The 72,089-nt window shown below is 41.8% G+C and overlaps 6 gene segments (V, D, J or C); all 6 read right to left on the bottom strand.

Annotated features, from left to right (window-relative positions):
* Positions 1-3,787: 3,787 nt before the first annotated feature.
* Positions 3,788-7,974, bottom strand: LOC310993925 (Ig kappa-b4 chain C region-like). The segment is given in 3 exons: positions 7,932-7,974; positions 5,466-5,486; positions 3,788-4,262 (listed from the first exon to the last, which is right to left on the bottom strand).
* A 21,706-nt stretch (positions 7,975-29,680) lies between these two features.
* Positions 29,681-32,404, bottom strand: LOC310993921 (Ig kappa-b4 chain C region-like). The segment is given in 3 exons: positions 32,400-32,404; positions 30,845-30,900; positions 29,681-30,154 (listed from the first exon to the last, which is right to left on the bottom strand).
* Positions 32,405-37,558: 5,154 nt separating this feature from the next.
* LOC310993920 (Ig kappa-b4 chain C region-like) lies at positions 37,559-46,761 on the bottom strand. The segment is given in 4 exons: positions 46,743-46,761; positions 43,846-43,975; positions 38,817-38,872; positions 37,559-37,975 (listed from the first exon to the last, which is right to left on the bottom strand).
* A 969-nt stretch (positions 46,762-47,730) lies between these two features.
* LOC310993460 (Ig kappa-b4 chain C region-like) lies at positions 47,731-50,307 on the bottom strand. The segment is given in 2 exons: positions 50,245-50,307; positions 47,731-48,202 (listed from the first exon to the last, which is right to left on the bottom strand).
* Positions 50,308-52,793: 2,486 nt separating this feature from the next.
* LOC310993919 (Ig kappa-b4 chain C region-like) lies at positions 52,794-53,642 on the bottom strand. The segment is given in 2 exons: positions 53,630-53,642; positions 52,794-53,125 (listed from the first exon to the last, which is right to left on the bottom strand).
* Positions 53,643-57,932: 4,290 nt separating this feature from the next.
* Positions 57,933-59,570, bottom strand: LOC310993917 (Ig kappa-b4 chain C region-like). The segment is given in 3 exons: positions 59,557-59,570; positions 59,177-59,283; positions 57,933-58,403 (listed from the first exon to the last, which is right to left on the bottom strand).
* Positions 59,571-72,089: the final 12,519 nt, after the last annotated feature.

The following is a 72,089-nucleotide window of genomic DNA, read 5'->3' as shown; positions in this document are numbered from 1 at the left end:
AGGCTACCACAGTTTTATTCAGCCTTCAAATGTTTTACTTATTTATTGTTGAAATTAATGCACTGATCTTGATCTTGAACGGTGGATGTGTGAAACATAATTTTGTTTTTATGAGACGCATAAGAATGACAAATAAAACCTATCTATCTATCTATCTATCTATCTATCTATCTATCTATCTATCTATCTATCTATCTATCTATCTATCTATCTATCTATCTTATTTCTTTGTGTCATATTGACTTCTGTCTCTATGATTTAAAACTGGTGAATGCAACAGGCCTACTTCATATCTTCCGACACTTTTTCTTAAAGACCCCCTAAACCAAAAAAGCCCTTTTTTAAATGGCATTAAATGGCATTCTGGACCAGAAGTCAAACATTGCTGTAGCTATCTCTTCTAATTACCAGTTCTGCTGAATCCCTTTTAAAAGAGAAAATAGTGAATTTTCTGACACAAAGTTTTAGGCTGTTTGAAGCAAAAGGATTTGAACTCCACCCTGCTGGCTGTAGCAGAGGAGGCTGCATGCTGCTCATCCTGGGTAGTCACAAGATTGGATGAAACTGGCCGTCAGCCTGTTTCACTTCCTTCTCTCAGTTCAGTAACGATGGAAACAGACAAGCATCACTGCTGAACCATGGCAAAAGACAGGTTTCAGTAGGCTACTAAAGATAAAGTGATGTTAAACATGGTGTCTTCCTTTGTGTCAAAAAATCAGTCCTTGGTATTTCAATTATATAATGTAAAGTTAATATTTGAAATAACCTGATGTGAAGACAATTTACACATGCTATCTTAAGATACAACACTGAGGACAGCTCCAGTTGAGTGACTCTGTGTGTTTGCATATGTGTCCTTCCTCTCTGCTCCCAGCCGTTAAGAGGCCAGTGTTGATCAGTGTGTGTCCAGGCCTTTCACAGCCATTGACACCACAGCAGCTCAATGATGATGTCTGTGACTCTACTGCTGGCCACCCTGGGGCTCCTTGTTCAGGGTGAGACTCTCTGCTGAAAACTTTGCTTCAGGATGGAACCAGGTTCACCACAATGATGTTCTGCTATGATGGAGAAACACTGAAACCAGCAGCATTGACCTTCTTCCATCTATTCTCCATGTTCAAGAAATGATCCCCTTCTGTTTGGATGTTGATCTTTCTCCAAGATGGATTTGTCTCAGTAACTCTTCTCCTCTTCTTCATGTTTTCCAGGTTCATTAGCAGACATCATCCTGACTCAGACTCCTGGATCTCAGTCTGTTGTTCTGGGACAGAGTGTCTCTATTAGATGTCAGACCAGTGAAAATGTTGAGCAGAATAGCTTTAAGTGGATCCACTGGTACTTTCTGAAACACGGAGAAGCTCCTAAACTCCTGATTTATAGAGCTAATGGTCGACAGTCTGGAGTTTCAGATCGCTTTACAGGACGGGCATCTAGTAGAACTGACTTCACTCTGATCATCAGTGGAGTTCAGGCTGAAGACTCAGGAGTTTATTACTGTGAGCAGAGTAGAAGCGCACCACGCACACAGTGAAAAGGTGTCGTACAAAAACCTCCCTCAGCTGCAGAGGAACTGATCTGACTCAACAGCTGCACTGAAACTAAAGCAACAGCAAATTTACAAACCCTTTTAATGTATAAATAGTGAGATCAACATATGATTATATATATTAGGCTGAATTATCAAATAATTAAATTAAATTTCTAAAATATTTTCTTGATCAACTGTTGGGGTAACCTTTATTTCTTAGCCTACTTACTGTGACATGAAATGTAAAGTGTTTTTTAAAAAAAGAAAAGAAATTGTAGAAGCAAAAAAAAAATTACAACTTTAACAATAACTTCAATCAGGTAAATAAAAATGTCGTCAGAGAACCTCCATAAAAAGAGAAAGGATAGCCAGTGATTCACATTCTATATGGTTTGGAAATATTCCCTTTCATTTCTTACTAAAAAAAAGAATCTAAGCAAATTAACACACCATATTAAATATGTACAATTTACTTGTAATGTATTTTTTTGTATATTATGAATTTGGAATTAACATAGATGAAGAGTCACAGGAGACCGGATATTATTTCCAGGACTTTTCAAGTTAAAAAAGTTGACCTCATGCTCATTGTAACAGTATAATACAATCACGTTGACGTGACGTGAGTAAATATCTGTCAGCTGATCAATATATAAAAATCAACTCATTGATGAATGATTATGAACTCTTTGCAACGTCCCTGTGACCTGATACAATGAGTCAGTTTGGACTTCAAGGACGAGCTTTTACTGTTGACCACAGCAGAGAGACAGCAGACATGTATCATTTCCATAGAGATAGAGCCGCTTTGCATCAGCAGCACCATGCTCCAGTGCTCTGGGAGAGTTTATAGTCCTGAGAGTTGAAGACTGGATGACTGACAGCTGTCCTTCATGACAACACAAGACACAGAAATCCTCCTCATCAAAAACATGACTTTGGTCTCCGTCCTCATCTGGACTCTCCTCTGCTGCTGCTTCACAGGTAAAGTCCAGAGAATCCAACTCCTCTATCAACATCTGTCCCTCTGAAATGAAGCCCACAAAACCATGACTCTGTTTTATCTTTCTGTCTCTGTGTCCTCAGAGTCCAGAGGTCAGGTCACAGTGACTCAGTCTGGAGCAGTGAGCTCTGCTGTAGGAGGATCAGTCACCATCAGATGTAGAGTCAGTCAAAATGTTCGCGTTTGGAGCAACTACCAACTTTTCTCCTGGTACCAACAGAGAGACGGAGAAAAACCTAAACTCCTTATTTACTCTGCTTCCTATCGAGCATCAGGGATTCCAGGTCGTTTTACAGGCAGTGGATCAAACTCTGACTTCACTCTGAGCATCAGTGGAGTCCAGGCTGAAGATGCAGCAGTTTACTACTGTCAGAGCCGCCACTATATCAACAGCAAGGACTTGTTCACACAGTGAAAAAGCGTCGTACAAAAACCTCCCTCAGTCAAAGAGAACAGGAACTGAACTGACTGCTGCAGCTGGAAGATACTGCAGAGACTGATACAGTTCACTGAGATCACACCATTTTCTTTTTAAATAAACTGTGAGCAAACATAAAATACAGCCACAACAGAAGAATAATCAAACTAAATGAAACTCAAACTCTGATGAACGAAGTTTTTCTTTAACAAGAAAATGTAATGATAAAAAAAAGATCTTCCCTTTGATAAACTGATTGAATTAGAAGAAGTTTGAAGCAGTCTTCTTGACATCAATACAAACTTCAGGTGAAGTCTGATGACATGAGGACTGAACGAAGACTATTGATTATGAACATTAACCCAGTTGTTGATTGAATCAATTCTGCAATTATATTGATATACAATTAAATATCATAGATTAACTAGGCTAATATATCCACGTATAAAATTATTTGTTATTTGACTGTTAGACATTTTAGTCATGCTATGTTTTGTATTTCAAGAACAAAGCAAATTATTGTAATTTCTTTACTTTTCTCAGTTTGTTAAAGTTTCTTCATGTTTCAGCTCATTAGCAGAATACATGTATAAATATCTGGTTGAGGAAAGCAACAATAGAGGAAACACATGAAGGCATTTTATTGATACTAATCAATAAATCAATAATGATGAGTTCTTACTTAATTTATAAACACTACAACATGAACTTACAATATGGTATGTATGGACAAATATTTTATGAAATCTTAGACTTTCTCTCTGAACAAATCACACAGCAATAATAAGTCGTCATGGACACGTTAAATGAAAACACATGAAAATAAATGATGTGATGATCAGATTTTTATTATGTGTAAAAACAGAAACAACATTGAAACACTGAGAGAAGCTGGTAAATATTGTTAGTCAAGCATGTGAAATCAAAGAGAGAGAGAGCAGGAGCAGAGTAAAACCAGTATCAGAGTCCCAGTGAGTCAGCTCAGGACTGGGGACACTGGTCTCTCCTCAGAGTCTCTGAGAGCGGAGACTGGGAGCCCTGGGTGGCCTCACAGGTCACAGAGCCCAGCTTCCTCCACTGGTCTGCAGGGAGCCTCAGGGTGCTGCTCCAGCTGTAGAGGCCGTCCTTCCCCAGCACCCCGGGGCTCCTGCTCTCCTCCCAGCTGCTGCTGCTGCTGCTGCCGTCCACCTTCCAGACCAGACTCCAGTCTGAGGGGAAGCCCTTGTTGGCCAGGCACATGAGCGTGGCCTTCCCCTGCTGCTGCAGCTCCTCACTGGAGGGGGGCAGCACCGTCAGGGTGGGGCGGGTATCACCTATAGGAGACACAGAGCACAACGTGTCAATCCAACAGCAGCCACTTGGACACCTTTACTGTGTGAGAGCTGCTTTTGTCCTTGAAGGAGTTTCTGTCAGATGTTTTTCTGCTCCACCAGTCACTCACTCACTCACACATTGTTTCACTTCCCTTTAAAAACCTCTCATGCACATCAGCACAGAAAGAGTCCTCATATGAGTGAAATATATCAACGTACACTGGAAACTGAAGAAGCTGATTTTACATTTCAACTGCTGCATTTCACTGCACTTTATATTACACAAATAAATACGGGTTTTAAAATAAAATAAATTTAAAATATAATTTTCTACAAAGTCATGGTCCATTCATAATCCAACACATTTACTATCAAGATCACCACAGTTAATCAGATCTAATGTTAAAGGACATTATGAGTCACAAATAAGTGACGACCACATTTAAACATCAGACATCTATGAATCCAAAAGGAACCAACAGCCTCAGAAAACTTCAGTCTCACTGTTCACAATCATTTCAACTCAACTTCCAAACTGTTTCAAATGTAAAGACTAAATGTAACAAAACATGTTTTTACAGCAGGATTGTTGTTCTTAAATGTTTCCTGCTCTTCACATTGTTCACATTTCACTAATGAAGTGGAACATGTGAAAAGAAAAGTCGAGTGAAGCTGCTCTGAGTTCAGCTTCATGTGTTAAACAGGAGAAATGAAGAATCAAACAGATTTTACAGTGATCTGGATCAGCCCAGTGGAAATTTATATCTGCTACAAATGTTCACTGAAATTAGAAGCTGAACTGATGAGACAATATTGAAGATTTGATGAGAAACTTACTTCCAACATCCAGTCTGGTTCCTCCACCAAAAGTCCACCACAGTGATACAAAGTGACTGAGTGGTCGTACAAAAACCTCTCAGTGTAGAGAGACACGGCTCTGACTCTGTCTGACTCAACTACAACTACAAGTCCTCAAGTTTCTGTCGTCCAAAACATCTGATGACATGATTTCTATTATGGACCAAAACACTGATAATGTGCTGATTTATAATTTACACTTTAAAGACAAAACTCTAGTTTTTGATGTCGACAGAAAATTTCAGGTAAAAAAAAGGTTTAAATGAAGACATAAAATAACATATTTAGATTCTAGATAAAAAATAAAAGTGTGATTGGATAAAATACATGAAAAATTGAACTTACTTCCAACATCCAGTCTGGTTCCTCCACCGAACGTGTACCACAGTGATACAAAGTGACTGAGTCGTCGTACAAAAACCTCTCACTGTACAGAGACACGGCTCTCTGACTCTGACAACAACAAACTCTAATAAATCACTTCCTGTTTTTCAAAATGTTGAAAACTAACAATTGATAATATTTCTCTGAATCATAATAAGTATTAAACATTTATATTTTTCAATACATTTCCAACTAAAGGTGGTCTTTCTGGCATCATACAAACAAAATTAGGTTTTACAATAAATGTATTTGTAGATATTAATGAAAATTCACAAAAACACATTCAGTGTCAGCTTTTCAATCAATACCCCAATCAATTAATTGATCTATTGATCATCAGCATGATTAGGTTGATCCCAGTCCCTGTTGGAGTCAGTCAGGGCATTTCCATAGCCACTTTGCATCAGCAGCACCATGCTCCAGAGTTTATAGTCCTGAGAGTTGAAGACTGGATGACTGACAGCTGTCCTTCATGACAACACAAGACATAGAAATTCTCCTCATCAAAAACACGACTTTGGTCTCCGTCCTCATCTGGACTCTCCTCTGCTGCTGCTTCACAGGTAAAGTCCAGAGAATCCAACTCCTCTATCAACATCTGTCCCTCTGAAATGAAGCCCACAAAACCATGACTCTGTTTTATCTTTCTGTCTCTGTGTCCTCAGAGTCCAGAGGTCAGGTCACAGTGACTCAGTCTGGAGCAGTGAGATCTGCTGTAGGAGGCTCAGTCACCATCAGATGTAGAACCAGTCCAAAGGTTTATGTAGGATCTTCTAGTGGCAAACACAATTTGCACTGGTACCAACAGAAAGATGGGGAAGCTCCAAAACTTCTTATTTCCAGAGCTGATGAACGGATATCTGGAATCCCAGATCATTTTACAGGCAGTGGATCAAACTCTGACTTCACTCTGAGCATCAGTGGAGTCCAGGCTGAAGATGCAGCAGTTTACTACTGTCAGAGTCTTCATGAAATCAACAGTCAGTGGGTGTTCACACAGTGGAAAAGCGTCATTCAAAACCCCCCCTCAGTCAAAGGGAACAGAAACTTAACTGACTGCTGCAGCTGGAAGATACTGCAGAGACTGATACAGTTCACTGAGGACATACACGCACACACGCACATTAATATTGTCTCCATCAGTTTTCCTCTATAACTTCAAACAGTCCATCTGCCACCTTAAAGGATAATTTCCGTTTTTTACAACCTGGACCTTATTTCTAGCATAAAATACGATCATTTTACTCACCCAGACAACTTTGGTGTCATTTGGAGTTGTTTTGACGAAATTAGCCCCAGTGGAGCGGCGCGTATATCCGTATAATGCGAGAGCACGGGGCACGCAATGCAGCCACTAAATAACACATTATCCGCCGCAAAACTCGTTCATTTCACCAATATTTTGTTATGATACACTAGTGCTATTCCCCTCCGAGCCCGTGGTGGCATGTTATCAACATCCGGGGTCTCTAGGTTGACCTACTAACCTCTGACCTGGATGATGTCATCTCCGACCGCTGCCCGGCTCATTCTGATAATAATCATTCCACTTTGGCATTCGGGTCCATTTTTATCTCAACTAGCCGGAGCTTTAGTGAGTCCAGGCTGAGGAGAGGAAGCCTGTGGAAGCTGAACTTCATCCAGCTGCTCATTTTGTTCTGACAAGTCAGAAACACGCAGAAACGAACCATAGCATTAGCGGTAGCAAGTTAGCCGCGCCGGGCAGCGGTCGGAGATGACATCATCCAGATAAGAGGTTAGTAGTCAACCTACAGGCACAGCATGTTGATAACATGCCACCACGGGCTCGGAGGGGAATAGCACTAGTGTATCATAACAAAATATTGGCAAAATGAACGAGTTTTGCAGCGGATAATGTGTTATTTAGAGGCTGCATTGCGTGCCCCGTGTTCTCGCATTATACGGATATACGCGCCGCTCCACTGGGGCTAATTTCGTCAAAGCAATTCCAAATGACACCAAAGTTGTCTGGGTGAGTAAAATGATCGTATTTTATGCTAGAAATAAGGTCCAGGTTGTAAAAAACGGAAATTATCCTTTAACGACCTGAAAGTTTCCTCACATGAAGAATGACAGCTGTGGAGTAATAAACATTGATGATATAAAGTCAAATACAATACAAATTATCCAATACTTCCACCAATAGCATTAAATGATTGTGTAAACATTGGATAGCAGTTTACGAGAAGCTCTGAGACACATTGTATGAATGTGGCGGCGCGAGGAGGTGATTTTTGGTTAATGTAATGTTTTAGAAAGGTATTACGCCAGTAGTGTGTGTAGTTGCTATGGTAACCGGGCGTCACCTCCGGTCTGTTTGTTATTATCCCTGCCCCGTTCTCAGTAAACGGCTGCTGCCGAACGTTACCTGCTGCGTTGTGTGATTCATGTGTCGTCCTCCTTTACTGGCGTGGTGGCAGCGCTTCCCGAACACACGACCCGAGGACATTATCAACTGCCGACGTCATAGCGGTAACTACCCCGTCGGGGAAATCACAGTGTAGTGTAGTCTACAATCAGACGCAGCGGAGCTAACGTGGCTAACTGGGCAGCATGGCCAATTCACACAGAGCCCCGAAGCAATGGTGCCTATCCAAGATTGAAACCGTAAACTCCTTTGAAAACTGGCGTCAGAACCTGCTGTACACACTGTCACTTGATGGTGAGTTTGCCCCGTTCCTACTCAATGGTGCAGAATGGGAAAAAAAATCCAAAACATCTCCATGCCGTGGGTTCACTGATGACGCCGACCCGGTTCCAGCTGTCCAGCGTCGCACTAAAGAACGTAAGGCGGCTATGCTAGAACTCATGCTGGGACAGATTGCTAATTACTGTCCTGTCATCTCTCGTCACAGCATAGTCAGAAACTCCACGTCCGTTGACAGCATTTGGCAAGCTATTCGCCTACATTATGGATTTCAGTGCACTGGAGCCCACTTCATTGACTTTGCTGCTATCAAACGGGAACCTGATGAGAGACCAGAGGATTTATATCAACGTCTGATGGCTTTTACTGAGGACAAGTTATTACGTAAGGATTCTGGCATCAGTCACATGGGAGACGCTGTGACTGAGGATGAGGAGTTAACGCCCTCACTTGAGAACTTTGTTGTCCTCACGTGGCTTCGCCTCATACACACCGATCTGCCAAGGCTCGTCAAACAGAGGTATGGCACTGAACTGCGGTCCCGCACATTGGCATCCATTAAACCAGAGATCTCGCAGGCCCTTGATTCACTACTGGATGAGTTACATGCCTCAGAGGATGCCCGTGCTATGCGTGCAGCCGTGTCTGAGCTCCCCAGGTCAAAGCAAACCCTGCCCGCCCGTCCGAGGAGGTCATGTCCCCTGTGCAAATGTGCTGGCAGACCTGATAATCATTTCCTTAGCAAATGCACGTTCCTGCCCCCCCAAGACAGGATGTTCATGGCCAAAACACGGCAAGTGATGGGTGAGCAGGCTGAAACTGATGATGAGGTGGGTGAGTGCATGAGTGAGGAGGCGACTCCACCTAGTGGCGTAAAACGTGTACTCATCAAACAGTCCCCCTACTTGGATGCGTTCCACAGTCACTGTCCTGTGCGTCTCACCATCGACAGCGGGGCTACAGGCAACATGATGAGAGCCTCATGTGCTACCAGGCTGGGCGTTACCGTCACAGGAAGTACGCAGTCTGCTTTCCAAGCTGATGGGTCATCCCTTTTGAAGGTTGTGGGAGAAACGCGGGCAAACTTCCACAGAGGCGGTCACAGTCTGTACTTCGAAGGTCTCGTTGTTGAAAACCTTGACTCTGACATTCTGGCTGGGATCCCCTTCATGGAGAAGAATGATGTCTCAATCAGGCCGGCCAAACACCAAATATGCTTGGGTGAGGATACTTACAGCTATGGCACCCTCAAGACACCAATGGACAGGCATGCGGTGCGGCGCGCGCATGTGCTCCGTGCTCCAGATAAATATGCTGTGTGGCCAGGGGAATACATTGAACTTGAACTGCCGCCTGAACTGTGTGATGTGGACTGTGAACTGGCTATTGAACCTCACGTTGACTCCTCATGTGACCTGCCACATACACACCAGTGGCCCACCCCCACCTTGCTGCGGGGCGTCTCAGGAAAGATCCGTGTCCCGAATCTCACTGGCGTGCCACAGTTGGTTCAGAAGAGCAGCCATCTTTGTCGTGTCCGCACGACATATGTCCCCCCACTCAGTGGCGCCGCCGCGCCAGCCGGCCCCCCTAAACTGGCTGTGAAAACTAAATCAGCCTTACACTCTGGCCCTGTCACTCTTGACCCTGATGACATCATACCACCTGACATCAGAGATAAGTTCCACGCACTACACAGAGAGTTTGACAGTGTGTTTGATCCCCACTTTAAAGGGTACAATGGCGCCGTGGGCCCTTTCCAGGCCAGAGTGAACATGGGACCCGTTCTACCACCGCAACGCAAAGGGAGGGTTCCACAGTACTCCAGGGGTCAGCTGCAAGAGCTCCAGGCTCAGTTTGACGTGCTGGAGGGCATGGGCGTCTTCAGGAAGCCTGAGGATGTCAACATCACGGTGGAATATGTCAACCCTTCATTCCTCATCAAGAAGCCTGGCGGTGGTTTTCGCCTTGTCACAGCTTTCGCAGATGTTGGTCGGTACAGTAAGCCCCAGCCCTCCCTTATGCCTGATGTTGACTCCACTTTGCGCCTCATTGCCCAGTGGAAATATATCATTGCCACAGACCTGACCAAAGCTTTTTACCAGATCCCTCTGTCCAGAGACTCATGGAAGTACTGTGGGGTTGTCACGCCCTTCAAAGGCGTCCGTGTGTACGTACGGAGTGCCATGGGCATGCCGGGGTCCGAGACGGCGCTGGAGGAGTTAACATGCAGAGTCTTTGGAGACCTCCTCGAACAGGGCCAAGTAGCCAAGGTGGCTGATGACCTGTATTGCGGCGCAGACACTCTCGAGGACTTGCTAACTGTCTGGAGGCGAGTTCTCTCTGCCCTGCAACACTGCAATCTGAACCTATCCGCAACCAAGACCACTGTTGCCCCTGTACAGACTTCCATCCTGGGCTGGGTCTGGCGTCTGGGTACAATCCGGGCCAGCCCTCACCGTGTCTCTGCTCTGGCTGCGTGCCCCCCACCTAAGACTGTGACGGGCTTGCGTTCATTCATTGGAGCATACAAGGTGTTGGCTCGCGTGTTAAAGGGCTGCGCCGCAGTACTGGCCCCGTTGGACGACGCAGTGGCCGGGCGTGAGTCGAAGGACGCGATCCTGTGGTCGGACGAGCTGCATAGCGCCTTCAAGTCTGCTCAGAAGGCGCTGTCCTCCGCGCGTGCTATCACACTTCCACGCCCTGCCGACCAGCTGTGGATTGTAACCGATGGTGCTGTCAGAGTACCGGGCCTTGGTGCTACGCTGTATGTCACCTGTAAGGACACTGTGAAGGTCGCAGGCTACTTCAGCGCAAAGTTGCGCCAGAACCAGAGTTCCTGGCTGCCTTGTGAGGTCGAGGCTCTGTCCATAGCTGCGGCGGTGAAACACTTTGCCCCTTACATAACCCAGTCATCCCAGAAGGCTTGTGTTTTGACAGACAGCAAGCCATGTGTACAGGCATTTGAGAAGATGTGCAGGGGGGAATTCTCTGCAAGCCCTCGCGTCACTTCCTTCCTATCCACCGCTAGTCGGTTCCAAGTGCTCGTACGGCATGTAGCAGGGGCGGCTATCTTACCGTCTGATTTTGCCAGCCGTAACGCACCTGAGTGTGACAGCCCCACCTGCCAAGTTTGTGCCTTTATCTGTTCGAGCTCCAACTCTGTCGTGCGCCAGGTCACGGCTGAAGATGTGGTGCGTGGGACTGCTAAGTTGCCATTCACGAGCAGGTCAGCGTGGTTGGGCCTACAGGCGGAGTGCTCCGACATCAGACGGACCCGTGCTCATCTCCGTCAGGGCACACGTCCTTCTAGGAAGCTGACGGACATTCGTGATGTGAAACGGTACTTGAATGTTGCCACGGTGGCCAAGGATGGCCTCCTGGTTGTCCGCCGGCACACCCCCCTTGCTGCCTCGACGGATTGTATCGTTGTACCGCGGTCCGTGCTTGATGGCCTGCTGACATCCCTCCATATCAAGCTCGACCACCCCACCGCTTCGCAGTTGAAGACTGTCGTGCAGCGCTACTTCTACGCATTGGATATGGACGCCGCTGTACAACGTGCTTCCCTTGGCTGCCACCAGTGCGCGGCCCTGCGAAAGACCCCTGTGTTTGTGGCTGACCAGTCTACCTGTGACCCGCCGGAGGTTGTCGGTTCCTCGTTTGCGGCTGATGTGTTCAAGCGGGACCGCCAGCTCATTATGGTTGTCCGGGAGTGTGTCACGTCATTCACACTGTCTTGCCTCATTGACGATGAACGTAAAGAGACTCTGAGGGACGCCCTGACCCGCTTGTGTGTGGGCCTGTGCCCTCTCGATGGCCCCTTTGCAGTGGTCAGGACTGACCCTGCTCCTGGTTTTGCTGCCCTGGCCGGGGACACGGGCCTCGCTGCTCACAGGTTGGTTATTGAAGTGGGGAATGCCAAGAATGTCAACAAAAACCCAGTGGCGGAGAAAGCCATCCAGGAGATCCAGGGGGAAATTCTGCGTCTCGAGCCTAACTGTAGGGCTGTTACTCCCCTGCTACTCTCTATCGCCACGGCCCGCCTGAACAGCCGTGTCAGATCACGTGGGTTGTCGTCACGGGAGATGTTGCTGCAGCGTGACCAGTTCTCCCATAGGCAGTTGCCTGTGGTGGACCAGGACCTCATCCTGGACCAACACTCGGAGCGTGTCACCAACCACCAGTACAGTATGAAGTCGAAAGTGCCCTCTGGTCGTGTGGCAATGCCCCTTGCTGTCCAGCCCGGTGATCTGGTGTACCTGTACGGCGATAGGAACAAGTCGAGGGCACGTGACAGGTACCTTGTCTCGAGCGTGGACGGGTCTTGGTGCAATATCCAGAAGTTCACGGGGACTCAACTTCGTCGTACCTCCTACAGGGTCAGGTTGAGTGACTGTTACAAGGTGGTGGGTCCTGAGTTGGCCTCTCAGGCTCCCCCGGTGGACCCCGCGCCTGATGAGGATGTGGACGGCTCTGCTCCGCACTGCCCTGACACCCCCCCAGTCATTGCTGAGCCCCCACCTGCTCTGTTCCCCTCTCATGGTGATGATGCTGCCGGGCCCCTGCCTGCTCCTTGCTCACGTCTGGACGATGACGGTGGGTCTGGGGACAACCCCTCAGGGGTGGACATGCCTGCTTGTGCCTCTGCTGATGCGCCCCGACGTTCTGGGCGTCAGCGGCGTGCGCCGCAGTATCTGGAGGACTTTGAGGTGTATCTGTGAACTGTTGTTTCCCGTGCCTTGTGGGTCTGTTAGGTGGCCCCAGTTCTTGTGATGCCTGCTGTTTTGTGCTACTGTTGGTATGCTGTGTGGCTTTGGGGGGGGGGGGGGGGTACTCTCTTTATTTTGTGGGAAGAAGGGGTGACGCCAGTAGTGTGTGTAGTTGCTATGGTAACCGGGCGTCACCTCCGGTCTGTTTGTTATTATCCCTGCCCCGTTCTCAGTAAACGGCTGCTGCCGAACGTTACCTGCTGCGTTGTGTGATTCATGTGTCGTCCTCCTTTACTGGCGTTAATTAAAAGTTGCCAGACAACGCCACCCTGGGAGTTTCACCCAGGGAAATTTAAGTAAACCAACTCGGAAGGAGAAGGCACTCAGGTTCGCCACAAAGTGAGGCAGAGACAGCAGTTCAAAGGTACAAAAATATTATTTTATTTTGACAATTGGTTCTTTAAAAATCTAAATTAAAAGAAATCATTCACTAGGGGAAATTAAAGGGGGACCAATCAGGGCTGAGGCCTAGTGGTGTGGATGGGTCAACAAAGGGGGATACCTGGGACACCACACGTGCAGCAAAAATAAGAATAATGTGCAAACTCAAACCAGTGTAGACACGACACAAAAAGGGAGGGCACCACCACCGGACCCCAATCCACCACCGTAGGCTCAGCACCTGAAAGGGGGGAGACCAGAGAACAAGTTAGGGAACAACAAAAAAAAGAAAAGAATAATAATAAACATACAACTAAAAAACTAACAAGATAACAAAGAAACACCAACAATAAAGCAAATTCCCACACTGTTCTCTCACACACACTTTTAAGACGTGGCTGAATAACAAAGCGACAGCGTTGCCGAGCTGCAGGTACGCCCAGGCAGCAGCGGGCAGCACCGGAGACACCCAGCCAGCCAAACAGTCAAAGCCAGGCAGGGCAAACACGAGCCGAGTCGGCCGTGGCGGCGATGGGAGCTCAAGCAAAGCAGTAGGAAGCAAGCAGTCAATCAGCAGCAAGCGGTGTCTGAACTCAAGGAGCCCCGGAGAGACACGGTAGCTCCAGCAAGGCAAAGCAGCAGTGGTTAGCCGGTGCTGAGCCGCTACATGGACATCTTTACCCTACAATAATAAACAAACACAAATGTAAGAAGCTACAAGTGGCTGGAGGAGGGAGCTACTGTCATTGTACAACATACCGGTCAGGTGGAGGGGAAGATCGGCGCTGTACACGAGCGACCTGTAAACAAACCACACAGGTCGCCACATGTGCAACGCCAAAGAGGAAGACACATGACAAGAAAGCTCACTTACCGGCAGCGAGCGGCGAGCGGTGCATGGAGCAGTAGAAGCAGTGAGCAGCATGAGCAGCGTGCAGCCAGCAGCAACACCCAAACAAGCCTCTATATACAAAATAACTCAAATTAGCACCGGATGGGACAACGTGGAGAGAAGTGCAGCCACCGCCGACAGCCTATCTGCTTCCAGAGGGGCGGAAGTGACGGACGTCAGGAAATGACATGGCCTGGCCTCCGGCAAGCAAGAGGAAGACAGGTACTCTACACCCCCCCTTTATGCGGCATTCACCCACCGCAATTGACTGGGGCCGCCTCCCGAGTGATGTCACGGGACCAAAGACTGCGTCCTGCTACATGAAGAACGTCTTACAGTGAATAAAAACTGTTGGACTCATGTGACATTGTTGATTCTTCAGAGAAAACACAAAGCAGGAGACAGTCTGTCCACAGGTTCAACAGAGTTCATATATGAAGCACATCATCGTCATGGAAACCTGTTAATCTTCTTCATATGACCATGTACATGTGCAGCTCCCTCCAGGGTTCAGGATGTGACTGCTTCACTGAGACACTGTCTGCTCGTACTGAGAGAGTCTCAATGAATCCTGAAGCAACAACAGTGCTTTAAGAAAACTGAACAACACAGGAGACATGTGTCCCTTTAATAGTAATAAACAATTATTTTCACCTGTGTGATCAAAGTAACTTTAAACACAATGTCAGTAGAAGCTCCCAGCATTATTGACATACAGTGTTGAAACTGTAAAGAAAGACGGAAGGCTGCTGAGTGTGTGCAGGCTTACTGGGTCTCTCTATATGCTGATGATACATGACTTTATATTTCTAAAAGCAGAATTAATTTGATGAGCATTTAATTATCTCCTGGATATGCTGAAGTTACAAACATGAAATGAAATGAACAAAGATGTCAGAAAGAAAGACAGAACATGAGAAACAGAAAGAGATACAAAGAACAGAGTAACAGCAGTTTAGTCAGAGCATTTCCATAGAGAGCCACTTTGCATCAGCAGCACCATGCTCCAGTGCTCTGGGAGAGTTTATAGTCCTGAGAGTTGAAGACTGGATGACTGACAGCTGTCCTTCATGACAACACAAGACACAGAAATCCTCCTCATCAAAAACATGACTTTGGTCTCCGTCCTCATCTGGACTCTCCTCTGCTGCTGCTTCACAGGTAAAGTCCAGAGAATCCAACTCCTCTATCAACATCTGTCCCTCTGAAATGAAGCCCACAAAACCATGACTCTGTTTTATCTTTCTGTCTCTGTGTCCTCAGAGTCCAGAGGTCAGGTCACAGTGACTCAGCCTGGAGCAGTGAGCTCTGCTGTAGGAGGCTCAGTCACCATCAGCTGTAGAACCAGTCAGGATGTTTATGTTTACAGCAGCTACTACCACTGTTTAACCTGGTACCAACAGAGAGATGGAGAAAAACCTAAACTCCTCATTTACTTTGCTTCCACTCGAGCATCAGGTATTCCAGGTCGTTTTACAGGCAGTGGATCAAACTCTGACTTCACTCTGAGCATCAGTGGAGTCCAGGCTGAAGATGCAGCAGTTTACTACTGTAAGAGTTATCACTCCATCAACAGTAAGGACGTGTTCACACAGTGAAAAAGCGTCGTACAAAAACCTCCCTCAGTCAAAGTGAACAGAAACTGAACTGACTGTTGCAGCTGGAAGATACTGCAGAGACTGATACAGTTCACTGAAGACACACACACACACACACACACACACACACACACACACACACACACACACACACACACACACACACACACACACACACACACACACACACACGCACACACACACGCACACACACACACACACACACACACACATACACACCAATAGGGGGAACAGGGGACCTGTCGGGCCAAGCTGCCAAGAGGGGTCTTATGTTTACACTTATTTTGAAAAAACAAACATGGAATATAAAATTGACTTTTAAGGTCTTTTACCATAATATTACTGAAAATGTGACTTTTAATTATTTTTAAAGAAATTGCCAAGAGGGGACTTGGATCTCTGAGCGACATTTACCTATCAAAGAGTGGACCTCCACATACTGCAGTGGAGCTGTCTGCACCCATTCATTCACCTAACGACCCATTCATTCACCTAATGAGTCCTTGTTCACAACAATGACTTTCTCAGTTTCTTTCAAAAATGGATAATATAACTTTAGAGTTATCATTACTTATTTTAAAGTCTCTGTAGTACAAATTGTATATAAATATATAATCATGGCCACATTTGAGAGTGAATATTTTTTATTGAATTGCATGCAGTTCAGAAGTAACATGACTGCATGCACTAATATCAATTCTGCAGTATAAGCAACAACATTTACTTTAAACCGGCTTTAATATAGATTAATTCTTTTTTCTTAACAAAGATAATTTGCTCGTCCGTCTTTACTCATCCATAAATGCGTTGCCTCTGTCATTCTTAGCAGTCCAAGAGGGGATCTACTATCATCTCAATTTTAAATAGTCAAAATGCTCTAGACATTTGGTTTCAACCAATTAATAGGAAATAGGAATGCATTTTATTTATTGTTTCGCATTGCAGAAAAAAGGTCCACACTTGGTTCATATGGAATGACAGGGGTCCACTGTTGGCTGGTACATAATGACACAGGTTCCCACTTAGTTAGCATGGAGTGACATACACACTCCATCATGTATGAATATGGAAGAAATAAGCAAAAGTGATCATTCTTAAGATATTTTTTTTTCATCAAAACTTAACACAAACATTTCTAATAAAGTAGCACCAATAATGTTTTCATTATTTTTAAATGTAGGGTGTACTACTGCAACACACATTTCTACAGTCTATTAATTTTTCCCCTACAAGAGTTTAATACTCCTACACTGCATTTTTGTTATAGGAAAAAATATTTGAATTAAAACTAAGGGTTTTAGGTCATTTTAATGTACTTGCATCATGAATCTGTATTTATGAGGATGTATTTTATTTACTGTTTTACATTACAGAAAAAGGTCCACACTTGGTTTATATGGAATGACAGAGGTCCACTGTTGGTTGGTACGGAGTGACACACACACTCCAGCATGGGTGGATAAGCAGAAATGAGATAAATTGCTAAGTTTTAAGATACATTTTTAATCTAAATTTAATACAAACATTTGTAACTATTAATACACACAACACACACACACAAGCACATGCAAACACACATATTTAAACTAAAGTAGCACTGGTGAAGTTGTCATTGTAGTTTTTTTAAAACATGGAATGCACTGTGAAAACTCAATGGCAACCTATCAAGATACTTAAGGGAATATTTCAGTTATTGACATTTATGGCTCAACAATAAAACATGTATGGGAAAATAAAGGAGGCGCTGGGGGGTCATCAGTTTGTCTGAGATACAAGGGATAATTCTTCTAGAGGATGGATTAACCTCACTAAGTAATATACCACTGCAACACACCTTTCTACAGTCTGTCAAGTTTTTGACTTAATGAAGTTTCATACTCCTTGACTGCATTGTTGTCATGGGAAAACTACTTTAAATACCTAAACTCAGGATTCAACATGGTCTGATGGCCCAGAGCCACAAAGTGTTATTCTGTAGTCACCTAATGTCCCATATAGATGAAGCTCTGTGGTGGCCACCTATTGTCACTCTTCTACTTTTTAACAGCACATGGTTCCAATCAATTTTAATGTACTTGCATTCTAAATCTATATTAATAGGGATGCATTTTACTTATTGTTTTACATTGCAGAAAAAAAAGGTCCACACTTGGTTTATATGGAATGACAGGGGTCCACTCTTGGTTGGTGCATAATGATACCCACTAAGTGCCCACTTAGTTAGCATGGAGTGACATACACACTCCATCATGTATGAATAAGAAAGAAATAAGCAAAAGTGATCATCCGTAAGAGAAATGTTTCATCACAGCTCCACGTTACACTTGTTCCAGGCTCTGCCCGTCGTTTTTCTCTAGAAATAGAAACTTTTTCCAACTTTTTTTTTTATCTCTGTGTAGCGATCGCACTCGTCTTCTCCTTCTATTTCACTTCTTGCTCTGATCTACAGTCTCATTCGTTCTACACATCCCAGAAACCCCAAAATTACTCACAGTGTGGGCGACAGCGTCCCCATTTACCAGCCGCAGAAAACTGCGTTTGACGTATACAGTATGTACGTCAATGGCACTCAATGAGTTAAGTGGGAGGTACACAATGAATCTAATTCTAATCAAATTTATTTTGAAAACAAATAGTAGAATGGCAATCTGATTCAGTGATTAATTTGTTACACATTTGGGTTGCTTCCTAATGATTTTTTGATGTTTTAGTACCCAGCTAAACACAACAACAAGTGTGTATATTCCTTACTATCTACATTATGTATGTGCCTTGTAGGCACTTTACTTGCAGTGTTTTATAAATCTGAATATTTTTTGTCACATCACATCTACCCTGACACTTTAGAGCGCTTCTGTCTCGACGTCGTGTTTGCCTTCGTTCTGACCTGAACACGGCATGTGTTGTTTGGGTTAGAAACATGCACATTTGCAAAGGAAAAAAAGCAAAATCGATAAGCGGAATCATTAAGCAGGCACGCACACAATCCCAAGGAAATGATCACGTGGGAACCAGTTCTGAAGAGGAACCGGTTCTCAATTCCCACCCATAGACTTCAGTCCATGATGTGGACACAAAAGCATTCCTCTACATTGAAGTAGTGAAGTCATCAACACTCATGTATTTCACAGATCCTAAATCCTGGTACACACATAAAGATTCTCTAAATTTCAACCAATTTTTTATCTGTGAAAGACCCCACACGTGAAGATAAAAAATCTGTGATTGAACAGTTTTGATCGTATTGTGTGTGGTGTGCTGTGATATTCCAAACACAACACACCACACACATTAAGATTTTTCAGAGTCGTGACCCTCCGGTCAGAAAACTCAGAAAGAGATCAGTATTGTTGTAGCTACTCTTTCGGGTCTATTTCCGGAATGGACAATGAGAGCGATGTAATTTTTTAAAATGAAAGCGGGACACTTCAGCCTTTACAACGATACCATCTGTGTGTGTCTGTGGCTTCGGAGGCCGAGCAGTAAAACGGCTGTGAGCGGCGGTCACATGATCATTTAAACATGGCTGCTCTATTGCTGGCTGTTGCTGGCTATGATCGCTACCGTCTTTGCTATCGGCTATCAGGAAATCTCCCGTGTATGCGTGAATGTCTGTGTGAACCTCATGTAATGCCAGGGCTGCACCGTGGCTCTCTGTGGGATTACCGGTGTTGTGTCGAGAAGTGGCTTGCTGCGAGCAGCATGCAGAGCTTGGCACTTCTCAGCACAACACCAGCTTTCCACATGCAAGATGACTTTTGATTTGTAAATATTGAACATGTTTAATATTTACGATTATCAATTCAGCGCCGAACGTTTTCTGAGGCGATTGTTGTGAGAATTTTGACTCTTAACACACCACACACTACAAGAGAGTCTCATAAAATAATCTTAAGACCTTAGGATAATCGGCCGATTTTTGTCTTTGGTCGGAAGGGGGAAGATCGGGGCAAAATCAGCCCGATTATCTTTATGTGTGTGGTAGGCTTAACTCTACCTCCACTCTCCACTCTAAATGTGGAACTGGCTGAGAAGTGAGTGAGGGCTTTAAATCTGTGCCAGACGACTTGTGTCAGTCCTTGACTGTCGGCAGTGTGGGGGATGGTTTCTTGTAGCTGACGATGGTCGTTAGCAACTCTGAAGGGCAACCTGGAAAAGACTAGCATCCCTCAGCCAAGATCTTATATCCAAATCAGACTAACAGACAGTGGAATTCCCCAGTCCTAGGTTGGCCATGTGCTACACACCTATGGACTTCTGTGGCAACTGTAAGAGTGGGTGTCCCAGCAATAATCCACCCTGTCAAGTCTTTGATGAGTTTTGTAAAGGTGTGTGATGCCTTGTGATCAGTATAATATTTTGTCAGCCTTTATATGGTCAACCATGGTGTGCCAGTAGAAATGTTTCTGAAATTAGGATTTATCAGATTTCCAGAGATACAGGGGATAAATCAGCTATAGTGGATGGAATAACTCCAAAATACCCACTGTTGAACTACTGCAACACACATTTTTACTTACCAAACTATTAGCTCTACTGGAGTTCATGTATACCTGTCTGCATATTTTTGGTCCACAACAAAAGTTAAAACTAAAACTAAATTTGTGTTCTTTTTCCTTCTGTATATTACACACTGTATCACATAGTCATACACATCTATAGATGAAATTGGTGTATGAATTGAAACCTAATTTAAAGTTGTCAAAAGGTACAGGATTGGCACAGGGTCAGAGAGTTTATATTAAGTGGGAAGTACACAATAAAAGCTGTATTCAGTTCACACTGGTGCTCAGCAGAAATGGGTCTGGTTGCTTTCAGGATGTGTGGATTGTACATTCAACAATCCCATATTACCTGATTCATAGCATCTGAAGTGGATTATAAACAAATTCAATTAATTGTGTTCAGAAGATGGTAAAACGTTATCTAATTTATTTATATTTTAAGTAATTCATTTGTTATCTATTTTGGTTGTTTCCTAATGATTTTCTTTTGTTTCAGTACCCAGCTAAACACAAGTGTGTATATTCCTTATTATCTAGGTATAACCTTGTAGTTTGTAAGGCCTGTTGTAGTAAGCAATGTGACTTCATTACATTTACACACAGTTTTCTAAGTAGAGTTGAACATTTTTAATGGGGTTTCAGTCTATGATGTGGGCACAAAACATTCCTCGACATTGAAGTAGTTAAGTCACCAGCACTCATGTATTTCACAGGTCCTAACTTTAAGGTAGAGTTGCTGAACTGGGATCTGAGAAGTGAGTGAATGGAGTGAACGGAGTGAGAGCGGAGTGAGTGCCAGATGACCTGTGTCAGTCCTTGAGTGTGGGCAGTGTGGGGGATGGGTTGTCGTAGCTGACGATGGTCGTTAGGTATTTTCAGGTTGGGCTTCAGAGTTTCTACCTTCTTTCAGCCAACATCTTATATCCAAATCAGACCGACTGAGACACAGGTATTCCCAGGTCTTAGGTTGGCCATGTGCTACCTACGCACCTATGGCCTTTGGTGATTCAACTTCTGTGGCAACTGTAAAGAGTGGGTGTACCAGCAATATTCCATTTTGTCTAAAGAATTGTCAGTTCTTTGATGAGTTTTGTGAAGGTGTGTAATTACCTGTTATAATATTCGGTGACAGGGCCTTTATATGACACCATTGTCTGCTAGTAGTAATGCTGTCTGAGAACAACAATTAACATGGAATAAGAAATTCGGATTCATCAGATTGTCATGGATACAGGGAATATGTCAGTGTGTGGACGGAATAACCCCCCAAAAAACCCTGTTAAACTACTCATTAAAAGGTATTTAGAAAATCAAGGGAAATAAAGGAACGCATAAATATAAAAACACATGCAAAGCCTTACAAAGCCTTGTAAAGGACAATAAGGACACAGCAAGAACTATATTCCTCAGACACGGTCCACACCACTGTCAACTTTTTTTATTTGTGTTGCAGCAGTTCAACATTGAGCTATTTGGGGTTATTCCATCCACACAATGCCTTATCCCTTGTATCTTTGGCAATCTGATGAATCCTAATTTCTTGTGCCATGTTAAGTAAGATGTTGTTCCCAGACAACATTTCTGGCAGAGAATGGTAGCTCATAAAATGCTCTGTGACTCTATATTGCATGTACCCATGTTTCAGTCAGTCTGTTTTGAATGTAAGTAAGTGGAGTGAAATGCACACTCCATCATGTATGAATAAGAAAGAAATAAGCAAAAGTGATCATCCTTAAGAGAAATTTTTCATCAAAACTTAACACAAACATTTCTAATAAAGTACCTCAGATAAATACAGTGGGGCCAGGCCGTTAAGTGCTTTAAAAACAAACATTAAAAGTTTAAAATCAATTCTGTAAGGGACAGGGAGCCAGTGAAGGGAGTTAAGAACAGGAGTAATGTGCTCACGTCTATTAGTGTTAGTTAAAAGACGGGCAGCAGCGTTTTGGACAAGTTGGGGGCGACTGAGCGAAGACTGGGAGACGCCAACATAAAGTGCATTGCAATAGTCCAATCTAGAACTGAAACATTTTGACTGTGTGAATGTGTGTGGCAATAGTTTAACATAGGGATCCTCTCAATGAATTATCCCTTGTATCTCTGACAAACTGATAATCCCCCATTCCCTCTGTATTTTCCCATATCAAATTGTTCAGTACCTCTTTGATGGTTTACTTGTACATAATATATCATCGTAGGTTGTCATTGAGTTTTCACAGTACACCCCACATAAAAAAACACGACATTACCGTTGCTACTTCATTATAAATGTTTGTATTAAGTTTTGATGAAAGTTTTGAGCTTTTGAGGTTAATCCATCCTCTAGAAGAATTATCCCTTGTATCTCAGACAAACTGATGACCCCCCAGCTCCTCTTTTATTTTCCCATACATGTTTTATTGTTGAGCCATAAATGTCAATAACTGAAATATTCCCTTAAGTATCATGGAAGGTTGCCATTGAGTTTTCACAGTAACTAACCCTAACCCCATGTTTAAAAACAAAACTACAATTACAACTTTACCAGTGCTACTTAAAGCAATACTTACCGATCTGGTATTTCACTCAGCACAGCACAAACATTTGAAAATCAACAGCTCCACCTCCCTCACAAGTCCCACCCACCTCTCCCTCCTCCTGCTCCTCAACGAGCCCCCTCCCTCCCTGCGGCATGCGTTGGCATGGCAACGGTAAACAGAACAGGAACGCGAGTGAAACGGAAACAACACAAACAAACACAACACCGGAGTTTTAAACCGTAAACGGACTCAGTGATGATGACTGATGAGTTTTATAATAAACTGTTGTTAGCCTACTGCTACTGGAGACGCAGGGGAAGTGATTGTTACAGATTACAGTTCTCAACGAGCCGGGCTGACGGCCGGACCAGCGACCTGATGCGCTGGTTCAGGCCGAAAATAAATCCAGACCGAGCCGAGTCGAGCCGCGCCGGTCCGGAGTTCAACCGGGTCCGGACCGCTGAGAACTCACAGAGCTAAGGGAGCTAACAGTAGCCTAGCCCCCTAGCCGTTAGCACTGGATGCTTTATAGAGTATCACTCGGGGCTGATCACTATCAACGTTACAATATCAGACATGAAACTCCACGACCAGCTGCGGCTGCAGTTATTGGTCTTTTAAAAAACTATTTATTTCCAAAAACCTTCTTTCCAGTGTGTTGTGACTCTAGTCTCCTCTGCTCTCTGTGTCCTGCTACTGCTCTGTCAATAAGCGTTCTTCCTGGTCGGGAGGGGTGCACAAAGTGATTACATATTAAGTAGGTTCGGTCGCTCTTCAAATCTTATTAATCGGACCGAATAATATTATTGATTGTCAGACTTTTCTCAGAATTATATGAGAATGAAAAAATGATGAGTTTTTAACCCTGTTGGGTTTCTCTTACATTTTAATGTATCATCAGATTATTAATAGCATTTTAACTTAGACAAAGAAATGTGCAAAAGTTCCAGAAAGGTAAGTATTGCTTTAAGTTGAAATATGTGTGTTTGCATGTGTTTGTGTGTGTTGTGTGTATTAATAGTTACAAATGTTTGTATTAAATTTAGATTTAAAATGTATCTTAAAACTCAGCAATTTCTCTCCTTTCTGCTTTGCTGGAGTGTGTATGTCACTCCGCACCAACCAACAGTGGACCCCTGTCATTCCATATAAACCAAGTGTGGACCTTTTTCTGTAATGTAAAACAGTAAATAAAATACATCCTCATAAATACAGATTCATGATGCAAGTACATTAAAATGACCTAAAACCCTGAGTTTTAATTCAAATATTTTTCCTATAACAAAAATGCAGTCAAGGAGTATAAAACTCTTGTAGGGGAAAAAATAATAGACTGTAGATATGTGTGTTGCAGTAGTACACCCTACATTTAAAAATAATTACAACATTATTGGTGCTACTTTATTAGAAATGTTTGTGTTAAGTTTTGATGAAAAATGTATCTTACGGATGATCACTTTTGCTTATTTCTTTCTTATTCATACATGATGGAGTGTGTATTTCACTCCATGCTAACTAAGTGGGCACTTGTATCATTATGCACCAACCAACAGTGGACCCCTGTCATTCTATATAAACCAAGTGTGGACCTTTTTTCTAAAACGTAAATCAACAAATAATTCCTATACAGATTTATGACGCAAATACATTAAAATTAATTGAAATCACATGCATTTAAAAAGTAAAAGTCTGACAATAGGTGGCCCCAACAGGGCTTTATCTATATGAGATGTACGTGGCCAAAAAATAACTTTTTGTGGCTCTGAGCCATCAGGCCATGTCAAACTGTGTTTTCCCATGACAATAATGCAGTTAAGTAGTATAAAACACCAGTACAGTGAAAAATTAATAGACTGTAGAAATGTGTCTGGCAATAGTTTAACATAGGGACTTTGTGAGATTAATCCTCTCAATGAATTATCCCTTGTATCTCTGACAAACTGATGATCTCCCAAACCCTCTGTATTTTCCCCAAAGATAACAAATTGCCGTGCCAATACTTTAATATCAGTTACTCTTTGATGGTTTACTTCTACATAATATATCATCATAGGTTGCCATTGAGTTTTCTGTAATATAAAACAGTCTGTAACAACATCTATTGCACGTCTGTCCGTCCTGGGTGAGGGATCCCTCCTCTGTTGCTCACCCTGAGGTTTCTCCTGTTTTTCCCTGTTAAAAGGGTTTCCATGGAGTTTTTCCTCAGTCGATGTGAGGGTCTAAGGACAGAGGATGTTGCTACGATGCCATGTAAAGCCCTTTGAGACAAACTGTTTGTAAAAACGGGCTATACAAATAAAATTGCCTTGCCTTGCCTTGCCTAAATAAAATACATCCTTATGAATACAGATTTATGATGCAAGTACATTAAGATTACCCTAAATCCTAAAACCCTCTCTTAAAAAATTAATAGACTGTAGAACTGTGTGTTGCAGTAGTACATCCTACATTTTAAAAATAATTACAACATTATTGATGCTACTCATTATACATTTTTGTGTTAAGTTTTGATGAAAGTTTTCTCTTAAAAACTATCACTTCACACTCACATGATGGAGTGTGTATGTCACTCCATGCTAACTAAGTGGGGTCGTGTGTCATTATGCACCAACCAACAGTGGACGCCTGTCATTCCATATAAACCAAGTGTGGACCTTTTTCTGCAATGTAAGTCAACTAATAATTCCTATACAGATTGAGAACACATGTATATTGTAAAATTGAAACCCTGTGCTTAAAAAAACTGGACAAGCAACAATAGCAAGGTCAATTATTTTTAATGTTTAATCAGAATTCAACAGAAATGATCTAAATTACCATTTTATTTAAAATTTTGTTATGGGTGATCAATTTTTTCAATATTTTAAAATGTCTATTATACCTAATACAGTGTTGAGTTTAAACTTAAGACATCCATGAAAACAGAACCTTTATATTTTGTTACAAAGAATAACAAATTGTGTTTCAAGGTACTGGTTTGTTCACTAAGGAGCCTGTTTGATAGCCTCTCTACAGTCTGAAAGGCTGCCGGGGCTGCAAGTCGTTCACACTATGGAGGAGTGTAAGAAACGACGTGTGTGAATGAGTCGTTAAAAACCCTGCTCCAGCCTGCCGGGGCACTGCTGAATATGGTATTTTACACACACACACACTCAGGTCCCCTCTTGGCTAAAGTTAAAAAAATTAACCAGAAGGTTTTTCACATGATCTTTAGTTGATTTAAAGCATGTCCAAGAGGGGACCTAAAAAAAGTCCCCTGTTGGCTGCTTGGTCCCCTGTTGGTGAATGTGTAACGACGCCGATGTCCCCTCTTAGATAGGTACAACAGTACACACACACACACACACACACACACACACGCACACACGCACACACACACTGACTTAAACATGGCTATTTTCTATCTTCACTACACTCTGTTATTTCATCTTCATCTTTAATAGTAATGAAGTTCTGTTTCATCAGTAGCTCTTCTTATATCAGGCCATTTGCTCTTTTATAATAAACTGTGATGAAACAATAACCAGAATAACCAAGCTAAATGAAACTGTCTTCAAACTCTGATGAACAGGTTTTTCTTTAACAATCACAGTCTGACGTCGTTCTGTTCTCACACCATCATCAAGTCAGAGATGTTGCTCAGTCTGCTCTTTTCCAGCTCAACACAATGTTTAGCTTTAGGAGGTTTTTACTTTGTTCACTATGTTTACTTCCACTTGAGTTCTAGTTTTATACATTAACAGTAGTTTTACCTGAGAACTGTTGGTGATGACTGTTTCCACCTCTGTTGGTCAGATTCTGATCAGATGATTGAAATTCTGATGTTTCTACTGATTTCAGCAGCGAAGAGACTGATGGACACGACAGAATAAGACGTTTATTTTGTCACAGCCCGGCTCTTATAGCCATGACAAAGGAAGGAGATGCACCGCGGTCACAATTAAAGGAGTATTTATTTAACAAGAAATCATAAAGTAACGCAGCAGATCAAAAATCATGGAGTGTGGATGTCAGTAGATAGGCATGTGGAGCATGTTGTGTGTGTGGAGAGAAGCGTGGGGGTGATGTAGGGTGCGTAAAGTAAAATGTACAACAGAAGAGACTACGGCCACTGCATCGCCATCAGGGTGCCTGCAGGAGAGGGGGAGAAGATAGACAGAGCAATTACCAGCCTGGCCTTTATAACCTTTATAACCCCCCCCCCCCCAACTGACACAACTGGATCACCGGGAATACACACATTACCAACTGAAGACCCCACACTTTGTCACACTGCCAACCTCTGCAACCAGGTACCTGCAAATTGAAGTATTTTGAGAGGGAAGACGGCAGAAAAGATGGAGCAACAGATGGCATGAGAACACACATACATATACACTACCAAACCCAATACCCCCCCTAGCCCACTGGGGCAGGAGAAAGGGCGTCGGCTAAAACATTGTGTTTGCTTTTAACATGCAGCCTGGGGACGCTACAATATTTCATCAGAAATAAACTTTGAGTGAATTTGGAATTAGAAATGTCTCCATGAAATGATACTAGCATGGATACAGATTTAGGTGTTTTTTTGTGTGTGTGTCCTCAGTGAACTGTATCAGTCTCTGCAGTATCTTCCAGCTGCAGCAGTCAGTTCACTTTTTCTCTTTCTGTTCACTTTGACTGAGGGAGGTTTTTGTACGACGCTTTTTCACTGTGTGAACAGCTGCCAACGATTGCTATCAAATGCTCCCTGACAGTAGTAAACTGCTGCATCTTCAGCCTGGACTCCACTGATGCTCAGAGTGAAGTCAGAGTTTGATCCACTGCCTGTAAAACGACCTGGAATCCCTGATGCTCGAGAGGAAGCGTAGTAAATGAGGAGTTTAGGTTTTTCTCCATCTCTCTGTTGGTACCAGTATAAATTGTTGTTGTTGTAAACATTCTGTCCAGTTCTACAGTTGATGGTGACTGAGCCTCCTAAAGCAGAGCTCACTGCTCCAGGCTGAGTCACTGAGACCATTTCTTTAGACTCTGAGGACAGAAAGATAAAACAGAGTCATGGTTTTGTGGGCTTCATTTCAGAGGGACAGATGTTGATAGAGGAGTTGGATTCTCTGGACTTTACCTGTGAAGCAGCAGCAGAGGAGAGTCCAGATGAGGACGGAGACCAAAGTCATGTTTTTGATGAGGAGGATTTCTGTGTCTTGTGTTGTCATGAAGGACAGCTGTCAGTCATCCAGTCTTCAACTCTCAGGACTATAAACTCTCCCAGAGCACTGGAGCATGGTGCTGCTGATGCAAAGTGGCTCTCTATGGAAATGCTCTGACTGACTCCAACAGGGACTTGGTTTAGTCTGATGAAGCTGATTATCAATAGATCAATTAAATTGATGTAAAAAATAAAGTAATGAAAAACCCAGGTTATGGGACTGCAGGGATGTCATAAGTTGTACTAATTTACATATGATATTTTAAGATACAACATGATGATGTGTTGAGGACAGCTCCAGTTGAGTGACTCTGTGTGTTTGCATATGTGTCCTTCCTCTCTGCTCCCAGCCGTTAAGAGGCCAGTGTTGATCAGTGTGTGTCCAGGCCTTTCACAGCCACTGACACCACAGCAGCTCAATGATGATGTCTGTGACTCTACTGCTGGCCACCCTGGGGCTCCTTGTTCAGGGTGAGACTCTCTGCTGAAAACTTTGCTTCAGGATGGAACCAGGTTCACCACAATGATGTTCTGCTATGATGGAGAAACACTGAAACCAGCAGCATTGACCTTCTTCCATCTATTCTCCATGTTCAAGAAATGATCCTCTTCTGTTTGGATGTTGATCTTTCTCCAAGATGGATTTGTCTCAATAACTCTTCTCCTCTTGTTCTTGTTTTCCAGGTTCATCAGGAGACATCATCCTGACTCAGACTCCTGGATCTCAGTCTGTTGTTCTGGGACAGAGTGTCTCTATCAGATGTCAAACCAGTTCAACTGTTGGTGGCTGGCTCCACTGGTACCTTCAGAAAACTGGAGAGGCTCCTAAACTCCTGATTTATACTTCAACAACCCGTCAGTCTGGAGTTTCAGATCGTTTTAGTGGACGTGGATCTGGGACTGACTACACTCTGACCATCAGCAGAGTTCAGGCTGAAGACTCAGGAGTTTACTACTGTCAGCACAGTAACGGCTTCCCATTCACACAGTGAAAAAGCGTCGTACAAAAACCTCCCTCAGCTGCAGAGGAACTCAGCTGACTCAACAGCTGCACTAAAACTAATACAACAAAAATCTAGTTAATAATGATCCACTTTGAACATTTTTACACTAAATACTCCACATAAAAAGTAATCACTGTTCATACAATGATTAAAATAAAGTTTTAACCAATCCGCTTGAGTTAGTTTAATAACATTTGGAATAATTTGTTGATTAAATTAATTGTAAAATGTTATTGATATACATTCACATATAAGATTACTTCTTGTTTGACTGTCAGATATTTTATTCATGTTGTGTTTTGTATTTCAGAAACAAAGAAAATAATTTCAGTTTCATATCTTTACTTTTCTCTGCATCTTCGTGTTTCAGTTCGTCAGTTGAACACGTGTAAATATCTAAGATTGAGAGAAGCAACAATAGAGGAAACACTTGAAGGCATTATATTGTTACTGATCAATTAATCAATAATGATACGTTCTTACTGAGTTTATACACACTACAGGATGAACTTACAATTTGTATGGAAAACATGTTTCATCATCTTAGACTTTCTCCCTGAACTCATCACACAGAAACAATAAGTCGTCATGGACACGTCAAATGAAAACACATGAAAACAAATGTGATGATCAGATTTTTATTATGTGTAAAAACAGAAACAACATTGAAACACTGACAGAAGCTGGTAAATATTGTTAATGAAACATGTGAAATCAAAGAGAGAGAGAGCAGGAGCAGAGTAAAACCAGTATCAGAGTCCCAGTGAGTCAGCTCAGGACTGGGGACACTGGTCTCTCCTCAGAGTCTCTGAGAGCGGAGACTGGGAGCCCTGGGTGGCCTCACAGGTCACAGAGCAAAGCTTCCTCCACTGGTCTGCAGGGAGCCTCAGGGTGCTGCTCCAGCTGTAGAGGCCGTCCTTCCCCAGCACCCCGGGGCTCCTGCTCTCCTCCCAGCTGCTGCTGCTGCTGCCGTCCACCTTCCAGACCAGACTCCAGTCTGAGGGGAAGCCCTTGTTGGCCAGGCACATGAGCGTGGCCTTCCCCTGCTGCTGCAGCTCCTCACTGGAGGGGGGCAGCACCGTCAGGGTGGGGCGGGTATCACCTATAGGAGACACAGAGCACAACGTGTCAATCCAACAGCAGCCACTTGGACACCTTTACTGTGTGAGAGCTGCTTTTGTCCTTGAAGGAGTTTCTGTCAGATGTTTTTCTGCTCCACCAGTCACTCACTCACTCACACATTGTTTCACTTCCCTTTAAAAACCTCTCATGCACATCAGCACAGAAAGAGTCCTCATATGAGTGAAATGTATCAAAGTACACTGGAAACTGAAGAAGCTGATTTTACATTTCAACTGCTGCATTTACTGCACTTTATATTACAAAAATTTAAACATCAGACATCTATGAATCCAGAAGAAACCAACAGCCTCAGAAAACTTCAGTCTCACTGTTCACAATCATTTCAACTCAACTTCCAAACTGTTTCAAATGTAAAGACTAAATCAATGTAACCAAACACATTTTTACAGCAGGATTGTTGTTCTTAAATGTTTCCTGCTCTTCAAATTGTTCACATTTCACTAATGAAGTGGAACATGTGAAAATAAAAGCCGAGTGAAGCTGCTCTGAGTTCAGCTTCATGTGTTAAACAGGAGAAATGAAGAATCAAACAGATTTTACAGTGATCTGGATCAGCTCAGTGGAAATTTATATCTGCTCCAAATGTTCACTGACAGAAATTAGAAGCTGAACTGATGAGACAATATTGAAGATTTGATGAGAAACTTACTTCCAACATCCAGTCTGGTTCCTCCACCAAAAGTCCACCACAGTGATACAAAGTGACTGAGTGGTCGTACAAAAACCTCTCAGTGTAGAGAGACACGGCTCTGACTCTGTCTGACTCAACTACAACTACAAGTCCTCAAGTTTCTGTCGTCCAAACATCTGATGACATGATTTCTATTATGGACCAAAACACTGATAATGTGCTGATTTATAATTTATGTTTTAAAGACAAAACTCTAGTTTCTGATGTCGACAGAAAATTTCAGTAAAAAAAAAAGTTTAAATGAAGACATGAAATAACATATTTAGATTCTAGATGAAAAAACAAAGAGTGATTGGATAAAATACATGAAAAATTGAACTTACTTCCAACATCCAGTCTGGTTCCTCCACCGAACGTGTACCACAGTGATACAAAGTGACTGAGCCGTCGTACAAAAACCTCTCACTGTACAGAGACACGGCTCTCTGACTCTGACAACAACAAACTCTAATAAATCACTTCCTGTTTTTCAAAATGTTGAAACCTAACAATTTATAATATTTCTATGAATTATAATTATTATTAAATATTTTTATATTTCAATATATTTCCGAGGAAAGGTGGTCTTTCTATCATTAGATACAAACAGACAAAATGAGGTTTTACAACAAATTTATTTGTAGATATAAATGAAAATTCACAAAAACACATTCAGTGTCAGCTTTTCAATCAATACCCTAATCAATTAATTGATCTATTGATCATCAGCATGATGAGATTGATCCCAGTCCCTGTTGGAGTCAGTCAGAGCATTTCCATAGAGAGCCACTTTGCATCAGCAGCACCATGCTCCAGTGCTCTGGGAGAGTTTATAGTCCTGAGAGTTGAAGACTGGATGACTGACAGCTGTCCTTCATGATAACACAAGACACAGAAATGAAGCCCACAAAACCATGACTCTGTTTTATCTTTCTGTCTCTGTGTCCTCAGAGACCAGAGGTCAGGTCACAGTGACTCAGTCTGGAGCAGTGAGATCTGCTGTAGGAGACTCAGTCACCATCAACTGTAGAACCAGTCAGGATGTTGATACTGGTGTGGATCTCAATACTTGGAGCACCTACCACCGTTTAGCCTGGTACCAACAGAGAGATGGAGAAAAACCTAAACTCCTCATTTACTCTGCTTCCAGTCGAGCATCAGGAATTCCAGGTCGTTTTACAGGCAGTGGATCAAACTCTGACTTCACTCTGAGCATCAGTGGAGTCCAGGCTGAAGATGCAGCAGTTTACTACTGTCAGAGTGCTCACTATATCAACAGCAAGTGGGTGTTCACACAGTGAAAAAGCATCGTACAAAAACCTCCCTCAGTCAAAGTGAACAGAAACTGAACTGACTGCTGCAGCTGGAAGATACTGATACAGTTCACTGAGATCACACCATTTTCTTTTTTAATAAACTGTGAGCAAACATAAAATACAGCCACAACAGAAGAATAATCAAACTAAATGAAACTCAATCTCTGATGAACAGGTTTTTCTTAAACAATCACAGTCTGACGTTGTTCTGTTCTCACCCCATCATCAAGTCAGAGATGTTGCTCAGTCTGCTCTTTTCCAGCTCAACACAATGTTTAGCTCCAGGAAGTTTTTACTTTGTTGACCATGTTTACTTCCACTTCATTAGCTGAGTTTTACCTGAGAACTGTTGGTGACGACTGTTTCCACCTCTGTTGGTGAGACTCTGATCAGATGATTGAAATGTTGGTGTTTCTACTGATTTCAGCAGTGAAGAGACTGATGGACACGACAGAATAAGACGTTTATATTTCATCAGTAATAAACATTTAGTGTTAGATAATTGGACCAAGAAATGTCTCCATGATATGATACGTGTGAACTGTTTATAGACATGGTGGATGAGGTTTAGGTTTTAATGTGTGTGCGTCCTCAGTGAGTGTGTGTGTGTGTGTGTTTGTGTGTGTGGCCTCAGTGAACTGTATCAGTCTCTGCAGTTTCTGTCTCTCTCTATGCTGATGATACACAACTTTATGTTTCTAAAAGCAGAATTAATTTGATGAGCATTTAATTATTTCCTGGATATGCTAAAGTTACAAAAATGAAAGAAAATGAACAAAGATGTCAGAAAGAAAGACAGAACATGAGAAACAGAAAGAGATGCAGAGAGCAGAGTAACAGCAGTTACAGGATTGAACCCACACCTCCCAGGTAAGAGTCATGCGCGCTTGCCAGTCACCCAAAGGGAAATCCCTTTGGCCAAGTAGCCAGGGCGCATGATCAATTGGAGGCATAGTGACAGGAACCTCAACTGTCACATCTCTCCCCCTCTTTTCACAAGCACGTCCTCGTGCTTCCGCGCAGGCTGCCACACATTAGGAATTCATGGACCCACCCCTAGTGCTACATGGATCCTGCCAACAACGCCAGAATGTGGCAAGGTGAAGACAGCCTCTTAAACCAGCCGCTCCCGGAAATGCAATTCAATTCATTTCTGAGGGAGAGTCTGGCCTCATCCCCGCTGTAAGCGTTTGGGGTGGGCGGGAGTAGTAGCAAAGATGGTTTATAAACGTTTTGGCAGTTTTGGCCAAGTGGCAAGGGCGCATGATCAATTGGAGGCATAGTGACAGGAACCTCAACTGTCACATAAACATCCTTGTTCTCTTTACATAGCCTGCCATTCAGGAGGTGGGGCTAAGCGCCAGGCCGGCTTGTCTCATAACAAAAGGGCATTCTACATTTGCTCCACAGGCACGACACCGTTGGCTATATTTTGTGTACAGATAGTTGTATTGTATTGTATTGTATTTTTATTAGCACATGAAAGACATATAAAACAGCATAAGTGGAACAACAACAACAACAACAACAACAACAACAACAACAACAAAAAACATACAAAGTATACAGTAGATAAAGCAAATGTGCAGGAGAAACAAAAAAGAACCCTAACTGTGCGTTCACACCAAAAGCTTCCAAAGCGTCAAAAACGCTCGAGGGTGGGTGTCAGACAAGACAGCTCCCAAAACGGCAAATATTTTCAGCCGCTTTGGCCGCTCGTCACGTGACTGACGTCAAAGTTCGATCGCGCTGGTCATTGGGGAGCCGAAATACAAAAAAAAAAAAAAAAAAGGCAGAGACAGGTTGCCACCGAACCGCGTCATAGCTCATTACCCTAAAGTTAACCAGGGCTCAACTTCTCGTCTGGTGATGCTTTGGACGCTTTGGAAGCTTTGGACGCTTTGGAAGCTTTGGACACTTTGGAAGCGCGGCAACGCCTGTTGACACTTTGGACGCTCAGTGTCGCCGGACTCTCATTGAAAATGAATTGACTTCCGGCGTTTTGACGCTTTGGAAGCTTTTGGTGTGAACGCACAGTAAGGGCTTGTCAAGTGGTCCTCCTAAAGATAAACATTCAACATAAATTTAATTTACAGTAATGTGAAGAACAACATAAAACAATTAGAAAAGAGAGAGAGAGAGAGAGAAAATCAACATTGTGTGGTGATGTAAAGAAAATATGTGGATTATGCATTGCTCAACTGGGCCAATAGAAAGTGAATTATTTGTTTCTTAAATGAGTTTATGCTTGTGCAGGTTCTAAGGTGGATTGGTAATGAATTCCAAAAGTGCGGACCTCTAAATCTAATTGAGAACTGAGAGAAAGTAGACTTGAAAAAAGTGGGATGAAGATTATTTGCTGACCTAGTGTTGAAATTATGAATCTGGGAATTGAACTGAAATACAGTTTGGAAACAGATTGGAAGTAACTTGTGAATAGATTGATAAACAAAAATACATATTTGAAAAGTATTTACAGCAAAAATAGGAAGAATACTCAGGGATTGAAACAGGGGTGTGGATCTAGTGAGTCTGTTAGAAAATGTTATCATTTTGATGAATCGTTTTGGAAAGTGAGAATACAGTTGAGGGACCTCTTGAAAGTACTTGCCCAAATAATATTACAATATAAAATGACAGGATAAATCAGAGTATAATATAAATTAATCAAAATTTTACCAGGCAGTAGATGACATATTCTTCTGATAACTCCAATATTCTTTGCAATCTTGTTTGAAATAGACAGAATATGACTTTTCCAAGTGAGATTTTCATCAATTAAAATACCTAAGAATTTTGTTACTGTGACCCTTTCCAAGATGTTGTTGTCAATATAAACATTAGGAAGAGAGTTTGTTGATTGTTGACTTCTCAGCGTACATAACATACAGTATACAAGCTTTTCTTTATATTAAAGCAGAAGTGAGTGATCCGGTCGTTTTCGCTAATGCTGCGTTCCAGGCAGGCTTTTGAAATCGTAAATTACAGCTTCAAGTCACAACTTACGACTTTGTAGCGTTCCAGGCAACCCACTCGTGTTTTTCCGACCTGTTTTACCGGTGAAAGTCACTATAACGGCCACTCGTAACTTCCGACCGGTGAACTCGTACCAGATCGAACTGGTACCACTTCACGGTCGGAAAAATACGAGTTTCCTTGAACGCACCATAACAGTCCTCGTCGCTACGTCACCACATTCACGGCGTTCCTTGGCTGCACACACAGCCCTGCATGCCGTTCTCTCTCCTCATTGGATAAAAACTGTAGGATACCATAAATGTTTTCTCTTCGGCTCAGAGCAGAGCAGAGGGACTGAGAGACCCGTGTTTCAGTCCAAACACTCTATGTAAGTGATTGCTGTCGGAAGATAAAACTATTTAAGACTTATATTAACACAAATATATCACTCACTTCTGCTTTAAGTGACAATTTGTTTGCCTTAAACCATAAGTCAACTTTACACAATTATGTGTTCATTTATGATATTAATTTGGGTCCATTCTTACCAGATAAAAAATATCGGAATCATCTGCAAACAGAATGAAATATGCTTTAGTTGATGACATGTGTAGGTCATTTACATAAATAAGAAACAGTAAAGGGCCCAAAATTGATCCTTGGGGCAAACCACATGAAATCAACTTTAAAGTCCCACTCCCGCGACCCTTTTTGGCCATTTTAAAACCAGCTCATTAGCCATGCACATTAGCAATTCACCTCTGGGGGATGGGCGGAGACTGCGCTGTTTTGCACCCGCCCAGCCACCTCCTCGCAACCCAAAATGCCACAGGAACACGTGAAAAGCTCAAAAAACACAATTTTAACGGGAGTGGGTCTTTAAGTCAGATGAAGTATTGTTCCAAGAAACAAATTGCCTTCTATCAGACTACTATTAATAGCTTTTGAACCATGACAGATTTGAGCTGCATAACATAAAGAGAAAGTTTCTGTAATATAATGTCATGATTGACCGTATCGAAGGCTTTCGATAAATCGAGAATACTCCAAGTGTTATTTCTTTATTATCGGTAGCCTTGGAAATGTTATCTACAAGACGGGTGAGGGCCATAGAGGTGGAATGATTCTCTCTGAACCCGTACTGATGGTCGTATAAAATGTTATTGTCGTTCAGGTATTTAGACAAACGATAATAAACTAGTTTTTCTAATACTTTGGGAAAACATGGTAGGATGGATATCAGTCTATAATTAGAGAATAATGAGAGATCGTCAGTTTAGAAGAGAGGAATGACTGTAGAACTTTCCAGCAGCCGTTGCTGTTAATTCATTGTCACGCGTGATAGTGTTAAGTGCACTCCCAGACCGCGTGCGTAGGAGCATGCGCAGTGTGCCACAAGGCATAGACCTTTTTTTTCTACCTCATTTGTGAGTTATTGTCAGGACCGGTACGCCTCGTCGGTGAGTAATGTTCAATGCAACTGTGAACAAGAAATCATTTAATATGAATATCTGTATAATGTTTACAGTAGGCTACATTTTGTGTTTGTGTTTACCTTTTAGGTTTACAACCTAGTCGAACCTATTTTCTAGTCGGGCTGCTAGTCAAACCTAGTCAAGAGCTAAGAAAGCTAGTCAAGCTAAACCCACGGTGAAAAGTTAGCTGTAGCAGGCAGGCTAACCATCGGATACTGTGTGTGAAATAAATAAAAGAAGAAAGAAAAGAGACTCGAGTTGTTTCCGCCGTACTGTCCTGGCTATACCCTTCCAGAGGGGAGTTTACTAGAGAAGAGATAGCTCGGTAAAAATCTGGACAATGACTTTAGCCCATTTAAACTGAGCAGGAAATATACCGGTTTCAAGGGAGAGATTAAAAACATGAAGGAGAGGTTTGATGATATATGGAAGACTTGTTTTGAGTATTAAGGATTTCAATTTCAATAGTTATGGCTCCTCTGGACCCATTTATCGCAAATTTCATTTTTTTTTATTGCTATTACTGTTGCTAGTAGTTACATGGCATAGTTACATCATCTGCATACAGATGAACCCAAACCTGCTGTACCACTGACCTACACAGTACAAACTATCAACAGCTGTGTTGATCCACAGACTGTCCCACTAACAGCTTCTGATGCTCTCATAACCAGGTTCACTGGCTGCTGTGGCCTCCAATAGGCTGAGTATAGAAGGTGATGTTCAAGACTGAACGTTCAACTGCACAAATGTTGTTGGTTTCAGCTGCAAAGATCCAACATACACTTTATGACAGTTGTGTTTTAAATGGATCAGCTCTATGTTCAGACCGTGTGTCATCATAGACATGTTAAATGAAAACAGATTAAATCAAGTGATGTGATGATCAGATTTTTATTATGTTTAAACACAGACACAACATTGAAATACGGGGAAAAGCTGGTAAATATTGTTAGTGAAGCATGTGAAATCAAAGAGAGAGAGAGCAGGAGCAGAGTAAAACCAGTATCAGAGTCCCAGTGAGTCAGCTCAGGACTGGGGACACTGGTCTCTCCTCAGAGTCTCTGAGAGCGGAGACTGGGAGCCCTGGGTGGCCTCACAGGTCACAGAGCCCAGCTTCCTCCACTGGTCTGCAGGGAGCCTCAGGGTGCTGCTCCAGCTGTAGAGGCCGTCCTTCCCCAGCACCCCGGGGCTCCTGCTCTCCTCCCAGCTGCTGCTGCTGCTGCTGCCGTCCACCTTCCAGACCAGACTCCAGTCTGAGGGGAAGCCCTTGTTGGCCAGGCACATGAGCGTGGCCTTCCCCTGCTGCTGCAGCTCCTCACTGGAGGGGGGCAGCACCGTCAGGGTGGGGCGGGTATCACCTATAGGAGACACAGAGCACAACGTGTCAATCCAACAGCAGCCACTTGGACACCTTTACTGTGTGAGAGCTGCTTTTGTCCTTGAAGGAGTTTCTGTCAGATGTTTTTCTGCTCCACCAGTCACTCACTCACTCACACATTGTTTCACTTCCCTTTAAAAACCTCTCATGCACATCAGCACAGAAAGAGTCCTCATATGAGTGAAATATATCAACGTACACTGGAAACTGAAGAAGCTGATTTTACATTTCAACTGCTGCATTTTACCGCACTTTATATTACAAAAATAAATACGGTTTTAAAAATATAATACATTTAAAATATAATTTTCTACAAAGTCATGGTCCATTCATGATCCAACACATTTACTATCAAGATCACCACAGTTAATCAGATCTACTGTTAAAGGACATTATGAGCCACAAATAAGTGACGACCACATTTAAACATCAGACATCTATGAATCCAAAAGAAACCAACAGCCTCAGAAAACTTCAGTCTCACTGTTCACAATCATTTCAACTCACATTCTAAACTGTTTCAAATGTTAAGACTAAATGTAACAAAACATGTTTTTACAGCAGGATTGTTGTTCTTGAATGTTCCCTGCTCTTCAGATTGTTCACATTTCATTAATGAAGTGGAACATGTGAAAAGAAAAGTCGAGTGAAGCTGCTCTGAGTTCAGCTTCATGTGTTAAACAGGAGAAATGAAGAATCAAACAGATTTTACAGTGATCTGGATCAGCCCAGTGGAAATTTATATCTGCTACAAATGTTCACTGACAGAAATTAGAAGCTGAACTGATGAGACAATATTGAAGATTTGATGAGAAACTTACTTCCAACATCCAGTCTGGTTCCTCCACCAAAAGTCCACCACAGTGATACAAAGTGACTGAGTGGTCGTACAAAAACCTCTCAGTGTAGAGAGACACGGCTCTGACTCTGTCTGACTCAACTACAACTACAAGTCCTCAAGTTTCTGTCGTCCAAACATCTGATGACATGATTTCTATTATGGACCAAAACACTGATAATGTGCTGATTTATAATTTACACTTTAAAGACAAAACTCTAGTTTCTGATGTCGGCAGAATATTTCAGGAAAAAAAAGTGTAAATAAAGACGTAAAATAACATATTTAGATTATAGATTTAAAAAATGAAAGCATGATTGAAAAAAATACATGAAAAATTGAACTTACTTCCAACATCCAGTCTGGTTCCTCCACCGAACGTGTACCACAGTGATGCAAAGTGACTGAGCCGTCGTACAAAAACCTCTCACTGTACAGAGACACGGCTCTCTGACTCTGACAACAACAAACTCTAATAAATCACTTCCTGTTTTTCAAAATGTTGAAACCTAACAATTGATAATATTTCTCTGAATTATAATAATTATTAAATATTTTTATTTTTCAATATATTTCAAAAGGAAAGGTGGTCTTTCTAGCATGAGATACAAACAGACAAAATTAGGTTTTACAATAAATGTATTGGTAGTTCTGAATGAAAATTCACAAAAACACATTCAGTGTCAGCTTTTCAATCAATACCCTAATCAATTCATTGATCTATTGATCATCAGCATGATGAGATTGATCCCAGTCCCTGTTGGAGTCAGTCAGTCATTTCCATAGAGAGCCACTTTGCATCAGCAGCACCATGCTCCAGTGCTCTGGGAGAGTTTATAGTCCTGAGAGTTGAAGACTGGATGACTGACAGCTGTCCTTCATGACAACACAAGACACAGAAATCCTCCTCATCAAAAACATGACTTTGGTCTCCGTCCTCATCTGGACTCTCCTCTGCTGCTGCTTCACAGGTAAAGTCCAGAGAATCCAACTCCTCTATCAACATCTGTCCCTCTGAAATGAAGCCCACAAAACCATGACTCTGTTTTATCTTTCTGTCTCTGTGTCCTCAGAGTCCAGAGGTCAGGTCACAGTGACTCAGTCTGGAGCAGTGAGATCTGCTGTAGGAGGCTCAGTCACCATCAGATGTAGAACCAGTCAGAATGTTTATGTTTACGACAGCAGCTACCACCGTTTAGCCTGGTACCAACAGAGAGATGGAGAAAAACCTAAACTCCTCATTTCCTCTGCTTCCTATCGGAAATCAGGGATTCCAGATCGTTTTACAGGCAGTGGATCAAACTCTGACTTCACTCTGAGCATCAGTGGAGTCCAGGCTGAAGATGCAGCAGTTTACTACTGTCAGAGTTATCACTATATCAACAGCAAGAACGTGTTCACACAGTGAAAAAGCGTCGTACAAAAACCTCCCTCAGTCAAAGAGAACAGAAACTGAACTGACTGCTGCAGCTGGAAGAGACTGATACAGTTCACTGAGGACACACAACACACACACACACACACACACACACACACACACACACACACACACACACACACACACACACTAATATTGTCTCTGTGGTATATTGATGTGTTGATGAAAAGAAGGGATCCCCGCCGACACGTCTTCACTTGTGTTCAAAAATGAGTTTATTAACAAGAAGAAGAACAGTGTACAAAAAATGCCGAATCCTGGAGCATCTCTGTTGCCAATGTGAGATCTCTCTCCCTATAGCTCAAAACCATAGCTTTATATGCTTTCTAACTCCAAAACTCCACCTTCTCCCAACATAAAGACATGGCTTTCCATATTAGGCAATAATTGTTTGTCATTAACATGAGCATTCCATGTTTCCTGTAAATCTAATCAATTCTATTTCTGTTGAACATACACAGTTCTTGTTCCACATTCATGAACATGAGGCACGATCTAACCTATGTAATTTTACGACTTTGCATCATCTTCCAGATGAGGCTAATCAACTTCGTTAAGACTCTCTCAGGAAACAGAACACACATTTTCCCAGGATACATTTCACAAGGGTCACTCTTCTCTGTCTCATCTATCACTGTTACTAAACACCTTATGGAACATCTTTATATATCTGTAAATGTATGTGCGTCTGTCTCTCTTATAACATCTGCCTTCGATTTGTTTACTTCTAAGCAAAACATGACCATGAAGTAAAGCACCAACTCACACTTTCCTTCAGTTCCAAAACAGGGCACACATACAAGAAGAACATAATACGTGGTGATTATATAAGATATTAGAGCTAAAAGTTCAGGTGGATAATACACTACATCTCCATCGGTTTTCCTCTATAACTTCAAACAGTCCATCTGCCGCCTTAACAACCTGAAAGTTTCCTCACATGAAGAATGACAGCTGTGGAGTAATAAACATTGAGGAAATAAAGTCAAAGACACCCAGATTATCTAATACTACCACCAACAGCATTAAATGATTGTGTAAACATTAGATAGCAGTTTACAAGAAGCTCTGAGACACATTGTATGAAGAACGTCTGACAGTGAATTAAAACTGTTGGACTCATGTGACATTGTTGATTCTTCAGAGAAAACACAAAGCAGGAGACAGTCTGTCCACAGGTTCAACAGAGTTCATATATGAAGGACATCATGCTCATGGAAACCTGTTAATCTTCTATGACCATGTACATGTGCAGCTCCCTCCAGGGTTCAGGATGTGACTGCTTCACTGAGACACTGTCTGCTCGTCCTGAGAGAGTCTCAATGACTCCTGAAGCAACAACAGTGCTTCAAGAAAACTGAACAACACAGGAGACATGTGTCGCTTTAATAGTAATAAACAATTATTTTCACCTGTGTGATCAAAGTGACTTCATTATCATTAAACATTAAACACAATGTCAATAGAAGCTCCCAGCATTATTGACATATACAGTATAATGTTGAAACTGTAAAGAAAGACGGAAGGCTGCTGAGTGTGTGCAGGCTTACTGGGTCTCTCTCTATGCTGATGATACATGCCTTTATATTTCTAAAAGCAGAATTAATTTGATGAGCATTTAATTATTTCCTGGATATGATAAACTTACAAACATGAAAGGAAATGAACAAAAATGTCAGAAAGAAAGACAGAACATGAGAAACAGAAAGAGATGCAAAGAGCAGAGTAACAGCAGTTTAGTCAGAGCATTTCCATAGAGAGCCACTTTGCATCAGCAGCACCATGCTCCAGTGCTCTGGGAGAGTTTATAGTCCTGAGAGTTGAAGACTGGATGACTGACAGCTGTCCTTCATGACAACACAAGACACAGAAATCCTCCTCATCAAAAACATGACTTTGGTCTCCGTCCTCATCTGGACTCTCCTCTGCTTCACTCAGGGTGAGGAAAATCATTTTTCTGTCATGTGAAAATCATTTTGAGTGAAGTTGAGTTTCACCTTAACATCGTTGACCAGAGTTTCTTCTCTCTCCTCAGGGTCTGTTGGACAAAATGTTGTCCTGACTCAGCCCGCAGCCAAATCAGTGCAAAATGGACAGACCGTCTCCATTGACTGTAAAGCCAGTTCAAGAGTTACTCACAACTCTGGTTCAGAATACTTCCTAGCCTGGTACCATCAGAAAACTGGAGAAGCCCCCAAGGCTCTGATCTACTTAACATCAAGAAAGTTTTCTGGAATCTCCTCCAGATTCAGTGGAGGTGGAGCGGGAAATGGAGTTGACTTCACTCTGAGCATCAGTGGAGTCCAGACGGAAGATTCAGGAGTTTACTACTGTCAGAGTCATCACCGTATCAACAGTCAGCATGTGTTCACACAGTGAAAAAGCGTCGTACAAAAACCTCCCTCAGTGAAACTGAACAGAAACTGAACTGACTGCTGCAGCTGGAAGATACTGCAGAGACTGATACAGTTCACTGAGAACACACACACACTAACTCGTAACTTTATACATTTTGTGTGATAGACTTCAACACTGGCCTCCAACGTTCAGCATGAAGATTGAGTACATATCGTATTCCATCATATTTCTATGATACAGTATTGTTTCTATTCACATTATACTATTCACCACAATGACATCATCTGCCCTGCACACACATATTTATTTGACTGATATTTGGATTGAATGTTTATTTTATTTTATTTTTTTTGAAAGGGGCAATACACATTAGTACAAGTAAACAAATGTAAATGTGTCAGAGTTAGCAGCCTGCTAATTTTCATCCGCAGTCCCTTGGCAGGTCATAAACAAAAAGACAGAGGAATAAAGAGGTAGAGTTAAGTAAGGGATAATGTATAGTTCGGAGGTTGTTATGGAGAAATAAACCCCGACAGGAATTATGGAACATACTTGTTCACCATGTTTACTTCCACTTCATACAGTAACAGTAGTTTTACCTGGGAACTGTTGGTGATCACTGTTTCCACCTCTGTTGGTGAGACTCTGATCACATGATGAAATGTTGGTGTTTCTACTGATTTCAGCAGTGAAGGAACTGATGGACACGACAGAATAAGATGTTTATATTTCAACAGTAATAAACATTTAGTGTGAGATAATTGGACTTGGAAATGTCTGCATGAAAGTAAACAGTATATAGACATGGTGGATGAGGTTTAGGTTTTTATATGTGTGTGTGTGTCCTCAGTTTGTGTGTGTGTGTGTGTGTGTGTGTCTGTGTGTGTGTGTGTGTGTGTGTGTGTGTGTGTCCTCAGTGAACTGTATCAGTCTCTGCAGTATCTTCCAGCTGCAGCAGTCAGTTCAGTTTCTGTTCACTTTGACTGAGGGAGGTTTTTGTACGGCGCTTTTTCACTGTGTGAACACATGCTGACTGTTGATATAGTGAAAACTCTGACAGTAGTAAACTGCTGCATCTTCAGCCTGGACTCCACTGATGCTCAGAGTGAAGTCAGAGTTTGATCCACTGCCTGTAAAACGACCTGGAATCCCTGATGCTCGATTGGAAGCAGAGTAAATGAGGAGTTTAGGTTTTTCTCCATCTCTCTGTTGGTACCAGGCTAAACAGTGGTAGCTGCTGCCGTAAACATAAACATTCTGACTGGTCCTACAGTTGATGGTGACTGATCCTCCTACAGCAGATCTCACTGCTCCAGGCTGAGTCACTGTGACCTGACCTCTGGACTCTGAGGACACAGAGACAGAAAGATAAAGCAGAGTCATGGTTTTGTGGGCTTCATTTCAGAGGGACAGATGTTGATAGAGGAGTTGGATTCTCTGGACTTTACCTGTGAAGCAGCAGCAGAGGAGAGTCCAGATGAGGACGGAGACCAAAGTCATGTTTTTGATGAGGAGGATTTCTGTGTCTTGTGTTGTCATGAAGGACAGCTGTCAGTCATCCAGTCTTCAACTCTCAGGACTATAAACTCTCCCAGAGCACTGGAGCATGGTGCTGCTGATGCAAAGTGGCTCTCTATGGAAATGCTCTGACTGACTCCAACAGGGACTTGGTTTAGTCTGATGAAGCTGATCATCAATGGATCAATTAAATTGATAGAAACAATTGAATCCATCAAAAACCCTGGTTATGGGCCTTTAGGTATATCCTAAGTTGTACTAATTTACACATGATATAATAAGATACAACATGATGATGTGTTGAGGACAGCTCCAGTTGAGTGACTCTGTGTGTTTGCATATGTGTCCTTCCTCTCTGCTCCCAGCCGAACCCTCTATTGCATAGTGTTGCCATATGGCAACAATTACTTTATCTTCATTTTTCTAAAAAGCTATGATATATTTTTTTGTTTTTACATTTAGGTGTGAAAAGGGGGCTTTTACTTTGAAGGACATACAATTTATGAGGTCAAATGACCAAGATATCCTGTTTGCCAGTCCCTTTTGCTCATGGACATGTGCCATGTAAACATCACTGTGCGGGGCTCCCGAAGACTGTCTTTTATTCAGAATTTTGGAAAATTTTCATCAAATAAAAAATTGAAATCACTATCTGGGGAAAGTAAACTTTATTTTTTTTTAAATTCAATTCAGTTTTGATGTAATAGTATTTTTGTAATATACCAAAATACAATTGTTGCCATATGGCAACAGTATGCAAATATGGAAAATTCCTGGTGCATTCAACGCAGTGGAGTCCCATTGACTTACATAGCATGAACCTATGTTTACAACCTTTTCTTATATTTTAAAAGGTAAAAACATTATATTTTTTCATATTTTGTGATTAAAGGTATTTTGTAACATATTATCTAAATGGACTTGCACTTATATCTTCTAGATAACTGAATAAAATGACATAAAATTAGTGATTCAATGTACTTCATTGAGACGGGTTCCAGGTTCCAGGTTCTCAGACATTTTAGATAACTGTTGAAATTATACAATGTTTTTATTGTATAAATGTTTGTTTGTTGGTTTTGGTTGAGTATGAGATGGATTTGTTGAGTGTTGCTTTAAATAAAATTAGTTTTTGGTCAAAAATGTAGATTTTATGGGACTTTCCACGATTGCATATTGTTGCCACATGGCAACAATTTACCAACGACCCCCCCCTTTACAAAAAATTTAAGATTCTTTTAAATATTTCTGTTATTTAGACAATTTTAAGTAATAAAAACATGCAAAACATTTTTTACCATGCCTTAGTAATATTTCATGCAATAGAGGGTTAAGAGGCCAGAGACACACACACACACACACACACACACACACACACACACACACACACACACACACACACACACACACACACACACACACACACACACACACACAGTTTACATCTTCATCTGTTGTAGCAGAACTTTTTTTCTTTCCTTTCTTTCTCACATTTTTCTACATTGTCACTTTCCACGAAACACATTCCATTCTGTCTCTGCTCTCTGAAGCAGCTGTCCACAACAATGAACACATTACATTCATTACACTCTCACTGAATAGAGTCAACAAGGCAATATGCACTTCACTCACAATTGTCATTAAAAATTTACACATTTTCTTTGAAAATAACACAATAATGAAAAATCTGAATCTTGCAGGTTAAACTTTGAATCTACCAACACCACAGTGACACAAATGTATTACTAACACAACAGTGAACCATGACTATATCACACTGGAATCATTCAGCACCATTAACATATATAGTTACATCATCTGCATACAGATGAACCCTAACCTTCTGTACCATTGACCTACACAGTCCAAACTATCAACACCTCTGTTGATCAACTGACTGTCTCACTATCAGCTTCTGATGCTCTCATAACCAGGTTCACTGGCTGCTGTGGTCTCCAATAGGCTGAGTATAGAAGGTGTGGGATGTCCAAGACATGTTCAACAAAACAAATGTTGTTGGTTTTTAATCAGTGTCAAAAATCCAGCATACACGTGTGACAGTTGTGTTTATGTTCAGACCATGTGTTGTGAGGAGGACACAGCATGATGTGTCGAGGACAGCTCCAGTTGAGTGACTCTGTGTGTTTGCATATGTGTCCTTCCTCTCTGCTCCCAGCCGTTAAGAGGCCAGTGTTGATCAGTGTGTGTCCAGGCCTTTCACAGCCACTGACACCACAGCAGCTCAATGATGATGTCTGTGACTCTACTGCTGGCCACCCTGGGGCTCCTTGTTCAGGGTGAGACTCTCTGCTGAAAACTTTGCTTCAGGATGGAACCAGGTTCACCACAATGATGTTCTGCTATGATGGAGAAACACTGAAACCAGCAGCATTGACCTTCTTCCATCTATTCTCCATGTTAAAGAAATGATCCTCTTCTGTTTAGATGTTGATCTTTCTCCAAGATGGATTTGTCTCAACAACTCTTCTCCTATTATTCATGTTTTCCAGGTTCATTAGCAGACATCATCCTGACTCAGACTCCTGGATCTCAGTCTGTTGTTCCTGGTCAGACTGTTTCTATCAGATGTCAAACCAGTGAAAGTGTTGATCATAGTGGTAATAAGTGGCTGAACTGGTACTTTCAGAAACCTGGAGAAGCTCCTAAACTCCTGATTTCTTTAGCTAACGGTCGTCAGTCTGGAGTTTCAGATCGTTTTACTGGACAGGCATCTAGTGTTACTGACTTCACTTTGACCATCAGCAGAGTTCAGGCTGAAGACTCAGGAGTTTACTACTGTGGGCAGAGTTATTACATACCGTTCACACAGTGAAAAAGCGTCGTACAAAAACCTCCCTCAGCTGCAGAGGAACTGATCTGACTCAACAGCTGCACTGAAACTAAAGGAACACAAATAAAACATAGTTAATGATGATGCATGAATATTTTAACAAGAAAATGTAATGATAAAAAGATCGTCCCTTTGATACACTGATTGAATTAGAAGAAGTTTGAAGTAGTCTTCTTGACATCAATATTAACTTCAGGTGAAGTCGCATGAGGACTGAAAGAAGACTATTGATCAATGGTATTTTATGAACATTAACCCAATTGTTGATTAAATTAATTCTGAAATTGTATTGATATACAATTAAATATCATAGATTAACTAATATATTCATATATAAAATTACTTATTTGACTGTTAGACATTTTAGTCATGCTATGTTTTGTATTTCAAGAACAAAGCAAATAATTTTGTTTTTTAAACTTCTTTACTTGTCTCAGTTTGTTAAAGTTTCTTCGTGTTTCATCTCATTCAGCGCAGAATGTATAAATATCTGGTTGAGGAAAGCAACAACAGAGGAAACACATGAAGGCATTTTATTTATAGCCTACTAATCAATTAATCAATAATGATAAGTTCTTAGTTAGTTTATACACACTACAACATGAACTTACAATGCATGGACAAGTATTTGACGTAATCTTAGACTTTCTCTCTGAACTCATCACACAGGAATAATAAGTCATCATGGAAACGTTAAATGAAAACACATGAAAACAAATTATGTGATGATCAGATTTTTATTATGTGTAAAAACAGAAACAACATTGAAACACTGAGAGAAGCTGGTAAATATTGTTAGTGAAGCATGTGAAATCAAAGAGACAGAGAGCAGGAGCAGAGTAAAACCAGTATCAGAGTCCCAGTGAGTCAGCTCAGGACTGGGGACACTGGTCTCTCCTCAGAGTCTCTGAGAGCGGAGACTGGGAGCCCTGGGTGGCCTCACAGGTCACAGAGCCCAGCTTCCTCCACTGGTCTGCAGGGAGCCTCAGGGTGCTGCTCCAGCTGTAGAGGCCGTCCTTCCCCAGCACCCCGGGGCTCCTGCTCTCCTCCCAGCTGCTGCTGCTGCTGCTGCCGTCCACCTTCCAGACCAGACTCCAGTCTGAGGGGAAGCCCTTGTTGGCCAGGCACATGAGCGTGGCCTTCCCCTGCTGCTGCAGCTCCTCACTGGAGGGGGGCAGCACCGTCAGGGTGGGGCGGGTATCACCTATAGGAGACACAGAGCACAACGTGTCAATCCAACAGCAGCCACTTGGACACCTTTACTGTGTGAGAGCTGCTTTTGTCCTTGAAGGAGTTTCTGTCAGATGTTTTTCTGCTCCACCAGTCACTCACTCACTCACACATTGTTTCACTTCCCTTTAAAAACCTCTCATGCACATCAGCACAGAAAGAGTCCTCATATGAGTCAAATATATCAAAGTACACTGGAAACTGAAGAAGCTGATTTTACATTTCAACTCAATTTTACTGCACTTTATATTACACAAATAAATATGTTTTTTTTTTTAATTTAATAAATTTAAAATCTAATTTTCTACAAAGTCATGGTCCATTCATAATCCAACACATTTACTATCAAGATCACCACAGTTAATCAGATCTACTGTTAAAGGACATTATGAGCCACAAATAAGTGACGACCACATTTAAACATCAGACATCTATGAATCCAAAAGAAACCAACAGCCTCAGAAAACTTCAGTCTCACTGTTCACAATCATTTCAACTCAACTTCCAAACTGTTTCAAATGTAAAGACTAAATGTAACAAAACATGTTTTTACAGCAGGATTGTTGTTCTTGAATGTTTCCTGCTCTTCACATTGTTCACATTTCACTAATGAAGTGGAACATGTGAAAAGAAAAGTCGAGTTCAGCGTCGAGTTCAGCTTCATGTGTTAAACAGGAGAAATGAAGAATCAAACATAAATTTCCACTGGGCTGATCCAGATTACTGTAAAATCTATCTGCTCCAAATGTTCACTGACAGAAATTAGAAGCTGAACTGATGAGACAATATTGAAGATTTGATGAGAAACTTACTTCCAACATCCAGTCTGGTTCCTCCACCAAAAGTCCACCACAGTGATACAAAGTGACTGAGTGGTCGTACAAAAACCTCTCAGTGTAGAGAGACACGGCTCTGACTCTGTCTGACTCAACTACAACTACAAGTCCTCAAGTTTCTGTCGTCCAAACATCTGATGAAATGATTTCTATTATGGACCAAAACACTGATAATGTGCTTATAATTTACACTTTAAAGACAAAACTCTAGTTTCTGATGTCGACAGAAAATTTCAGAGAAAGAAAAAGTGTAAATAAAGACATAAAATAACATATTTAGATTCTAGATAAAAAATTAAAGTGTGACATACAAAACATTTTTAGTGGCATAATAAAAGACATTACAAATTGAACTTACTTCCAACATCCAGTCTGGTTCCTCCACCGAACGTGTACCACAGTGATACAAAGTGACTGAGCCGTCGTACAAAAACCTCTCACTGTACAGAGACACGGCTCTCTGACTCTGACAACAACAAACTCTAATAAATCACTTCCTGTTTTTCAAAATGTTGAAACCTAAGAATTGATAATATTTCTCTAAATTATAATTATTATTAGATATTTATATTTTTCAATATATTTCCAACAAACGGTGGTCTTTCTAGCATTAGATACAAACAGACAAAATTTGGTTTTACAATAATGAAAAATCACAAAAATATATTCATTGTCAGCTTTTCAATTAATATCCTAATCAATTAATTGATTTATTGATAATCAGGATAATCAGATTGATCCCAGTCCCTGTTGGAGTCAGTCAGAGCATTTCCATAGAGAGCCACTTTGCATCAGCAGCACCATGCTCCAGTGCTCTGGGAGAGTTTATAGTCCTGAGAGTTGAAGACTGGATGACTGACAGCTGTCCTTCATGACAACACAAGACACAGAAATCCTCCTCATCAAAAACATGACTTTGGTCTCCGTCCTCATCTGGACTCTCCTCTGCTGCTGCTTCACAGGTAAAGTCCAGAGAATCCAACTCCTCTATCAACATCTGTCCCTCTGAAATGAAGCCCACAAAACCATGACTCTGTTTTATCTTTCTGTCTCTGTGTCCTCAGAGTCCAGAGGTCAGGTCACAGTGACTCAGTCTGGAGCAGTGAGATCTGCTGTAGGAGGCTCAGTCACCATCAACTGTAGAACCAGTCAGGATGTTGATGTTTACAGCAGCAACCACCTTTTAGCCTGGTACCAACAGAGAGATGGAGAAAAACCTAAACTCCTCATTTACTTTGCTTCCACTCGAGAATCGGGGATTCCAGGTCGTTTTACAGGCAGTGGATCAAACTCTGACTTCACTCTGAGCATCAGTGGAGTCCAGGCTGAAGATGCAGCAGTTTACTACTGTCAGAGTTATCACAGTGGTTATGTGTTCACACAGTGAAAAAGCGTCGTACAAAAACCTCCCTCAGTCAAAGTGAACAGAAACTGAACTGACTGCTGCAGCTGGAAGATACTGCAGAGACTGATACAGTTCGCTGAGGACACACACACACACACACACACACACACACACACACACACACACACACACACACACACACACACACACAGTTTACGTCTTCATCTGTTGTAGCAGAACTTTTTTTCTTTCCTTTCTTTCTCACATTTTTCTACATTGACACTTTCCACGAAACACATTCCATTCTGTCTCTGCTCTCTGAAGCAGCTGTCCACAACAATGAACACATTACATTCATTACACTCTCACTGAATAGAGTCAACAAGGCAATATGCACTTCACTCACAATTGTCATTACAAATTTACACATTTTCTTTGAAAATAACACAATAATGAAAAATCTGAATCTTGTAGGTTAAACTTTGAATCTACCAACTCCACAGTGACGCAAATGTATTACTAACACAACAGGGAACCATGACTATACCACACTGGAATCATTCAGCACTATTAACCTAAATAGTTGCATCATCTGCATACAGATGAACCCTAACCTGCTGTACCATTGACCTACACAGTCCAAACTATCAACACCTCTGTTGATCCACTGACTGTCTCACTAACAGCTTCTGATGCTCTCATAACCAGGTTCAGTGGCTGCTGTGGCCTCCAATAGGCTGAGTATAGAAGGTGTGGGATGTTCAAGACTGAACGTTCAACTGCACAAATGTTTTTAATCAGCTGCAAAGATCCATCATACACTTTGTGACAGATTAGTTTTAAATGGAGCAGCTCTATGTTCAGACCATGTGTTGTGAGGAGGACACAGCATGATGTGTTGAGGACAGCTCCAGTTGAGTGACTCTGTGTGTTTGCATATGTGTCCTTCCTCTCTGCTCCCAGCCGTTAAGAGGCCAGTGTTGATCAGTGTGTGTCCAGGCCTTTCACAGCCACTGACACCACAGCAGCTCAATGATGATGTCTGTGACTCTACTGCTGGCCACCCTGGGGCTCCTTGTTCAGGGTGAGACTCTCTGCTGAAAACTTTGCTTCAGGATGGAACCAGGTTCACCACAATGATGTTCTGCTATGATGGAGAAACACTGAAACCAGCAGCATTGACCTTCTTCCATCTATTCTCCATGTTCAAGAAATGATCCTCTTCTGTTTAGATGTTAATCTTCCTATAACATGAATTTGTCTCAACAACTCTTCTCCTCTTGTTCATGTTTTCCAGGTTCATCAGGAGAAAAAATCCTGACTCAGACTCCTGGATCTCAGTCTGTTGTTCCTGGTCAGACTGTTTCTATCAGATGTCAAACCAGTGCAGATGTTTATACCTGGCTCCACTGGTACCTTCAGAAACAAGGAGAATCTCCCAAATTATTGATTTATGAAGCTACAACACGTCAGTCTGGAGTTTCAGATCGTTTTAGTGGACGTGGATCTGGGACTGACTTCACTCTGACCATCAGTGGAGTTCAGGCTGAAGACTTGGGAGTTTATTACTGTCAACACAGAAATGGCTACCCACTCACACAGTGAAAAGGCGTCGTACAAAAACCTCCATCAGCTGCAGAGGAACTGATCTGACTCAACAGCTGCACTAAAACTAAAACATAGTTAATAAAGATCCCCTTTGAACATTTTAAGACTAAATATTTAACAAAAAAATATTTACTGTAGGTGAAGTTTGATGAAAGAAACACAAAAAAAACGAATATTGTTTTTCTCAAATCTATATTTTATGAACATGAACTCTTGTTGATGAAATAAATTGTGATTTTTTAAAATTGATATACAACTACGTATAACATATTAATTAATATATTCACATATACCATGCCTTTATTTGACTGTTATTGTGCTTTGTTTTGCAAAGAACCAGGAGAATTTAATACAATATTCATGTTTACTTTTTTTCATTTCTTTGTGTCTTTGTGTTTCAGTTCATCATCAGATGACAAGTGTAAAGATTTAAAAGCAAAAAGTGAGGGGACACATGGAAACATTGATTCTGCTCGATCAGTCAATCAATGACACACACATACATGTTCAATTTACAGTATATATGCATATACATTTTCATAATCTTTGACTTTCTCTGTGAACTCATCACAGAGAAACAATAAGTTGTCATGGACACGTTCAATGAAAACACATGAAAACAAATGATGTGATGATCAGATTTTTATTATGTGTAAAAACAGAAACAACATTGAAACACTGAGAGAAGCTGGTAAATATTGTTAATGAAACACGTGAAATCAAAGAGAGAGAGCAGGAGCAGAGTAAAACCAGTATCAGAGTCCCAGTGAGTCAGCTCAGGACTGGGGACACTGGTCTCTCCTCAGAGTCTCTGAGAGCGGAGACTGGGAGCCCTGGGTGGCCTCACAGGTCACAGAGCCCAGCTTCCTCCACTGGTCTGCAGGGAGCCTCAGGGTGCTGCTCCAGCTGTAGAGGCCGTCCTTCCCCAGCACCCCGGGGCTCCTGCTCTCCTCCCAGCTGCTGCTGCTGCTGCTGCCGTCCACCTTCCAGACCAGACTCCAGTCTGAGGGGAAGCCCTTGTTGGCCAGGCACATGAGCGTGGCCTTCCCCTGCTGCTGCAGCTCCTCACTGGAGGGGGGCAGCACCGTCAGGGTGGGGCGGGTATCACCTATAGGAGACACAGAGCACAACGTGTCAATCCAACAGCAGCCACTTGGACACCTTTACTGTGTGAGAGCTGCTTTTGTCCTTGAAGGAGTTTCTGTCAGATGTTTTTCTGCTCCACCAGTCACTCACTCACTCACACATTGTTTCACTTCCCTTTAAAAACCTCTCATGCACATCAGCACAGAAAGAGTCCTCATATGAGTTAAATATATCAACGTACACTGGAAACTGAAGAAGCTGATTTTACATTTCAACTGCTGCATTTTACTGCACTTTCTATTACACAAATAAATACGGGTTTTAAAATAAAATAAATTTAAAATATAATTTTCTAGAAAGTCATGGTCCATTCATAATCCAACACATTTACTATCAAGATCACCACAGTTAATCAGATCTACTGTTAAAGGACATTATGAGCCACAAATAAGTGACGACCACATTTAAACATCAGACATCTATGAATCCAAAAGAAACCAACAGCCTCAGAAAACTTCAGTCTCACTGTTCACAATCATTTCAACTCAACTTCTAAACTGTTTCAAATGTAAAGACTAAATGTAACAAAACATGTTTTTACAGCAGGATTGTTGTTCTTGAATGTTTCCTGCTCTTCAAATTGTTCACATTTCACTAATGAAGTGGAACATGTGAAAAGAAAAGTTGAGGCTCTGACTCTGTCTGACTCAACTACAACTACAAGTCCTCAAGTTTCTGTCGTCCAAACATCTGATGACATGATTTCTACTATGGACCAAAACACTGATAATGTGCTGATTTATAATTTACACTTTAAAGACAAAACTCTAGTTTTTGATGTCAACAGAAAATTTCAGTAAAAAAAAAAGGTTTAAATGAAGACATAAAATAACATATTTAGATTCTAGATAAAAAATGAAAGTGTGATTGGATAAAATACATGAAAAATTGAACTTACTTCCAACATCCAGTCTGGTTCCTCCACCGAACGTGTACCACAGTGATACAAAGTGACTGAGCCGTCGTACAAAAACCTCTCACTGTACAGAGACACGGCTCTCTGACTCTGACAACAACAAACTCTAATAAATCACTTCCTGTTTTTCAAAATGTTGAAATCTAACAATTGATAATATTTCTCTGAATCATAATAAGTATTAAATATTTATATTTTTCAATATATTTCCAACTAAAGGTGGTCTTTCTAGCATTACATACAAACAGACAAAATTTGGTTTTATAATAAATGTATCTGAATGAAAATTCACAAAAGCACATTCAGTGTCAGCTTTTCAATCAATACCCTAATCACTTATTTGATCTATTGATAATCAGCATGATCAGATTGATCCCAGTCCCTGTTGGAGTCAGTCAGAGCATTTCCATAGAGAGCCACTTTGCATCAGCAGCACCATGCTCCAGTGCTCTGGGAGAGTTTATAGTCCTGAGAGTTGAAGACTGGATGACTGACAGCTGTCCTTCATGACAACACAAGACACAGAAATCCTCCTCATCAAAAACATGACTTTGGTCTCCGTCCTCATCTGGACTCTCCTCTGCTGCTGCTTCACAGGTAAAGTCCAGAGAATCCAACTCCTCTATCAACATCTGTCCCTCTGAAATGAAGCCCACAAAACCATGACTCTGTTTTATCTTTCTGTCTCTGTGTCCTCAGAGTCCAGAGGTCAGGTCACAGTGACTCAGTCTGGAGCAGTGAGATCTGCTGTAGGAGGCTCAGTCACCATCAACTGTAGAACCAGTCAGGATGTTTATTATAGCAGACCAGACCACATTTTAGCCTGGTACCAACAGAGAGATGGAGAAAAACCTAAACTCCTCATTTACTATGCTTCCACTCGAGCATCTGGGATTGCAGATCGTTTTACAGGCAGTGGATCAAACTCTGACTTCACTCTGAGCATCAGTGGAGTCCAGGCTGAAGATGCAGCAGTTTACTACTGTCAGAGTTATCACAGTGGTGGTGTGTTCACACAGTGAAAAAGCGTCGTACAAAAACCTCCCTCAGTCAAAGTGAACAGAAACTGAACTGACTGCTGCAGCTGGTAGATACTGCAGAGACTGATACAGTTCACTGAAGACACACACACACACACACACACACACACACACACACACACACACACACACACACACACACACACACACACACACACACACACACACACACACACACACACACACACAGTTTACGTCTTCATCAAGGGGGCAGTTGTCGGTCTGAGAAGTGAAGCTCACTTCCGCGTTCAAAAAGCTGCAATCCCCTCGGCTGTCGCTGGGGGCTGGCTCCAGAAGGGAGCAACTCCAATCGAGCCCCATGTTAAAATAGCCGATTTTACAGCTTAAAAAAACATATTTACAGCCTGGTACATTTTATTTTTTTGGTCTCAATCGATAGTTTCTACCCCCGCACACACTCTGAGGGGGGTGAATTTTTTTTAAACTCTACCGTTTTACTATTATTAGGTTTAAAGTTCTGGCCAATTAGGGCGCAGAACCGTTGAGTGACAGGTCCGGCGACCGCTGCTACGAGGCCAGTGGGCGGGCTCTCGGCCGGCCAACGGCCGCACCGCTCCAAATATGGCAAGTAGAATCCAACATGGCGCGGCTCAAACCCCCGTAGTAGCGGCACAAAACAGACTCCCCCAAACCAATGGGGGACGTCACGGGTGCTACGTCCATTCTTTTTACAGTCTATGGTCTTCATCTGTTGTAACTTTTTTTCTTTCCTTTCTTTCTCACATTTTTCTACATTGACACTTTCCACGAAACACATTCCGTTCTGTCTCTGCTCTCTGAAGCAGCTGTCCACAACAATGAACACATTACATTCATTACACTCTCACTGAATAGAGTCAACAAGGCAATATGCACTTCACTCACAATTGTAATTACAAATTTACACATTTTCTTTGAAAATAACACAATAATGTAAAATCTGAATCTTGCAGGTTAAACTTTGAATCTACCAACACCACATGACTATACCACACTGGAATCATTCAGCACCATTAACCTATATAGTTACATCATCTGCATACAGATGAACCCTAACCTGCTGTACCATTGACCTACACAGTCCAAACTATCAACACCTCTGTTGATCCACTGACTGTCTCACTAACAGCTTCTGGTGCTCTCATAACCAGGTTCACTGGCTGTTGTGGGCTCCAATAGGCTGAGTATAGAAGGTGTGGGTTGTTCAAGACTGAACGATCAACTGCACAAATGTTGTTGATTTTTAATCAGCTGCAAAGATCCAGCATACACTTTGTGACAGATTAGTTTTAAATGGAGCAGCTCTATGTTCAGACCGTGTGTTGTGAGGAGGACACAGCATGATGTGTTGAGGACAGCTCCAGTTGAGTGACTCTGTGTGTTTGCATATGTGTCCTTCCTCTCTGCTCCCAGCCGTTAAGAGGCCAGTGTTGATCAGTGTGTGTCCAGGCCTTTCACAGCCACTGACACCACAGCAGCTCAATGATGATGTCTGTGACTCTACTGCTGGCCACCCTGGGGCTCCTTGTTCAGGGTGAGACTCTCTGCTGAAAACTTTGCTTCAGGATGGAACCAGGTTCACCACAATGATGTTCTGCTATGATGGAGAAACACTGAAACCAGCAGCATTGACCTTCTTCCATCTATTCTCCATGTTCAAGAAATGATCCTCTTCTGTTTGGATGTTGATGTTTCTCCAAGATGGATTTGTCTCAACAACTCTTCTCTCAACTCTTGTTCATATTTTCCAGGTTCATCAGGAGACATCATCCTGACTCAGACTCCTGGATCTCAGTCTGTTGTTCCTGGTCAGACTGTTTCTATCACATGTCAAACTAGTCAGAGTATTAGTGACTGGATCCACTGGTACCTTCAGAAACCTGGAGAAGCTACTAAGTTCCTGATTTATAAAGCTACAACCCGTCAGTCTGGAGTTTCAGATCGTTTCAGTGGACGTGGATCTGGGACTGACTTCACTCTGAACAGCAGTGGAGTTCAGGCTGAAGACTCAGGAGTTTATTAATGTGGGCAGAGTGGTTACATACCGCTCACATGGTGAAAAAGCGTCGTACAAAAACCTCCCTCAGCTGCAGAGGAACTGATCTGACTCAACAGCTGCACTGAAACTAAAACAATACAAGTTTAACTAAATCATACTTAATAATGATCCATTATGAACATTTAACACTAAATACTTGACACAAAAATGATTCACTGTTACTAGACTGATAGAAAAGGAGTTTGAAACAATCTGCTCTACATGAACAAAAACCTCAAGTGAAGTTTGATGACATGAACACTGAAAGAAAGAATATTGATTTTTCTAACAATTGTATTTCATGAAGATGAACTCATTTTTTGATTAAATTAGTTGTAAAATTTTACTAATATACAACTAGATTTATTAATATATTCACATAAAATAATTACTTGTTATTTTACTGTTAGACATATTAGCTATGCTCTGCTTTGTGTTTCAATGTGAATTTTTCAGTTTTCTAAATACTTTTCTCAGTTTGTTTAGGTGTATTTGTTTTTCAGCTCATCAGATGATGCATGTGTAAATATCTGTGATTGAGAATAGCAACAATAGAGGAAACACTTGAAAGCATTATATTGATACTGATCAACTAAACAGTAATGATAAGATCTTACTGAGTTTATACACACTACAGGATGAACTTACAGTTTGTGTGGACAACTTTTTTTCATCATCCTAGACTTTCTCCCTGAACTCATCACACAGAAACAATAAGTCGTCATGGACACGTTAAATGAAAACACATGAAAACAAATGATGTGATGATCAGATTTTTATTATGTGTAAAAACAGAAACAACATTGAAACACTGAGAGAAGCTGGTAAATATTGTTAGTGAAGCATGTGAAATCAAAGAGAGAGAGAGCAGGAGCAGAGTAAAACCAGTATCAGAGTCCCAGTGAGTCAGATCAGGACTGGGGACACTGGTCTCTCCTCAGTGTCTCTGAGAGCGGAGACTGGGAGCCCTGGGTGGCCTCACAGGTCACAGAGCCCAGCTTCCTCCACTGGTCTGCAGGGAGCCTCAGGGTGCTGCTCCAGCTGTAGAGGCCGTCCTTCCCCAGCACCACGGGGCTCCTGCTCTCCTCCCAGCTGCTGCTGCTGCTGCTGCCGTCCACCTTCCAGACCAGACTCCAGTCTGAGGGGAAGCCCTTGTTGGCCAGGCACATGAGCGTGGCCTTCCCCTGCTGCTGCAGCTCCTCACTGGAGGGGGGCAGCACCGTCAGGGTGGGGGCCACTCGACCCACTGGAGGAGGAGACAGAGAGAGAGAGACCACATTAAGAAAGTTGACCCAGAGAGAAACTACTTTTTTCAGTTTTTCACTTCCCTCCCTCAGCACAGTAACCATAGCAACATACAGGCATCACTGCTGAACCATGGCAACAGATGGGTTTCAGTGCTAAAGATAAAAAGTTCAAAGTTTCTCTTGTGTTAGTATTTCATCTGTCTTATTAAACTTAAAATATATACGAATGAATACAAGAAATATCAGATTTAAATTGTTTTACAGCGTCTGAAATATTGTTTATCTAAAACAGAAAAGACTAAAATTGAATCTGTTCACTCTGTCCATTAAATATGAACTTTATTAACAACTGATTCACACGTTAAATCTCATCAAATTAATCACATATGCTTTTCAACAGGCCACTACGAGTACAATTTAAGTTTTTTTTTACATTACATTGATAAAAATTTAAATCAAATAGATTGAGGAAGATTTGTCTCAGTACTGAAAAACAAAGTCCTTGAATATAAATTTCTCTGAATCTCTATGAGAAATTCAAAATTGAATTTTAAATTTCTCCGACAAAATATTTAACCCGCATGACCGAAGACAACATGAAAGTTAAGTGAGGAACATTTTGAGGACTTAACATTGACGACATGAAGAATAAGTAAAGTTATATTAAAAACCAAATATAGAATGTAAAACTAGAATGTAAAAATGATATCTACAGAGATTAAATAAATCAAGTAAGACAACATTTGAGTTATTAAGAGTCAAATGTACTTACAGTCAACATTCAGTCTGGTTCCTCCACCGAACGTGTACCACAGTGATACAAAGTCATTGAGCCCGTCGTACAAAAACCTCTCACTGTAGAGACACGGCTCTCTGACTCTGAATCAAAAAAACTCAGCAGAAAAACTCTGTTTATTTTCTTTTTGATGTGAAACACTAAAGAAAAAGAACGATGATGTTCAGATTTAGTAAATAACTGTCCGATAAGGAAATATTTAACGTCTTAAAATAATATTGCCAATGAACTAAATTTACTTGGAAAAGAGGTTAATTGAGGCTGATAAATTGAAAGAAATTTTATTCTAAAACTACATTTTTTAGTTTGATCCATTTTTTTGCTAATGTAACAGTGATTTTAGTTGTTTTTTTTACTTCAATTTTTCCATTGATAGTTTAAAGAAATCATGCTGAAATGAGTGTTAACACATTGATCATCAATACCCTGATCAACTGATTCATCCATTGACAATCAAAAATAATCAGACTCATCCACTGATAATCAGCAGGATCGGATTGATCCCAGTCCCTGTTGGAGTCAGAGCATTTCCATAGAGAGCCACTTTGCATCAGCAGCACCATGCTCCAGTGCTCTGGGAGAGTTTATAGTCCTGAGAGTTGAAGACTGGATGACTGACAGCTGTCCTTCATGACAACACAAGACACAGAAATCCTCCTCATCAAAAACATGACTTTGGTCTCCGTCCTCATCTGGACTCTCCTCTGCTGCTGCTTCACAGGTAAAGTCCAGAGAATCCAACTCCTCTATCAACATCTGTCCCTCTGAAATGAAGCCCACAAAACCATGACTCTGTTTTATCTTTCTGTCTCTGTGTCCTCAGAGTCCAGAGGTCAGGTCACAGTGACTCAGTCTGGAGCAGTGAGATCTGCTGTAGGAGGCTCAGTCACCATCAACTGTAGGGTCAGTCAAAAGGTTTCTGTGGGTAGTTCAAGTGGTAAAGAAGTTTTACACTGGTACCAACAAAGAAATGGAGAATCTCCAAAGCTACTTATTTCCTACATAATTGAGCGAGCATCAGGGATTCCAGGTCGTTTTACAGGCAGTGGAACTGGGACTGACTTCACTCTGAGCATCAGTGGAGTCCAGGCTGAAGATGCAGCAGTTTACTACTGTAAGAGTTATCACTGGTTGAACAGTAAGAACGTGTTCACACAGTGAAAAAGCGTCGTACAAAAACCTCCCTCAGTCAAACAGAACAGAAACTGAACTGACTGCTGCAGCTGGAAGATACTGCAGAGACTGATACAGTTCACTGAGGACACACACACACACACACATTTTTCTACACTGACACTTTAAATGAAACACATTCCACATGTTTCTGCTCTCTGAAGCAGCTGTCCACACCACTAAACACATTACATCCATTACACTCACTGACAAGTCAACAATTCAATATAAAACACATTTCACTCACACTTGTCGTCACATATTTACACGTTTTCTTTGAAAAAACAAAACAACAACAACAACAAAAACTCAAACATGAAAAATCTAACTCTTAAAGGTTAAACTCTAAACCCACAGTGACATGAATTTATTAATGATAGCGTCTCCATCAGTTTTCCTCTTGAACTTTAAACAGTCCACCTCCCACCTGGGGGATCCAATGACTGGATTCACTGTTGTGACTGATCTGAGTGTTTTTGAGTCAAGCCATGAAGCCGTGGAACACAATTGAAAGTACAAATTAAATTTCAGAAGATTCAGAATTAACTTTTAAACAGGCCAAATACGTATGCAAAAATGGTTGGGAACCACTGGGTTAAAGGTTAGGAGCCAGGGACGCTCCCAAGGCAGAGTGTCATGTTTTACAAGGGATTGTTGTGTCCGTGGTGAAGCTAGGCAGAACCACCAGAGTGTCATATATTTTGTCTGCTGTTCAGTGTTTTGGGAACTATAAAAATAGTGAGTCTGAGAACATCTTCTGTTCACTCACCCACCATGTGCTGTTCAGTTGCATGTGTGTGACTCCATTCATGAATGCTTATTAAAACAGACAGCCGATGTGTGGAGACTTTCTTTTTAATTCTTTTATTGAAACAGAAAACATTTTTGCCACCACAAATCTGGAGACCACAAAAGGACCTCATCTGTGAGCGGATTCTGTGATTCTGGACACAAAGGTGCTTAGAGTGCACACAACAAGGGCCTATAGGCTCTTGGAAACCTCAAACTCCCCCACAAAGGAAGGTTGAGAAGAGGGCCTGACATCTGGAAACCTGGGAGTCCCCTCACCGACGGAACTGGACCAAAGTAATCCTTTGGTCCAGTTCCAGCTCTTCTCCACCTACTGATCGAGAGTAGCCGTGACGTGCCGGCACCGGTTCTTTCCCCTGGGGAAAGAATTGACAGGTGCAGGAGAAGACCGGGCTCGCGCTAACTGTAGGAGATTCGAGGTCTCTGGTCGAGGGCCGAGTGACGTGACTACTCTGCCCTTCACATATTTTTGAAGGGGCCAGAAAAGGTAAATGTCTGACTGTCTGGGATACATTTTAAATTAATGTTGATAATTTGAAAAAATCTAAATTGAAGTAAAGTAAATTGACCATTCAAATTATTTTTCTTTGATTGTGAGTATTTTTGGTAAGTTTATTTAGTTTAATTGTTCATCTAAAATGTTCTAAATTTATTAGAGATAATAATTCAACTAAAATTTCGAAAATTATTATTTTTTCCTGGATACTGCTAAAATATCTTGGAGTGCATAGTCATGGGATCTAGAAAGAGTAAACCTCCCACGGAGGACATTAAGCCTGATTATTGTGCTCCCAACGTGAGATTCATGTCAGTTAATTATGGGATGGAGAGTGTAGCCCAGTTAGATCTGTGGGTCAAGCAGTGCAGTTTCCCGAAAACAGGCAGCCTGAGTGTCAAACAGCTGGAGGCTTTAGAGGTGAGACTGGCAGAGAGGTAAAAAGCTGGAGTTTCAGGTAAACTGGTCAGCCTTTTCCTGCTGGATGAGGGAGGCAAAGCACAGACAGGGCCCCGAGGATGTCATGGCGCAGTGTCTGAAACTGGATTCGGACCTGGACTCTGCCCCACCATGCCCAGCTCCACGCCCGCAGACAGGACCTGCCCCCACCGTACCTGGACAACGAAGCAGCTGCCTCCCCAACATCAGTGGTCGCATCGGCGCCACCGGAAGAGACAAAGCTGTCCCCAAAGCTGCTGGACTCAAAAAATAAAAAGAGCACAGGCAAAGGCCGTGACGTGACACCCGACTCCTCAACGCGCTCTGGACAAGACTTTAAACAAAGGGCAAAGAACGATGAGAGTGAGGAGGACAATGAAAATACACAGCTGATTGCTCCCTTGCTGGAGGTGGCGGGGGGGAATGGGGACATACAGCTCATCTACAGGCCGTGGAGAATGAGTGATATGCGTGAGGCCTGTGCGCAGCTGCCACGTCTGATGGTGGGGGGAGAGAAGTTTGCAGAAAGACTGAGTGTGTTAATCGAAGCATACAGACCTACAATTGATGACCTGAGATGGATGCTGAAATTACACATGAAAAATGACTGGCATTAAGTCTCCAATGTGCTCCAACCAGCTGACAATCTCAGGATGCTCCACCATGACATCAACCATGACAGCAACAGGGAATACAGAGGAGTTATTCAACAGCTGATAAGAAAGTTGAAGGAAGAGTTCCCTGTCTGCTTGGACTGGGATACAGTTGCATGCATCACACAGGAAGCGGAGGAGACTGCCTCTGCTTTTCTGGACCGCCTGAGACAAGCAGTGATGCTCTATGTTGGACTGACTGAGGCAGAAGCCGAGGGCAGACGTAAGGACAGATACACATGCCAACTGCGCTGTCTTTTCCTACTAGGACTAAGACCCGAGATTACTGACACAGTTCGCAAAGATTTCCTAACATGGAGAATTGCGCGTCTTAGGGAACTTGAAATTCATGCAATCGGTGCAGAAGCTGATATTCAGGAAAGGGAAAAGAGAGAAGCGACGAGAAAGTTGGAGAAAAAACTGCAACTGGAGCAGCTCCGCAAACTGGAGAAGGAGAAGAGGGGAAAGTGGGGAGAGCGCAGGAATGACGACCACGAACGCAGTTTTGATGATCGCGTGCACAGACTGGATGACCGCGTGCACAGACTCCAGGACAGGTGCCGCAGAAATGCTGACCGCGGCCGCAGAGATGGTGATAGCTGTTTCATCTGTGGCAGAAGGGGACGACACTGAGCCGGCAGACCAAACCACACTCCAGACACGTGCGAGCACTGACACTATAACACACACCTGAAACCACAGGACACACCTCCTTTAAGTTTTTACTCTTCTTGTTATTCATTTTTCCCAGAGTGATGTAATCAATAAAGTTGATTGTTTAGTAGGTTGATTAGCAAAATCACAATTACCATGGATTGAAATCATCATTTTCATTTGTGATACTCACTTTTTTCATTCATTATTCTTTTATATAATCATTTGCATGAGTGTATTTCCATTTTTACTGTGTTTTACATTAAGAATCACATGTTTTTTTTATATTCATGATTATTATGTTTGAGTTAGAGTTAGTTTAACACTTATTTTTTTCCCTCATCATATTAGAGGCATGTGTGTGACGCCATTCATGAATGCTTATTAAAACTCAAGAAAGACAGATGACGTGTAAAGACTTTCTTTTTAATTATTTTATTGAAAGAACAGAAAACATTTTTACCACCACAAATTGGATTAATGCACTCTTCAGCTTTTGTTGACTTGACTGTATTTTGTATCTCTAATGTCAAGTTAAACAATTTCAGATCCAAATTCAAGTCTCAAAATGTGAATTTGATCCGTGTTAATCTGCTGCCATCTAGTGATTAAATTTAGTAAGTACAGTATGTCTAAGTTTACCTGAGAGGTTTGTGCAGTAGATTTTCAACACCAAGTCATGGTCACATGTAGGCCTACACATGCTTCACAAAGTGTAGCTACATCCTGCTCTGTAGGCCTATGAACAACCACTATCAAAAACGGAAACCAATAACAAAGCTATAAAAGGAAGAAAATTGGATAAAAAATAAAATCAATATAGTGAAAAAACATAACAAGACCTTTAACCTAAAGAGAATGTCTTAATGAGGTTTATTACTCTTGAATTCACTTGACAAAAATAAAACAAATCATATTATTGTAGTGTGGGTACATGATAAACTTGTTTCACTGCATTGTTTTTTTTTGTTTTTTCTTTAAACTCCAAATTGAAAATTAGCCTACAGTAAAAAAAAAAAAAGAAAAAGAAAAAAAGGCATATATAAAATAAAAAGAGGAGTAAAGCAATAGGCCTATATTACAGTTTTTCTCATGGTTTGGCTCATTTTTCGAAACAGAAATTACATTCTCAAAACAATATGGACAAATCTCCAAACCACTTGGAAAATGTTCACAACAGAATTGTATTTCTCATGCATTTTATCAAATTGCAAATGTCTTTGTACATCTTTGCAAATGATTAAGTACAGATAGCCTGCAGTTAGCACAATTTCCAAGTGAATAGATCTTGTTGATCTAAACTGATTGATTGATTCTCAGTCTAATGGTTGTTCTCTCTAAAACATGTCAGCATCAATAGCCTATATGTCATCACATGCACAATAGTCTGTTCAATTGTCAAAATTAGTCAAGAACATGAAACCATGAATACCATATAGCCTATGTATTTACAGCAGTAGGCTACTCATAATTTTCCTTATTTTTGTGTGTGTTTATATTACAGTACTACTCTGATGTATGGAAGTTACATCATGTGTGTAAAAATGGTTACCCTTTCTTAGTAGCATGAGTGCAATGTGTGATGGCAAACCTTGTAGGCTACTACACAATTGTATTCTGTTAAAAAAAAAGAACTAGTACAGTAACTATTGTCAATGAAGCACTGGGCTTAGACTGAGAGGTGGACATGAGGAATATTTCAATGGTCCTCTGCCATAGTGACAGAACATCTAAACATTTTGACTTGCAGTGCTCACACAATGCCAAAGGGACGATGCATTTTGGGGGCACTGACTAATTTGTATGAAAATGAAATTTTGTCTCTTGACACATGAGTGAACTATTTTGAGAGAGAGTTGTGCTTTTGCAAGTGATCTATGGTGTTGTGCTGAACTGTGAAGGAAGAAAAAAGCAGTCGCTCAACTCATAGCCTCGATGTAGAAAAAAAAATATATAGGCTATTAAAAAAGGACCGACGTTTCGACCTCACACAGGTCTTCCTCAGGGTGTTGTGCTGAACTGTAACACTGTTTTGCCAAATGATCTGAGAGTTTTGAGAATGTAATTTCTGTTTCAGGAAATGAGCCAAACCAACTGAAAAACTGTAAGCAGCAAAAGCATCAAAGATGTTTAATCAAACCCACATAGTGTGAAATAACGTTCAAAACACACCCAGCCAGTATCATTACAGTAAATAGACGTGGTCCAGCACCACAGGAAGATGAAGGCCCCATAACCCGGAAGTTGGTCAGAATTATGTCCGCCATTTTTCTTGTGTACAAACAATACTAGGTGCGCGCGCAACCAAGGGGGCAAAATAGGTTTATCTTCGGTGTCGCCACTCTGTTAGATCAATTCTCTGACTAGGAGACTACGACAGGCCACAGGCAGCTGGATCCAACAACAAACACCGTCAAGCTCCGTCCTCCGCCCTGACTCTGTGTGAACCATGTCCAGGATGCAGACTCTGAAGGTCCACATCCAGCAGCGACTGACCGCGGCTGTGGAGGAGATCTTCGGACTTCTGGACCAAACAATAGCCGAGTGCGAGGAGGAGACGAGCCGCCGCCGCCGCCGCCGCAGGCTGCTGCTGCTGGACGTGGCTCCCACACCGGAGACGCACACCACGGGGAAGGAAACAGGTGCGTAACTTACGTCCTCTCTCCACCACACTGCACCGCTGGGAACATCTGTCGCGTTGTTAGAGTCCGAGACATATCAATATCTCCCCAATATGTAGTATATTGTCTTTAAACGGAGGTTTTCAAAATAAAGTAAATATTTATTTAATCTCTTACTCCATTTAAAAATAACTAAAAGTCAATCAGTCATTAAAAATGTAAACCCTTATTAGGCTAAATTCTATTGTTAAGAAGTCTGGCATCAGTCTTAGTTCAGAGATGGTATATTACTGTAAAACCATCAGTGACCTTCTTAACATGGGAGAATAGCCCTGTTGAAGTATTCAGAGGTGTAAGAACATGATACTCTAATCTTGTCTGTCCAACTCAGAGGTTAAGGATATGAATAGCAGCCATAACTCAGATCTTTAAGACTAACTTAGTTCAGCGATGGCAGACTTAAACTATTCAGTGACCTTCTTAACATAGAAGAACAGCCCTGACACCTGGGTTGAGATATTCAGGTCATAAAATATAACTCAATAGTTAAAGGACATGATACTCAATCTTTTCTATTCAACTCAGAGGTTAAGAGGGTATGAATGTTACCAAATGAAACTTACCATATAACTAAAGACCAAAGATTCTTAACTATTTAGAACAAAAGTCTCACCAAGGCAATATTAGAAATGAAGGTTAACATTCCAGTTTATTGTGATGCACAAAGTGAACGAACTATAGCCAACAGTAACAATAAGAAACAGATGATGCAGCACACTCGATGTGTGGGAGTTCTGGTATGCAGATCAACTCATGGGTGAGGTCCTTGCTCAAAGACACTTCTAAACAACTACACCAAATGGGACCATTCACATCTGGAGACCTTTGATCATCAGGGGGTCTTTTCATATGACAATGAATCACTCTTTTGTACTTCTCGCACTGAGACCATCAGACATGCAACATTTAGGAAACACTTCAGAGTGATTAGAGACATTCATCAAATGGTGAAACTCTAACATAGATGATTGATTAAATCACTAATAATTTATAATCAAAGGGTATAATACACTGGTTACATCCAGTCTGGGGAAAACTTCCATTGTTTCAGAGACAAAGTTTCAGGGTGGGGGTCAGACTGTCTTACAAGTTCTGGAAAATTTAATTATCAGAGGGTCATTTAGTTTTACAGTCTATCAGACCATGCAGTCAACAAAAAGCACACACAATATGGCAGGTGCAGTGGGCAGTCAGGTACAAGTCAAAACTACTGGTGGAAAAACTTTCTATCCGAAATAATGATTTACCTCTGTGGTCATTTTGGAGGCAGCAGCTTGTGCATTTTGTGATATGGGTTTCTGTCACTTTGGTCAGTCTGTTTACATCAGTGAGTAACCAAACACAGTAAATCAAAGACTGGGAATAGTGATGGAAAATATAATAAGTGTGGTACAGAATAAAAAGAGGATAAAATGTTTTTTGCTTGTTAATAGGAAATTAGATTGCCAGGCTAATCAATTACTTGTTCCATAATGGCAAATATTATGAGATACGTATATAGGTTTCAAGATATTCCCTCAAATTAATAAAACGTGTTCATGTTGGGTCAACATAAATTCATCATAGTATCCATGTTTGTCTGTACTTTCATACAGATGGTCAGAAGCTCTTAGTGAGTCGAGCAGATGTTTCCTCTGAGGAGCAGCAGCAGTGGAGCTCCAGTCTGGACCAGCACGACCCACCACAGCCTCCATGCATTAAAGAGGAACAGGAGGAGGAGCTGTGGACCAGTCTGGATGAAGAGCAGCTTCAAGGACTGGAGGAGGCTGATGGCACCATGTTCACATCCACTGCCGACCCTGTGAAAATGGAAGAGGAGAAACCATCTCTACTTCAAAGTAAATTAAAGACTGGGAACAGTCATGGAAAATACAGTATAATAAGTGTGATACAGAATAAAATTAATCTAAGCATGTGCTTCATTAACTGACACTGAAAGGCAATGTCAATTAAGATAGAAATGAAAACAGAAATGTAAGAGGATAAAATGTTTTTTGCTTGTTAATAGGAAATTAGATTGGCAGGCTGATCAACAAGTTGTTCCATAATGGCAAATATTATGAGATATAATAGGTTTCAAGATATTCCCTCAAATGTTGGGTCAACATAAATTCATCCTAGTATCCGTTTGTCTGTACTTCAGGGTTTCATGCAGATGTTCAGAAGCTCTTGGTGAGTCGAGCAGATGTTTCCTCCGAGGAGCAGCAGCAGTGGAGCTCCAGTCTGGACCAGCACGACCCACCACAGCCTCCACACATTAAAGAGGAACAGGAGGAGGAGCTGTGGACCAGTCTGGATGAAGAGCAGCTTCAAGGACTAGAGGAGGCTGATGGCACCATGTTCACATCCACTGCCGACCCTGTGAAAATGGAAGAGGAGAAACCATCTCTACTTCAAAGTAAATTAAAGACTGAGAAAAGTCATGGAAAATATAAGTGTGATACAGAAAAAAAAATCCATCTAAGCCTGTGCTTTATTAACTGACACTGAAAGACAATGTCAATTAAGATAGAAATGAAAACAGAAATGTAAGAGGATACAATGTTTTTTGCTTGTTAACAGGAAATTAGATTGGTAGGCTGATCAATTACTTGTTCCATAATGGCAAATATTATGAGATATAATAGGTTTCAAGATAGGCTATTCCCTCAAATGTTGGGTCAACATAAATTCATCATAGTATCCGTTTGTCTGTACTTCAGGGTTTCATGCAGAAGTTCAGAAGCTCTTGGTGAGTCGAGCAGATGTTTCCTCTGAGGAGCAGCAGCAGTGGAGCTCCAGTCTGGACCAGCACGACCCACCACAGCATCCATGCATTAAAGAGGAACAGGAGGAGGAGCTGTGGACCAGTCTGGATGAAGAGCAGCTTCAAGGACTGGAGGAGGCTGATGGCACCATGTTCACATCCACTGCCGACCCTGTGAAGAGAGAGGATGATGATGATGATGATGATGATGATGATGATGATGATGATGATGATGATGATGAAAAAGCTCAGACCTTGCAGCTTCATCAGAGTCAGACTGAGGAGAACAGAGAGGGAGAGTATTTGAAATCTGAAACTGAAGAGGAGGAATGTATGAGACCAGAACTAGACAGAAACTCAGTTTCTGATAAACTTTTACAAAAAGTCAATAATTTCCAGACTTCAAAACACATAGAAGACAGGAATTTTTATTGGATGGAGACCAGAGACCCAGAGACTGTTTTAAATACGTTACATAACGTAGTCCCGACAGGTGATGGGGAGCGTAAAGCAAAATCCCTCACCTGCTCTGAGTGCGGTAAAATATTTGGCCACATGGGGACACTGCGGAGGCACATGAGATGTCACACCGGAGAGAAACCGTTTGGTTGCACCATTTGCAGTAAAAGGTTCACACAGAGTGGACCGTTGGTGCACCACCTCCGGCTCCACACGGGGGAGAAACCCTTCACCTGCTCGGTGTGTGGCAAACAGTTCACGCAGAAGGGGAACCTGACGTGTCACATGAAGGTGCACACGGGGGAGAAACCGTACAGCTGCGCGGTGTGCGGGAAGCGATTCACCAGACAGGCACGTCTGAAAAAGCACAAGTGTGTTGTTGAGAGCCGTAATAGTTTGTAGCCCGAACGGTCTCAGTGTGGACACCTGGGAGGTGTTGAATTGAAACGATTTAATGCTGGTCATTTGTCACAAACATTATTATTTTTATAACATTTTTTTATCTGGAGAACCATGTACAAATTAGTCATTTGTAAGTTCAAATAAAAAGTGATAATAACACAGGACTGCAGTATTCATTTGTTGATGTTTATGTCGTCATTTGTGTGTACACAATTGCTTTACAGATGGGCCTAAATCTGTCCATACGGAATCGGACCTTCACCCAAAATGATCTTTTTCTTGTTTGTTTTGAAAAAAAAAAAAAAAAAACTCTGTGAACACAGCATCCTTTCAAGAAATATCTGCGTACAGATATTCAAACTCCAAACATTATAAGTTGATTAAATGTTGAGTCCTGTCAGTGCAAATATGACCATCGATGGTGATTGAAAGGGTGCATTTTAGCCGCAGTAGTCGGGGTAGATTTTTTTTTCTCCGACTTGTGGTGGCGTTCGATTCCACTTTTTCAAATCAGAGGTCGGAAAGATCCGAGTTCCGACTTGTCTCGAACGCAGCACTAGGTCTAGCGGTGAGAGCGGTGAGGGGTATGACATCATCGTTTCTCAAAAGATCCGTTTGGGGTGTCTACACCAAAACACTGGGGCGGTGTTTTGAAATTTTCCCAGAGGCCATTGAATAGTTGTAAGTATTTTATCGTTCCAGCATCTTGCCCAGACAGATACGGTGTTTTCAGGGGTAAAAACGGTAAGCTATTTTCCCAAAGTGGGAAAATCTGAAAACACCGCCCCAGTGTTTTCGTCTGGACGCCCAAAACAGATCTTTTCTGAAACGATGATGTCATACCCCCCATCGCTCTACCTGTAACCTGAGCCACACCGCTGGGGCGCAACCGCCCTCTATCAAATGTCCCATCATTCTGACAGTTCTTGCCCCCTATGGTCGGAATGACGGTATTTTTTTATTTTTTTAGACATCCTACCGTTTTTTTCCCTAAAAGATTTTGCACTGGTTGGGCTTAGGCAATGAAGAAATCCCTCGTTGAGTGCCCCCCCCCCCGCCTCCTCATTCCCTGTCTCTCAACTAACTGTCCTATCAGATGAAGGCATGAAAAGCCAAAAAATATACTTGAAAAAGGAATGCCCCAAAATGCGTGCCCCCTGTAAAAAATGAACTTTGTTTAGAGTCTGGGGGTCTGTTATATTTTGTTTTTTTTTCTTGTTTCATTAAAATACCAATATCACACAAGTAGCCATTAAAGCTGTCATGTTCAGGTTGTGCTGAAAGAGGTGTTGGTTTGGCGGTGTGATCATCATGGAGGATGTGGTCAGAGTTAAGGACAGCGACATACGTAGATAACTATAACTTATACAGGATGTCCTTTTGACAGCATAAGCAGATTCTGCTCTGCCTCTGCTGGGATGGGTCTGTCCACCTTGAAGTTGACGCTTCTGTTTCTGCTCATTTTAACCGGTGAGGACACATGAATACACTTATTTTTTTTATTTTTTGGATTGTTGTAGCTGTGTATGTGTTTATGAGTCTAACTTAAAAAAAAAATCTCTTCCACTTAGGATGCTGTGCAGGGCGACGTCTTCTCCCAGCAGGCCCGCTTTACGAACGTTCTGGCACAAGTTTGACCTTCAGAACCTTAGTCGACAAAATAGGTGAGGAGTCACTGATAATGTGGGCTCTCTTTGATACGTCTGGAAGGACTCCAATAGCCAGTTCGTATAGGGACCCTCCCTTGGTGAGCAAAAATTATATTGGAAGAGTGTCAGTGAACCGGACAAACGGCTTCATGACCATGAGAGACGTGACTTTGGGCGACAGTGGAAAGTATGGCATGGCCATCGTACCTAACCCTAAGGACGTGGAGGGTTATGACTACGACTCACTTTTTACAGAGTTCATTGAGCTCCAAGTGCTGGGTGAGTCATTTTACACGTTTATTAAAATGTCCTGAATCTTTATAAAGCAAAACATTTCAACATGTGAACTTGAGAGTTTGATATGGATCATGTTTAATAAAAGAAACCATTAAATGGAGATGATTTCACTTTCTCAAGCAGCTTGTTTGGACATTGCATCAGATCAACATGCAAAGTACTTGCCCACAATGTGGTTTTAACCTTCGTCTTTTGTTAGCTTTCTGCCACCATCTCTTGGTTAGGGTCAGTTTTGACCCGTGTTTTAAATCAGCTGTAAAACACACTAAAAACAATTATTTATCATTCCATTTGTTTCTCATCTCTTGGTTATGTTGTCCTTATCCATGAAACGGTTGGTTTTGCACTGTTATAACTCTTAATTATTTTTCTTATCATTATAACCGGGTCAAAATTGACCCTACCACCACAAATGTCATAATTTTAACCAG

The sequence above is a fragment of the Trachurus trachurus genome (genome assembly GCF_905171665.1).
Source record: "Trachurus trachurus genome assembly, chromosome: 11".
Taxonomy (NCBI): Eukaryota; Metazoa; Chordata; class Actinopteri; order Carangiformes; family Carangidae; genus Trachurus; species Trachurus trachurus.
This window is presented reverse-complemented; position numbering and strand designations above follow the sequence as displayed.